The sequence below is a fragment of the Hypanus sabinus genome, chromosome 17, assembly GCF_030144855.1.
Source record: "Hypanus sabinus isolate sHypSab1 chromosome 17, sHypSab1.hap1, whole genome shotgun sequence".
Classification (NCBI taxonomy): domain Eukaryota; kingdom Metazoa; phylum Chordata; class Chondrichthyes; order Myliobatiformes; family Dasyatidae; genus Hypanus; species Hypanus sabinus.
This window is the reverse complement of record NC_082722.1, coordinates 27,422,942-27,495,030: the sequence shown is the minus strand read 5'-3', so window position 1 is coordinate 27,495,030 and position 72,089 is coordinate 27,422,942. Positions and strand designations below refer to the sequence as shown.

The following is a 72,089-nucleotide window of genomic DNA, read 5'->3' as shown; positions in this document are numbered from 1 at the left end:
GCAGTGTAACACGGGCTTTAAGGTGATGATGGGACGTATGGAGCGAACAGTATCTTACACACAAACTGCCAGAGGAACTCAGCGGATCTCAGCATTTGTGGAGATAAGTCTCGTCGACGTTTCAGGCTGAGACCCTTCGGCAGGGCTGGTGCTACCTGGCCTGCTGAGTAACTCCAGCATTTTGTGTGCGTTGCTCGGAGCTCCAACCTCTGGATGTATTCCCTTGTTTGTGATTTGTTTCTTTACAGTGAGTATGTTTTATTTGGAATAAGAGAGAATTTCTTTTTACGATGTCTTTGCAAATACAGGGTAGCTTGATCACAGCTTGGAAATAACATGGTTTCTGTTACTGAACTGTCGCTCGAAACCTCTCTCAAAAGATTCCACGATACGATAAATGACTTTTTACTTTCATAGGAAACCCAAGATGCATTGATAGAATATTAAAATGTACAATCCGAACCATATATGAGGAGAAGTGACTAGGTACTTGGTGAAAACCGGAGAGATCAACTAGCAAACTTAAATTAAGTAATGAAAAAAAGACAGTTGCAGAGAGAATTCCAGTTTAAAATCTGGTGCGGGCAGCGGAGAGGGAGTATGGAGTGCTCGAGGTCGACAGACGACTGGAGATCGGAGGATCGGAGGATCAGCCGTTTAGGTAGGCCGAGACCGTCGGACCGTCCTGGACAGTACCTGAGGAGGAAGGTAAAACTGCGCAGGCGCGGGTGACGTCAGCGGCGAGCGCGGGGTTTGAAAAGAGGCCCACTTTCAGGAGCGGGCAGTGTCCGTGCGGGCAGCGGAGTGCGCAGGAGCAGAGTACTGGGCTTTGGCTCAGCGGGCTTCGGAGCAAGGGGACTTCGGTGAGAGGAAATCAGTGAGCCTGAGTACGTGCTTGCTGAGGTAAAAACAAAGGTAAGGTCGGTAGTTTCTTTTTTTCATTTATTCTGACTAATCTGGGATCAGGTAACAGGGGAGACAGTTAGAGCAGTGGTGTGCTCCGTATGCAGTATGTGGCAGGTCAAGGTCAACACAGTTGTCCCTGATGACCACACCTGCAAAAGGTGCATCCAGCTGCAGCTCCTGTCAGACCGAGTTAGGGAATTGGAGCAGGAGCTGGATGAACTACGGATCATTCGGGAGTCAGAGACAGAGATAGATAGTAGTTATCGGGAGGTAGTCACACCGAAAAGACAGGTGGTAGGCAAATGGGTGACAGTCAAGAGAGGCAGGCGGAGCAGACAGAGAAAGCAGAGCACCCCTGTGTATACCGTTTTGGATACTGTTGGTGGGGATGACCTACCAGGAACAAGTTGCAGTGGTCCTGTTTCTGGTACTGAGGGTGGACTCTCGAGTAGGAAGGGGAAGAGGGAAGAGAAGAGAACGGAAGTGATAGGGGATTCTATAGTCAGGGGGGCGGATAGAAGATTTTGTGGAAAGATCGGGAATCTCGGATGGTATGTTGCCTCCCTGGTGCCGGGGTCCGGGACTTCTCAGGTCGGGTGCAGGTTATTCTCGAGAGGGAGGGCAAGAACCCAGATGATGTATTCCATGTAGGGACCAACGACGTTGGTAGGATGAGTGAGAGGGTCCTGCGTAGTGAATTCAGGGAGTTAGGTGCGAAGTTTAAGGGCAGGGCCTCTAGGGTAACAATCTCAGGATTGCTACCTGTGCCACGTGCGTATGAGGCAAGGAACAGAAGGATTATACAGATTAATACGTGGCTGAGAGGATGGTGCAGGAGGGAGGGCTTCAGGCTTTTAGATAACTGGGCTTTGTTCCAGGGAAGGTGGGAGCTGTTCCGACGGGACGGTTTGCAGCTGAACTGGAGCGGTACTAACATTCTTGCAGGAAAGTTTGCTAGTGCCTCAGGGGGGGGGGGTGCGAGGTTAAACTAAAATTGCAGGGGGCAGGGATCCAGAATGCGAGAGAGGATAGCGAGATGAAGAATAAAGGACAGGTGGGGACTACACGGTTCTGGAAAATGAAGTGTGTAGTAGAGAACGGTGAGCCGGATCAAGTGATAAGGAGGACACATGTACAGAGGAATGGTCTGACAGAACATGGAGTAAAATGTGCAGAACGAATAAGTAAATTTAGGAAGGCCCACAAAATTCAAGGGGCGTATAGCCCGATGGGAATTCGGGGAGCTGGGCTAAGCATAATAGGCAGCGATTTAAACAGAGAGAGGAGAAATGGGCTAAAAATTCTATATCTGAATGCACGAAGTGTCAGAAATAAGGCGGATGAGCTTGAAGCTCAGGGGCGAATGGATAACTATGATGTTGGGATAACGGTGACAGGGCTGCAGGGAGATCAGACCTGGGAAATGAATGTACAAGGGTATACGTGCTATCGTAGGGACAGAAATGTGGGCAGAGGGAAGGGGTGTCCCTGTTTGTGAGGAATGAGATTCAGTCCTTTGCAAGGGGGGACATGGGATCATGAGAAGTAGAGTCTGTGTGGATAGAAGTGAGGAACAGCAAGGGCAAAAAGGCCCTACTGGGTGTTGTCTACAGGCCACCAAAGAGTAGCATGGATATTGGATGCAAGTTGAATAGGGAGTTAGCATTGGCATGTGGCAACGGTAATGTCGGAGTAGTTATGGGGGATTTCAACATGCAGGTGAACTGGGAGAATCAGGTTGGTGCTGGACCCCAGGATGGGGAGTTTGCATAGTGCCTACGGAATGCATTCTTGGAGCAGCTTGTACGAGAGCCGACCAGGGACAAGGCTATTCTGGATTTAGTCTTATGCAATGAACAGGATTTGATAAGCGATATTGAAGTAAAGAAGCCATTAGGAGGTAGTGACCAAAATATGATAAGTTTATATCTGCAATTTGAGAAGGATAAGGGCAGATCGGAGGTGTCAGTGTTGCAGTTGAACAGGGGAAACTATGGAGCCATGAGGGAGGAGCTGGCCAAAGTTAACTGGACGGATATCCCAGCAGAAAAGACAGTGGAACAGCAATGGCAGGTATTCATGGGAATAATGCACAAGTTGAAAAATCAGTTCATCCCCGGAGACGGAAGGATTCAAAGGGGGTAAGGGGGCACTGTGGTTGACAAAGGATGTCAGATTGCATAGCATTAAAAAAAAAAGGAAATATGACCGATAAGGTGAGTGGGAGGACAGATGATTGGGAAATTGTTAAGGAACAACAGACCTTAACTAAAAAAGCAATACGGGGAGGAAAACAAAAGAGGTACGAACGCAAGCTACCAGGAATATAAAGCTAGCCCGGAATATAAAGGAGGAAAGCAAAAGCTTTTTTAGGTATGTGAAGAGAAAGAACATAGTTAAGAACAATGTTGGGCCCTTGAAGACTGAATTGGGTGAATTTGTTATGGGAAACAGAGAAATGGCAGAAAAATTTAAAAAGTACTTTAGATCTGTCTTCTCTAGGGAAGACACAAGCAATCTCCTAGATGTATGGATGGGCCAAGGACATAGGGTAACACAGGAAATGAAACAGATTGATATTAGGAAAGAAACGGTGATGAGTAGACTGATAGGACTGAAGGCTGACAAAATCCCCAGGTCCAGACGGTCTGCATCCTCGTGTACTAAAGGAGGTCACCCTGGAAATTGCGGATGCATTGGTAATCATTTTCCAGTGTTCCTTAGATTCAGGATCAGTTCCTGAGGATTGGAGAATGGCTAATGTTATCCCTCTTTTTAAGAAAGGAGGGAGGGAGAAAACAGAGAACTATCGTCCTGTCAGCCTAACATCAGTTGTGTAGAAGATGCTAGAGTCCATTATGAAAGAAAATATAGTGGCATATCTAGATAACAGTGATAGGATTGGGCCGAGCCAGCATGGATTTACTAAGGGAAAATCATGCTTGACTAATCTATTGGAGTCTTTCGAGGATGTAACCAGGAAGTTACACAAGGGAGATCCAGTCGATGTAGTGTACATCGATTTTCGGAAGGCATTTGATACGGCTCCACATAGGAGATGTGGGTAAAATCAGAGCTCATGGCATTGGGGGGAAGATATTGACATGGAGAGAAAACTAGTTGGCTGATGGAAAGCAAATGGTAACGGTGAATGGGTGTTTCTCGGAATGGCAGGTTGTGACTAGTGGGGTGCCACAGGGCTCGGTATTGGGACCACAGCTGCTTTCGATTTACATCAACGATTCAGGTGAAGGCATTGAGAATAACATCAGCAAGTTTGCTGATGATACTAAGCTAGGTGGCAGTGTGACATGTGATGAGGATGTTGGGAGAATTCAGGGTGACTTGGATAGGCTGAGTGAGTGGGCAGATACTTGGCAGATGATGTTTAATGTGAATAAGTGCGAGGTTATCCACTTAGGGAGTAAGAACAGGAAGGCAGATTATTCTCTGAACGGTGTAGAGTTAGGTAAGGGAGAAATACAAAGGGATCTATGAGTCCTTGTTCATCAGTCACTGCAGGTGAATGAACAAGTCTAGCAGGCAGTGAAGAAGGCTAATGGAATGTTGGCCTTTATTACAAAGGGAATTGAGTACAAGATCAAGGATATCCTCTTGCATTTGTACAGAGCCCTGGTGAGACCACACCTGGAGTATTGTGTACAGTTTTGGCCTCCAGGTTTAAGGAAGGACATCCTGGCTATAGAGGAAGTGCAGTGTAGATTCACGAGGTTAATCCCTGGGATGTCCGGACTGTCTTACGCAGAGAGGTTAGAGACACTAGGCTTGTACACGCTGGAATCAAGGAGATTGAGAGTGGATCTCATTGCAACATATAAGATTATTAAGGGATTGGACAAGATAGAGGCAGGCAATATGTTCCGGTATCAGAAGGCATGGTTTGAGAATAAGGGGTAGGTCATTTAGGACAGAGTTAAGGAAAAACGTCTTCTCCCAGAGAATTGTGGGGGTCTGGAATGCACTGCCTCGGAAGACAGTGGAGGCCAATTCTCTGGATGCTTTCAAGAAGGAGCTAGATAGATATCTTATGGACAGGGGCATCAAGGGATATGGGGACAAGGCAGGCACCGTGTATTGATAGTAGATGATCAGCCATGATCTCAAAATTGCGGTACAGGCTAGAAGGACCGAATTGTCTACTTCTGCACCTATTGTCTGTTGTCTATTTAAGTGCAGCTGTAGCTGAAGGCGTAGAACTGCGCAAATACTTTAAAAATAACAGAATACCGAATGATGGATGTACTTAACTGACATTTATGAATATTTGATATATAAATATATTTTGACTATTTATAAAAGTGACCAAAATCAAAATTATGCTAGATCCTCTCTCACTTTATCATACAGTTGAAATGCTTCAATTCACAACAGGTATGAAATATAACGATATCACTCTCGCATGTTTCTAATGAATAAGCATGCCTAATATTATGGTGTAAAAATTAGAAAGATGTCCAACCTCTCAGTGAAAAAACCGCTGAGTACTGACTTTTATCACGACAAGGAATCTTCCCCTGGCCGAAGGAAACTGTCAATTAATATTCTCAGCAGGTATTAGTTAGATCGTACTCTCAACGTACAGAAACTTTTCAACAACCTTAATAAATTTGTCTTTTTTTCACGCTGATATAACCGTGCAAAAGGTAATATTCACATCATTCCTGATCTCCTACTTACATGTTCTATTTCCCGCCTGAGATTTTGGTTTGTGAAAATATACTGTATATCCCTGACACACTATTTACCTACGGAAAACACATTTTTCAAAACCTTTCATCCAAGGTTATAATACACACAATTCTTCTGTTTGTAGGTCTAGATTTGTATCCAGCAAATGCCTGAAGATTAACGGGAAAGTGAACGATGGAATATGATTGACTTTCGACAAACGTATGCAATGGTCAATTGGATAGAGAGAGCAATGGAACTGAATTGCATTAGATATATTATCACATCCATGTCATTTGCTTTCTGTTGCACTGATGTAATGTAGAATTAAACGTGATGGCTGTTATGAAGAGATATTTCGTCCACGCCATTTATTGGTGAAACTTCGGGCTGAACAAAAATTGAATCTGCTGGAAACTGGAGCTGAGTTGGACTTACAGGGAAAGAAATGGAATTGCATTGTACTCCAGAATACATGTCTATGCCATTACCACAGGTCGTTATTTCAGTAATTCTTCTGGAGTATATACCTTATATTACCTCTCCTTCTGTTGAAGCCATTGCCAGAAAGCGATAAATTCCGTCATCGAAATTGTTGATAACAGCGTGAAAAGAACTAGTTCCAAAACCAACCCCTGCGGAACGCTGCTAGACAACCAGAAAATCGTAATCCCGATGATCTGCAGAACTCCACGCAAGACTCTACTTTTCTTTACATTTGCTCCTTGAAAAATTCATGATAAAATTTACTTAATCGTCCTTGTACCACGGCATCTATCTAAATACCCTTTTTGGCATTTTAGGTTTTTTATTAATTTAATGCTTTGTGAAATATATCGGAATGTTTGCTATGTAATAGGTTATGCATAAATTCAGGAATTTCAATGTTCTTATGATATCTGGGGACCTTTCCTAAATTACTTTTCCAATTTATGAAGTTTACCAGTACACAGACATTTATGCATATTTCTATCTTCACTTCTTAAGCGAATATTTTTTTTCTAATTATCTATTATCACCCATCAGCATTTTCCTTTGGTAGTTGTTAGTTTATTTTTTCTTATAAAAAATCTCTTTCACGATGTATGACCTATCTTTAAATTTTTGATTAGAGTGGTATACCTTTATGTGGTATGCAATAATATTTTGATCAATTTTATTACAATATAAGAAGGAACACAATTTATATTGTGATGTATCTATGTGTTGCACTCTGTAAATCCTGTTTTTCCTTCTGAATAAAAATATTGTAAAAAGAAAGAAATGAATTTCATAAGAACATAAGAAATTGTAGCAGTAGGCCATCTATACATCGAGACTATAAGATCGTGGCCGATTTGACGAGGGACTAATCTCCAACTACCTGCAATTCCCCTTAACGCTGACTCCCGCTATGAAACAGTATATCGAACCTCGTCTTAGGTACATTTCCTGAGGTACCCTCCACGACCTCATTAGGAAGAGACTTCACTACTCTTTGCGAAAAACAGTTCCTCCTCATCTCCGTCCTAAATTTAGTCCACCGAATCTTGAGGCAATGTCCCCTATTTTTAGTCTTACCTACCAGTGAAAACAATTCCTGCCTCTATGTTATCTATCCCTTTTATAATTTTATATGTTTCTAGAAGCTCTCTTCTCAGCTTTCTGACTTCCAGCGAGTACAATCCCATGTGACTCAATCTCATAGTCTAACCCGCCCATCTATGAAATCAACCTGATGAACCTCATCTGCACCACCTCCAAAGCCAGTAAAACCTTCCTCTAGTAAGGAAACAGAACTGCACACAGTACGTTAGATGCGGCCTCACCATTACCTTCTCCTAGTTCAGCATAGCTCCCTGCACTTAAATTCAATCCCTCTAGCAATGATGGCCAGCATTCCATTCGTCTTCTTGATAGCTTGCTGGACCTCCAAACGAAACTTTTGTGATTCATCTACAAACACTACGAAGATTTTCTGCTCAGCAGCATGCTGCAATCTTTTACCATGTAAATAATAATCTGATCTTCCATTTTTCCTTCCAAAGTGGATAGCCTCGCATTTACCAATATTGCACTCCATCTGCCAGACTCTTGCTCACTAATTTAACCTATCTATATCTTTCTGCAGACACTCCGTATCCCATGCCCAATTTGCATTCCCTCTCAATTTAGTGACATCGGCAAATTTAGATGCACTGCATTCAACACACTCTTCCAGACGGGTAATATTTATTCTGAACAGTTGAGATAATTTCCTACCAGAGGAACACCCGTTTATCCCAGCTCACTGCTTTCTAATGGTTAACTAATTTTCTATCCATGCTAAATCATCACCGCAACCCTATGCATCCTTATCATATGGACAAATATTGTTTGCGGCACCTTATCGAGATTTTTGTTTGATGCCTTCCTTTATTTCCTTAGTTATCCATAGCTGGCTCACATCACCCACACTGTCCTTGCTTTTAATTGCAATATACTTTTATTAAGCACCATGAAAAACCTCTCTGTAAGTTTTCTACTGTTCCTCCACAGTCTCACCATATAGCTATGTTCCCAGTCTACCCTATCCACTCCATCCCATTTGCACCCTGCATTTGTAGAAGAAAATCAGTCATGCTGTGATCACTCTTTCCAAGAGGATCCCTAAGTATAAGATAGCTAATTCCATTTTAGGACCAGATCCAAGATAATATATTCCCCTGTAGGTTCAGTTACAAGTTCAAAAAAACTATCATGGATGCATTCTATGAAGTCCTTCTCAAGATTGCCTCAACGAACGTGATTCACCTAATCGATGTGCACGTTGAAGTCCCCCACGAGAACTGCAGTGCTATTCTTACATGCCGCAGATATTTCTCTGCTTATTGCCTGTGCCACTTTAGCGTTATTATTCGGTGGCGTATAAACAACTCCCGCTAGTGATTTCTTCCCTTTACTAGGCAGGGACTGGGTATTGATAGTGAATGTTCAGCCATGATCTCAGAATGGCGGTGCAGACTCGAGGGGCCAAATGGTCTACTTCTGCACCTATTGTCTGTTGTCTATTACCAATCTGTACCAAGATGGAGTGATCATTTTGCTCGATAGATGTTAGGTCATCTCTCACTATTGCCCTGATCTCATTCTGAATCAAGAAGGCTACCCCAGCTCCGTAATCTTCCGGCCTATCCTTCCGTATTACCTGATGTCCTTGGATAGTTAATTGTCAATACTCACCACCCTGCAACCGCGTCTCTGTATTGACCACTATATCATACTCGTTTATACTGATTTATCCAACAAGTTCATTGACCATGTTATGAATACTACTGGCATTTAGGTACATTTAGGTACATTGCCTTTAAAATCTAATAATCGTTGTCTCTTGTGTACTTGACCTTTCTGCACACTAAGATTGTTTTTTTCTTTTTTAAATTTTGCTTTCCCCTTAGCTTTATCCATACTTTTCTCCTTTACTTTATCCATACTTATTTAATCAGTTAAACCCAGCCCCTGCTATTTCGTTTAAAGCCCTATTTATTATACCTTCTACACGATTCGCCAGGATTCAGGTCCCATCAGGATTCAAGTGGAGCCCATCCCCGTGGAACAGCTCCCTCCTTCCTCAATATTGGTGCCAGTTTCCGATCGATTCAAACCCACTTCTCCCACACCTATCCTTGAGCCAGCCATTTAGCCCTTTAATCTTCTTAACCCTGTGCTAATTTGTACCGGCCTCAGGTAGTAATCCAGAGATTACCATCTGCTTGGTCCTGCTTTTAAATTTAGTCCCTGGCTGCTCAATTTCCTTCCGCAGAACCCATTTCCTCTTTCTACCTCTGCCATTGATACGCAAATTTCCTTGCAGGTGTAAGACTGTAAATCATGTAAAACCAGTACGCACGTTAACTTTTCGCCGTTGCCAAAAATATTACCATTCACATTTTCTTTCTCGTGTTTGTACAGTTCTTTATGTATGTTCTAATTCTGGTTGGATCTTGCTTTAAATCCTTCCGGTCTTACCTTCTTCGATAATATAGCTGAAACTGACAGGAATTTTGAGCGTTTCTTGAGATACCAGACAGATGTAAACCACGTTGCCCTGAGCAGGCTGCGCATCTTTCAAATACTGTAAGCCTCATTAAATCCTTTTGAAGTCTCATTTATTGCTGTTTCTCTTTTGGTTAGAATGTCCATAGTACTTCTTTGCCAAAAGAAGTCTAATTTCTTCGGATAACATGATACTGTTTTACACATCAGTTTCGGGGATTTAGGTGAAGTTTCGTCAACACGAATGATTTCCTGCGGCGTTGGGGGAGGTACAAAAGAAGAAAACGTGACGTCAAACATTTAGCTATCAGAAGCATAGAACAATAGAGAACCTTGGGCACAGTAAAGGCTCCTCGGCCCACCAAGCTGTGCCGAACATGTCCTTATCTTAAAAATTACCTAGTGTTACACTTAGTCCTCTATTTTTCTAAGCTCCTTGTACCTGTCCAGAAGTCACCTACAAAATCCTATCCTACCCGCATCCACCACTGCCGCTGCAGCCCATTCCATGCACACGCCACTGTCTGTGTGAAAAAAAAACTGACATCTTCTCTGTACCTACTTCCAAACATGTTAAAACTATGCCCTGTCGTGCTAGTCATTTCAACCCTGGGGGAAAAGCCTCTCACTATCCACACAGACAATGCTCTCCACTTCTAATGTTTCTCGTTGACGTCACCTCTCATCCTCTATCGCTCCAAGAAGAAAAGGCGGTGTACACGCAAACTACTCTCACAAGGCATGCTCCTCAATCCAGGCACCATTCTTGCAAATCTTCCCTATGGTTTCCACATCCTTCATCCTTCCTATGGTGAGGTGACCCGACCTGAACACAGTAGTGCAAGTAGAGTCTGACCAGGGTCCTATTTAGCTGTAACATTTCCTCATGGCTGCTAAACATAATCCCATGATTAATGAAGCCCAATGCACCGGATGCCTTCTTATCCACAGAGTGAACCTGTGCAGCAGATTTGAGTGTCTAATGGACTCGGACTCCATGATCCCTCTGATCCTCCACACCGCAAAGAGTCTTCCCATTGATACTATATTCTGTCCTTATATTTGACCTATCAAAATAAACCACCTCATACTGATCTGTATTGAATTCCATCTGCAAATTCCCAGCCTAGTTTTGCATATACTGGAGTCCCGCGGTAACCTCTGACAGCCATCCACACTATCCACAATACCTTCAATTTTTATCATCAGCAAATTTACTAACCCACCCCTCTACGTCTTCATTCAGACCATTAACAAAATTCACGAAGAGTAGGAGGTCCCTGAACAGATCCCTGAGGCTCATTACAGGTCACCGACCTCCATGCAGAACATGACCCATCTACAGCAAATCTTTGCCTTCTGTGGGCAAGCCAGTTCTGGATCCACCAAGCAATGTCCAATGGATCCAATTCTGCCTAACCTTCTTAATGCGCCGTGCATGGGGTACCCTATCAAATGCCTTGCTGAAATCCATATACACGAGATCTGCTAAACTACCTTCATGAACTTGTTTAGGCACATCCTCAAAAAACTGAATCATGGTCGTAACGTTCGACCTGCCTTTGACAAGGTCATGCTGACTATTCCTAATTATATTATGCCTCTCCAAATGTTCATAAATTCAGCCTCTCAGGATCTTCTCAATCAACTTACCAACCATTGAAGTAAGACACATTGGTCTATAATTTCCTGGGCTATCTCTACTCCCTTTCTTGTATAACAGAACAACATCGGCAATGCTCCAATCCTCCGGAACCTCTCCCGTCCCCATTGATGATGCAAAAATCATCGCCAGAGGCTAAGCAGTCTCCTCCCTCGCCTCCCACAGCAGCCTAAGCTACATCTCTTGCAGTCCCGGTGACTTTCCAAAAGCTCCAGCACATCTTATTTCTTAATATCTAGATCTTCAAGCTTTTCAGTCTGCTGTAAGTCGTTCCTACAACTGCCAAGATCCTTTTCCGTGGTGAATACTAAAGCAAATTACTCATTAAGTGCCTGTGCTATCTACTCCGGTTCCATACACACTTCTCCACTGTCACACTTGATTGGTCCTCTTCTGTCATGTCTTACCCTCTTGTTCTGCACATACTTGTAGAATGCCTTGGGATTTTCCTCAATCCTGTCCGCCGAGGCTTTTTCATGCCCCTTCTAGCTCTCCTAATTATTAGATCGCATACATTCTCTGTCTCACGCTACTACTCTCAATGCTATCATTGTGGTCGTTTGAAATCCTCTAAATTTGTAATTTATTAATTATCTCGGGGGTGGGGGGCAAGTAAACATGAGAAAACAGTTGTGTTGGTGAAACTCCTGCTTGAAATAATGATAGCATTCTCAGCGCGAGATAGCATGGAATTTTTCTTCTTCAAACTTGCCACGTTTGGTCCAAACTGCCAATTGACGGGTCAATTTTGTATAAACGCAAAATGAGCATACCTATGCTGGTTTTAATGGGATCGGCATTGTGGAGCAGCTCACGGATCAAGCTGTGTTTCTCTCTGTGCAGGTTTTACGCATACGTCCCGTAATTAACATTAATGAAGTGGCTTTGTTTGCCATTTTTGGCGTTGGATGGAAGGAAGATAAGAGGCAACTTTAGCAGTCAAGGTGAAGGAAAATCTAAAGAGCTTCTTCAAGTATATTAATATCAGAAGGATAGTAAGAGATAAAATTGGTCCTCTTGATGATCAGAGTTTTTGGCAATGTAAAGAAACAAAAGATATGGGGGCGATCTTAAATGTCTTTTTTTGCATCTGTATTTTCTAAGGAAACTGGCATGAAGTCAATGGAAATAAGGCAAACAAGTAGGAAGGTCTTAGAATATATACAGATTGAAGAAGAGGAGGTGCTTGCTATCTTGTGGCAAATCAGAGTGGATAAATTCCCAGGACCTGACAAGGTATTCCCTCGGACCTTGACGGAGACTAGGGTTGAAAGTTCAGGGGCCCTGGCAGATATATTTAAAATGTCGCTATCTACGGGTGAGGTACCAGAGGATTGGAAGCTAGCTCACGTTTTTCCGTTGTTTAAACGGGCTCTAAAGGTCATCCAGGAAATTATAGGCCGGTAAATTTGACGTCGGTAGTAGGTAAATTATTGGATGGAGTATTAAGAAATAGGATCTACAATAATTTAGATAGACAGGGACTTTTTAGCGTGAGTCAACATCGCTTCGTTCGTAGTAGTTTAACAAATAGAGTTTTTCGAGGTTACAAGGAAAGTGAATGAAGGAAAGGCTGTTGATGTTGTTTACATGGAACTCAGTAAGGCCTTTGACAAGTTCCCACATGGGAGGTTAGTTAGAAAGATTCAATGTCTAGTTATACATGGTGAGGTAGTAAATTGGATTAGACATTGGCTCAATGGTAGAAGCGAGAGAGTGGTAGTGGAGGATTGCTTCTCTGAGTGAAGGCCTGTGACTAGTGGTGCGCCACAAGGATCAGTGCTGGGTCCATTGTTATTTGTCAACTATATCAATGATCTGGATGATAATGTAGTAAATTGGAACAACAAATTTGCTGATGATTCTAAGATTGGAGGTGCAGTGAACTGTGAGGAAGGTTTTCAATGCTTGCAAAGGGATCTGGACCAGCTCGAAAATGGGCTGAAAAATGGGGACAGATGGAGCTTAATACAGACAAGTGTTATGGATTCAAGCAACAATAAATATACGAGTGAGGCAGGTTTTTTTTAAATAACAAATAACACGTTTATTAAACACCGAAAACAAACCCCCCAAAAGTAAACAAATTACTAACGTAACCGGAAATCAGCTGCTGTGCGACAGCTTAAACAATTCTTAAAGCGATGTTGCAAAAACAGTTCCTCAAAGTAGTATTGCAAAAGTTCAAAATGCTAACAGTCCATTTAAGGGAGAGACTTTTTAAGACGATTTAAATTCTCTTTCACCTCGTGTTGTAGCAATTCCCAGTTGAACTACTTTTCCCACGAAGAATTTTATGGAGATGGAAAATGAAACGGCTTAAAGGCACTGACCTTTCTTTTATGAAACTGTTCCCAATTCTTTCTGCTATTCACAGGGATTAACACGGGGACAGTCAATGAATTCCTTCCGAATGAGGATAAAACAAGGTCGAACCTGTTTCACCGTCGAAATCGACTTTCCTCGATCTTTTAACTCCCGAGCTCCAATCTTCACACTCCACTGATTCTCAACTAGCAGTATTATAAAGAAACTGCTGGCAATGACCTTTTAAGCTTTAGGCATTAAATAAAACTTCATCTTTCAACTAAACTGCGTCATAACATTAAATCACGCAGAGGCATGAAGTTAACATGGCAAATCCAGCCACGAACTGCCCCTCCTCACGGGGAGAGGTCCTCCTTTTATACCCTGTAAAAAAAAACTGTCACATGACCTCTACTGGCGGGAAAATGACGTCACTCCACCATCACAGAACCATTACATCAAGTCCAGTATAGCTTCAACACCTGTCACGTGACAATAAAACCACCGTCACGTGTCACGGGTACGTAACACAAGTGTAAGGCATTGCAGTTTGGAAGCAAACACCAAGGTAGAACATACACGGTAAATGGTAGGGAACTGACGAGTGCAGTAGAAGAGAGGGATCTCGGAATCCAGATACAGAATTCCCTAAAAGTGGCGTCACAGGTAGATAGGGTAATAAAGAGAGCTGTTGGTACAATGACCTTCATAAAACAAAGTATTGACTATAAGAGTTGGAATGTTATGCTGAGGTTGTATGATGCATTGGTGAGACAGAATTTGCACCATTGTGTGCAGTTTTGGTCACCGAATTACAGGAAGGATATTGATAAGATTGAAACAGAGCAGAGAAGGTTTACAAGGTTGTTGCCGGGACTTTAGAAACTGAGTTACACAGAAAGGTTGAATAAGTTAAGACTAAATTCCCTGCAGCGTAGAAGAATGAGGGGAGACTTTATAGAGGTATATAAAAATATGATGGGTATAGATAGAGTGAATGCAGTCCGGCTTTTTCTACTGAGGCTAGCGGAGAAAAAAAAAAACAAAGGACATTGGTTAAGGGTGAAGGGGGAAAAGTTTAAAGGGAAAATTAAGGGGTGGTTTCTTCACACAGTGAGTGGTGTGAGTGTGGAATGAGCTGACAGATGAAGTGGTACATGCGGACTCACTTCTAAAATTTAAGAAAAACTTGGGCAAGTACATGGATGAGAGATCTATGGAGGTATATGGACCACGTTCAGGTCACTGGGACTAGGCAGAACAATGTTTCGGCACAGCCAAAAAGGACCAAAAGGCCTGTTTCAGTGCTGTTATGTTCTATGGTTCTAAGATAATATATTCCTCTGTGAATTTACTGAACTGTTGATTGCGGTGTTTCAAGGTTCCACTTTCCTCAAAAGCTTTTCGAGAGTTTGCCATTGTGAACAATGTTCATTAATTACTTATAAATATTTGTAGCTATGTGTTTAAGCAATTGCAGGAGCGATATCGGTAAAATACGTCGAGATATGTGGTGTAAAAGCAGGCTGAAGTACAGGCGGATATCGTTTAACCTCGACAGCACTTCGCATGAAATAGATGGCTTGTGATTTGCTCTCAACACAGCTTTTCTACAGCTCCCAATCTCCAATTAGCTAACGCGAATCAAATTATTCGTCTAAAAATGAGGCGTTTCAGTTCATCCGCTGTTAAAAGCATTTGATTGTTTAAAGTTGTTTGGGCTGGTTCAGGTATAGTTAAAGGCGGGGTCAAGATTTGGCGTTGTGTTGGAGTACAGGCATATGAAATATATGGTTAGAAATATTATAAAATATTTCCTCCGTAGAACGGGCACATAAAAATAAACGTACATTGCCAAGAAAGGGCGAGAAGAACCACGCACCAAGCCTTTGCATCCACGGGCATTGCAGATGACAGTGGCTTGTCTGAAAGTTAGCAATTCATAGGACATAATAAACAAGTAATCATTATGTATGAAGTCACATGGTCAATGCTATGCCCATACCTTGCGTACAATAATTTCAGCAGATGCCGGAAATCCCGAGGAAAGTCCACAACGTGCCAACGGAGCTCAGTGGGTCAGGCGGCATCAATGGTGAAAAGCAAACAGTCGACGTTTCGGGGCAAGATCCTTCTTCAGGACTGGAAAGGAAGCGGGAAGAATTCACAATAAGGAGATGGGGAGGGAAAGGCTATCAGCCGGAAGGCGATAGGTACAGGGAGAGGGAAGTTAAGAGATGGCACTGTATAGGTGGATTTATATTCCGTCTCGGTAGCCTCCAATCTGCTGATATGCACTTTGACTTCTCTAACTTTCAGTGATTAGTACAGTACACCATTCGACGTTTGCCATTTCTCATTCTGGGTCCCGTTTTGTCCTTTCTCTTCTCCTCACCTCTCTTTGCTGCTACTCCTTTTTTCCTTTCTCCAATGGCCCAGTGTCTTCTCCTATCAGCGTCCATCTCAGGCAACCCTTTACTCCTTTCACATATCACCTTAGGGACGATCGGAATTCACATAGGGCGTTTCCTATGCTCCAGTCCTTCGCAGTTCAATGCGTCTATACGATTTCAGTTGCAGCCCGTTATTGCTTCTTAATGCTTAATTGATACGTCTTTCGTCCCATGATGTTTGTATCTATCATAACCCAAATAGGATTCTAGCTACTCGGTCAGGTTCTACATCACTCCTTTCTTTGCCAGTTCATGGGCATATTTGTATGACTTTTAACTGTTGTGATCAAATCTCGAAGCGCCGTCAATTCGCCTACTACTCTCTGCGTAATATACCTGCCTCGCAAACCTTAGTTATTTTTTTCATCTCTTATCTCAAGGCTATGCCCTCTATTAACTGCCGCTATGCATGAATGGTACTGGTAGAGACAGTGGCAAGAACAATAGGATTCGGGATCCCAGTTGACGAGGATATTGAGACGCTGTTTCGGAGAAAGGAACCTGCATCATCTCTGGAAAACGGCACGGACCAAGTCCCGTCAAAAATATAACATATAACATGCATTGCTGAAGACTTGAGGGAAACCAAGAGAGCACAAAGGCGGCATGATACAACTTATGAATATATATCAAGAAGAAGTAAGGGAATAGCGACCATGAAATCGCGATGACAAAGCTGTAAATTATTATTTCCTATCACTGTGGTGAAAATCATGGAAACTAAGGGATTAAGAGGAATTATTATTTTATTAATATATCCACATGAGAAAAATGGAAGCGTGGGGAGAACGGGGTGCTCACGGTGCAAGAACATTGTCTGTTCGAAGAACATACGGCACCTGATGAACTGTATCTTTTGGTATTGTGAGAAGCTAGTGAAGACATTTTCTAACGCCTATTGCAAAGGTATCAGCATTGTCTTTAACCAGGATTGTGTGACTGCAGCAGTAGAGAGTGGCGAATACTCATAAACTTAAGAGGATGTGCAAAAACAAACGAAGAGGTACAGATGGCGATCCTGACATCGGTGCGTTTAAAAATACTGAAAGGGATCTGAGGGAAGAATCTATCACAGTTTGAAAAGGGAAATGTGGCAATCGGTATGGATTTGTTATGACGAATCTTGTCTCATAAATTTGACTGAGATGATTTGAAGAGGTGATGAAGAAAACTGCTGAGTGCAGTGCAGTAGTTTACAAATTAATTGACTTTTGCAAGGTCCCGTATGGCAGGCTAGTATAAAAAAACAAGATGACATGCGAGACAGGGTGGAGCACAGGAAAACAAAATTGATTTCGTAGAGGGTGTCAGGCGGTGATAGTGGAAAGTTGATATCAAGAATGACGGCCAGTATCTAATGGTGCACTGAACAGGTAGGTTCTATTTCTATTACTTTTTGTCATCTCAAATATATTGTATTCAGATGACAGTTTTTCAACCATGTTAATAACTTTGGGAATGCAAAGGAATTGGTGTTATATTAGACAGTGAAAAATTAACTACGACGATAAACTGGGAAAGTAAGGCAAGCAAATGCAGATAGAATATTACTCGTACATATGCGAAGAGTTGTATTTTGGTTATTTAGACCAGGGTATGAACTGCACAGTAGACTGCTCAGGGCGTTGAAGTAAAACATAGTGACTGAGGGTACATGTAGATTGATCTTTGAACGTGACAATAGAGGTGGGCTGACAGGTATAGAGGGTGTTTGTCAGATTTATTCAACGGTTGTAGCAATGAGTACAGAATCTGCGCCGTCACGTTCAACTGTACAAGACGTTGGTGAAACATACTCAGAGAATTCTCTGCATTTCTGATCATCAGTCAATAGAACATGCACCACGACGCTTGAAATAGTGTATGAAAAGATTCCCAAATACATTTGCGGGACAGCATGTTTTGAGCTGCAGGGAGAGTCAGAGGTTACTTCTCCCTAGAGCACAGGAGTTTGAGTGGTAACCTTATATGGGTATATAAAAGGCAAGAGGAGTGTAAGAAGGAGTATAGTTACAGTATTTGAACCAGCATTGGTGAATCAAGAAAGAGAATGCATCGGTTGAAGATGAGAGAGAAAACATTTTAATGGATTTGAGGCAGGTTTCCAAAGCAAAGGGGCTTGGTAACTGGAATCTGCAGAGGTGGGTACGATTGCAACGTGTTAGGAACATTTAAACTGGTACACAGATAAAAAAGTTTATTGTGATTAGGTCCAAACGGAAGTAAAGGAGTCTAGTTGGAATAGGTTTGGGGGTCCACATGGACGAAGTGGCCCGGACGACCGGGCGCCGTACCCTATGACTCCATTGATCCATCTTGGGGGTAGTGGGGCGGGGCGGGGGTTTCTTGGAATCCCGGAGATAGATCGGATTTGTAAGAATGATGTAGGGTTAATGTGTGATTTATCTAATTGATGCTTAATAGTAGGCATGGACGTAGTCGGGGGGATGTGTTCTGTGCACGTATAACCTTTTCCCATAAGCCAGCAGAGTATTCTCCAATTGTGACCTCATATTAAGGTCAAGTAAAGAAACAAGGACTGGGAAGAATTGTCCCACTCATATGAAATTAACTTCTTTGAAAAAAATACCTCCTGGCCTTTGGAGATGAGAACAATATTTTCCGACTGGTTAATAGAGGGAATAATGAGAATCAACGTCGAGGATGAAACAAAACACAGGTGTGTTACCACTTCAAACTACACCTTGCAAATATTGGCCAGATTGTATTTAAATGCGTGTTAATTGAAATTTTCTCTCAGCTAAAACAGGTATTTATACTGTTTGAAAGTACTGACAACTGAGAAAACAGCATTCCTTTGGAGGTTTAAGATTATTCCTGTACTTATCGGACATCGGGTTGTTTTTGGAATATTTCGAATCTGTTGACCAGAAATTACTGCGCTATCTGACCTGATATTCGTCCCTATGGTCCTGTATTACTTCATTCATGTCTTTGAAAACATAGTGAGAAGATTGGGTCCAAAACCAAAGGAACTTCAGCATGCTGTGTGCTCCTTCTTCCCTTCTCTCAGCGGCTGCTATCGAAGCAATTCTCCATCAGACACAACACGTTACCTTCAGTTCTCAGTGTTGCCATTTTCCGATAATTCGAATATTTTCTCAAAGGACTGTTGAAAGAGCATTCATATCAGTAACGCAAGAGATTCTGCAGATACTGGAAATCCAGATCGACACGCACATAGTGAGCTCAGACGACCAGGCAACATCTATGGAAATTGATAAACAGTCAATTTTGCAGTCCGAGACTCTTCATTACGATTGGAAAAGAGGGAGGAATATGCCAGAATAAAAAGGCAGTGAGTTGGAGGATAAATCAGAAGGTGATAGGAGAAGCCAAATGAGTGTGCTCTTGGGTTTGGGCGTGGGGTGAATGAAAGAAGAAACTGCGAGGTGAGGGCTGGGAAAAGCAGAGAAATGGAGAATAAGGAATATGATCGGAATGCAATCAGTAATGAGAATAGAGCGTGCGAAAAAAGAAGGAGGTGTGACACAAAGGGAAGGTTATAGGCATGTGACGAGAAACGATAAGGAGGCTGGGGAGGACAGAAGAAGAGAGAAGGGAGATGGAATAAATATAGGAAGGGAAAGTCGATGATCAGGCCATCAGGTTGAAGGATACCAAAACTGAATATGAGATATTGCTTCACCACCCAGACAGTCGTCTCATGGTGGCCTAAGAGGAGGCCGGGGCCCTGAATGGAGGTGATGAAGTTGTAACTTTCTGTTTGTCTTCGTCTGTCAGGCAACTTTCTTTCCATTTAGAATTACATTTTTTTATTCGAAACAAACTGGTCTTCCCCGATTTTAGTACAAGTTTAACAACGCTTCGAAGTCATTTACATGGCTATACGTCAGTCTAGAATCTATCCCGGCTATTTTCACTCTGAAAGTGCCCTTTCTGCATCGAACGATAACTTCTTTGTTTCAGTGTACGATTTGACACTTATATCCAAGTGTATTTCATTATTTTCTATCTCAAATGAAAATAATCCGCAAATATTCTCCAAATATGTGTTCAGGATATAACCCTTTAGGCTCGGAAGACTGCCAGCAATCGACATGGTTAAACATTAAAACTTTAAAACTCTATATTATTTAATGTTGCGATGACAATTCTCAAATTTCTCTTCCCAGAATGCCCACGTCGTAGAAACGAAACACGGACATTACAGAACAACATTGGAAACATTTAGTCGAAAGGAAGTGGCTTTTTAAGTCACTTGTTCAAATTTCTTCCACTGTCTGTAATCTAAACATCGAGGCATAAAAAAATTCAATAGTCTGCAAATCGTTTTATTTTTGAGACGCAATTTTTGTGCCCAGAAAGACATTCAATGTTATCATCAGCGAGCGAGCTCGTTAGTGCTTTCCTATTCTCTGCTGTTTCAACTTCCCGTTAAACTTTTCGAGAAGTAGGTTGCAGATTTTTAGCTGAAAGAGAAAAGGAAGAATAGCGGGATGTGGACGGAAGATGGTTCTTCCGCTTGTTTCATCCATTCCGACCGAATTATCAATGTACCCATTATTATATCTGCCTCTACCGCGGATACCATCTTCTCTCGGGGATATTTACTCCCGAAGGCGACATCTGTCAGTACCTCTGTGCAAAGCTTTAACATTCTTCTCCCTAATTCCACATCTTTCCTTTTCAAAGAGGCCGGGGTCCTGTCAAGCTCGAGATCTCCAACTGCACTCAAACTGCGGTTTTTACGGCGGCGACCTTCCGCTCATGGAGCCCACCGACCACCGTAGGCGGGTGCCGTCGGGATACGGCCGCCTGGTCCTGCGGATAAACCGATTCCGCGCCGGTGTCACTAAAGTTTCGCGGGAAATCTAAACATCGAGACAACTGTGGACTCTGCCGTCGAAATAAGCGCAGCCGAAGTCTGTAAGAGGAGGGATACCCCCCTCTCTCTCTCTCTCACTCTCTCTCTCTCTCTCTCTCTCTCTCTCTCTCTCTCTCTCTCTCTCTCTCTCTCTCTCTCTCTCTCTCTCTCTCTCTCTCTCTCTCTCTCTCTCTCTCTCTCTCTCTCTCTCTCTCCTCTCTCTCTCTCTCGCTCTCTCATTATTGAGCGATAGAACCTGTGGGATGTCGAACTGTTGGGGTGAACAGACGCTTTTGAAGGAGTTTTTATCATGGCGTCTTCTGTCATTTTTTTCTTTAGGCATTCTTCTGTTTCATGGATGTTTACGTGTAGTAAGGATTTCAGGTTGCACACTGTATAGATTCTCTGACATGAAAAGGAACCATTGAACCCAGCAAATCATGAACGCAGGATATTCTGGAAATGCTGAAGTCGGGTGTAACCAGCACAAAATGCTGGAGGATATATGTATGGAGATGAAAGAACAGCCGCGTTTTGTGTTGGGATCCTTCATCAGTCTCAGAGAATGGAAAGCAAATTTCACTCTTTTTTTACAGCTGTGTGGACCAACCATTGCTCTGAGCAAGAAGTTTGTATCACCTGGCCTGAAACAGGATTAGGTTATTAATCATGAGCCACCCACCTTGATTCTGAGTTTACGGTAACAATTATTCACAGTGTTGTGACTTGAAACTCTGAGTAGGTAAGTACTTTGAAGCTCTAAAATGCTTCCCACTCAATATTGTAGCAGATGTATTATTTAGAGAGGTTATTGATCATATTGACAAACATATGATTAATTAATGGGAATTACACGTTTATATCAACACAGACTTCAACATTAGATGAGCAGACTTTCACAATTATATTAACATTATATGAAAGAGTATTCCAACAGCGTAGCATCAAAGGCTACGTGTTAGATTTATGGTGCAGCTTAGACGGAACAGTATTGGCAGGTGTATACAGAGTACAGAGGGGAGGTTGATTTCCTAATGTACTGAGCTGCTTCTAAAATCTGCATTTCGGTTTTCTTAAGTATTCCTGCTAACAACATATTGGGTATCCCCATTGAGTCGAGGCTTACATATAACTGTGAGTCACATTGCTGTTGAATCTTGCTGTAAAAATACTTCACAATGTGTTCATTACAGACGAGTATTATTCACTGTGAAAAAGCCTGTCCATATGGACACTTGCATAATGTATTCGCCCAGAGACAAATGTAATATTGACGTTGGATTTAAAAAAAATGAATCATCCCATCATCAGGCAGAACAGTGTACCCTATGACTAAACGATTTTGTTTAAAACCAAAATCTGCATGTTGCATCCACAAGGATCAATGCAGCAACAAACCACTTGTTTAACAATGCCGACAAATCCTAAAACTTTGACTTCCGCCTGATTTCAGCAAGAGTAAGGATAAATATCAATCAGGTTCTGTACTAATGTTTTTTTTTAAACAACTTCAGCATAGTGACACAATAGTTCATCGTTTTTGTATGAATGTATTCATTCTATGGAATCCTGGTCCACTCTTTCATCAGCTCCTTTTTAACTTCCTTCCAATCCAACACTGCGTACCCCAAGCATTTCCTACATTGCTAACAGCAATTACTGTCTTTCTTAGTTACCCTTCCTGTTCATGAAGCTATCTCTTCTACACTTCACACTCTAGTTACAAGTTGACAGCTTGCCTTGCAGAGCACTTAGCCAGACAGTTTGCAAACAGGACTTCTGGCTGTGTGGTATTTCAATATTCTACCTTTATATATTCTTATATTAGCCCTCAACAATCTTGCCGCTTGAATTCGGAAGCAGAATGAAAGCTGTAAGAACAGCAACATTTAATAATGTCAAACAGTTTTTCAGACGGCTGATTGTGGTAAAATAAAGATGGCGCCCTCTCCAGGCAATCGCAGTGACAGAAAGCACTTGATTGGGATGATTCAGAGGAATTGTCAAGATTATACAACTATCTGCACTTTACAAATATTTAAAGCCGCTAAAACCGCTATCGTTTATATTATTATTGTATTTATGCTCGTATACTGATTTTTCCCCGATAAATATAGTACACACATGCTTTCCTATTAGTATTATGTGTGCTGTTTTATTTCTTTTTGCAAAAGTTATTCTCCAGTGTGAGCAAGTAATGATACAAGTTTGAAACGACGTTGAGGTGAGCTGAAAGTAAATACATCCTGAAAAGCACTTTAGAATCTATCACCAGCACTTCACAATTGCTTGACCAAGTAGTCGACTCTTGTTACCTTGTTCATCAGATAAATTACAAATGGCTATTTGTGTTTTAATGAGGAGATGAAGAAAGATAAGAGCACAAAGATCCTGTCAATTACGAATAAGATATAATTCTGCTTCTTTACTTGATAGTAAATATCAAAACAATATTTAAAGGAGGAGAAATCGACGAGATTTGAAATGTGAAGTGACCTAGGAGAAGGAAGCGAATGAATGATTCTGAAAAGGAAATCCATCCCTGCCAGCATTTCTAACAGAACAGTCTGAGCGGCCTATTCTTGTTTCCAATGGTGTAAATTTCTAGTATTTTCGCGAATTTCTCGGGATTGCTAAACCCTTTCAGGAATAGATGTTGTTTGTATTATCAGACAGAGGATTTATTTCACTGCCAATATTCCCTGTACCTATTCCCAACCTTCCTTACTAACACACGTTATCCACCAACCATGCTGTCCTGATGAGCAACTATAATGTATTATCGTACCAGGCTGTTCACCCTCTTGTGTCACACATACATCTATCTGGTCCGGAATTAATACGTCAATTTACGACCATTGCCAAATAAATGCTGGGCATAATTCAATTTTATTTTGTTCCATTGGGGCAATTTTGCAGTTACTAATCGCCGAGGAGCTCTGTCCAAAGAACCATATTCTTCGGAATACACATCAAGACACGTGATTCCTATATTACTCTACATTCCAACGTCCAGGATTTTCAGTCAAATGTCATAATTAGGCTGAACCTGAGTTCGTTTAATGTGACCATGTGCGTACCTACTCTGCTTCATTATGGGCTGGTACAGTAACAGGTTACAATGCATTTCTCTTGCCTTTTGGGTGCTCTGGGATTTCTGTTCCTGCCATGTGATAGAGCAGTTATATTTTACAGCTAATTTTGCGCAGCAAGTCGTGAATGTATATGAAACAGAACAGCACTCATTTTTTATATCATACGCAATTTACTGATTAATATTCAGACACAGAGTTGTTATTGCGAGAACATGTTGCGATTTTTTCACATCTTCAAATCTATATTTCTCGCGGTTAAACGTTGACATAAGTGAGCAAAGATAGCTGTCCAGTTGCCGTTTAATACACAGCAATGTTCGATAACTGGTGGTAACGAATCTCTGATTTTTTTTCATCCTCTGAGGACTGTGGAGGGAATATCTTGGGTGGGGTGGGAGTTGGCGGTACTGAAGACAGAGTAGGTATATTTCATGATTGGGGATTGTTCAATGATATAGCAGAGGAGAACGTGGTTGAGCATATCAGACATTATCCTCTTGAATGAGCGGGCAGTAGAGAGAGGCGGAGTAGTTTATTCACAATCTTATTCTTAAGTTTCTCTCTTGTATTTTTCCAGTGAATATCGTCTCCAATAAATCGAAGACGAAATTGATCCCTTATCTCCTAACATACAAATGTGCTATCGATTAACAATCTTTCTCTGGATGGAAGAAATAAAACGAAGCAATTCCTCGGGTTTGCACTCATTGATAGTCTACTGCTCTAAACCGCAGTTGGATCCACAGCTTCAGTTTCTTTGAAGTATTTACATCTGCGGAGAGTGTATATTGGTTTTGATGTGAGGATGCTGAGGTGTACTTGGACTCGGGATGCTGCAAAGCAACGTAAGTCAGTTTGTCAGTTCCATTTCTTTTAGTCAGTGAAAATATTTCATAATCAGCAGTTAATCGAGAATTCATTGAGTTGAACAATTTGAATCAAAAATTGTAAAACAAATTAGCGATGCACTCATAAGTTATCGATTTTAGATTTCTGCCGTTTTACACAAAGTTTATGTCAACATTTTATCAAACGTTCCCTTTTTGATTCATTAGATATTTCAGCTACAACAGCCTGTGTTGTTCCACTGAACAATGAGTATTTCTTTCCTTACTTAAGTTTGCTGATGATACTAAGCTGGGTGGCAGTGTGACATGTGATGAGGATTTTAGGGGAATTCAGGGTGACTTGGATAGGCTGGTTGAGTGGGTAGATACTTGGCAGATGACGTTTAATGTGAATAAGTGTGAGGTTATCCACTTTGGAAGTAAGAACAGGAAGGCAGATTATTATCTGAGCGGTGTAGAGTTAGGTCAGGGAGAAATACAAAGAGATCTAGGAGCCCTTGTTATTCGGTCACTGAAGGTGAATGAGCAAGTGCAGCAGGCAGTGAAAAAGGCTAATGGAATTTTGGACTTTATTACAAAGTGAATTGAGTACAAGAGCAAGGAAATCCTCTTGCATTTCTACAGAGCCCTGTTGAGACCACATCTGGAGGATTGTGTACAGTTTTGGTCTCCAGGGTTAAGGAAGGACATCCTGGCTGTAGAGAAAGTGCAGCGTAGATTCACAAGGATAATTCCTGGGATGTCAGGACTGTCTTCCGTAGAGAGGTTAGAGAGACTCGGCTTGTACACGTTGGAAATAAGGAGAGTGATAGGGGATCGGATTGCAACATATAAGATTATTAAGGGATTGGACAAGATAGAGGCAGGACATATGTTCCAGTTGCTGGGAGAGTCCAGTACCTGAGGGCATGGTTTGAGAATAAGGGGTAGGTCATTTAGGACAGAGTTAAGGAAAAACTTCTTCTCCCAGAGAGCTGTGGGGGTCTGGAATGCACTACCTCGGAAGGCAGTGGAGGCCAATTCTCTGCATGCTTTCAATACGGAGCTGGATAGGTATCTCATGGATAGGGAAATCAAGGAATATGGGGACAAGGCAGTAACCGGGTATTGATAGTAGATGATTAGCCATGATCTCAAAATGGCGGTGCAGGCTCGAAGGGCCGAATGGTCTACTTCAGCACCTATTGACTATTGTCTATTAAAATGTATTTCAACAAAATCGAGTTGGGAGAGTAGTTAAATCCTTGAAGCAGCAGGTATAGTATAAAATATTTCGCTAACTCAAAATACTAGCGCATTTTTGTGTTATGTGTGTCTGATAGCCGCAAACTGTTTAGCCTATAGATTTTACTGGTGTATCCTCAGTCACAGCTGACAACAGAACTCCAAATGCGCACGGACACAGTGCCATCAGTGGATACCGCACAACGTTGACACTTTGTTCATTCATGCCTTATGGTTACTACTTTGTCACAGTTCGGTATTTCCATGAATAACACCAATGTTCAGTTTGATTAGTGTTCCTAGGTTATTGTCAGATATTCGTATTCATTATGGAGCTGATAATGGGAGTTGGAAAGGATGGCTATTCTTAGTTTCATTTCTTTTTAGTGTTTCTTCGCTTGTAAATTACACGTGAATATCATGGTCCCGTCTGGTTGGCCCCCATCTCGCTTCTATCTCCTTGTTTATGCCGAAATTCCAGTCGTTAGATTCCCAATAGCTGCTAGTTCAATTAATTACAGTACACCTGGTTTCCATCAGAGACTGCAGGATAAGAACTCTGACGTAAAAACCACTAGTCGCCAGTCCGTTGGTCTGAAGGCAAATATGCAGGTACAGCAGGCAGTGAAGAAAGCTAATGGCTAGCTGGCCTTTATAACAAGAGGAATTGAGTATAGGAGTAAAGAGGTCCTTCTGCAGCTGTTAAAGGCCCTGGTAAGAGACCACCAGCGTAGGTTCACAAGTTTAATTCCCGGAATAGCGGCACTGTCATATATTGAAAGATTGGAGTGACCGGGCACGTATACACTGGAATTTAGAAGGATGAGAGGGGATCAGATAAAACCATATAAGATTATTAAGGGATTGGACACGCTGGAGGCAGGAAACATGTTCCCGCTGATGCGTGAGTCCAGAACTAGAGGCCACAGTTTAAGAATAAGGTGTAGGCCATTTAGTACAGAGATGCGGAAAAACTTTTTCACCCAGAGAGTGGTGGATATGTGGAATGCTCTGCCTCAGAAGGCAGTGGAGGCCAAGTCTCTGGATGCATTCAAGAGAGAGTTAGATACAGCTCTTATAGATGGCGGGGTCAAGGGATATGGAGAGAGGCCAGGAACGGGGTACTGATTGGGTATGTTCAGCCATGATCGCAGTAAATGGCGGTGCTAGCTAGAAGGGCCGAATGGCCTACTTCTGCACCTACTGTCTATTGTCTGTTGTTTATTGTGTATTCCCGTTTGATAACTTCGTTTCCCAACTATTTGGAACCGTTGGTTCTAAGTCCAGCTCTACTTTCAAGTTATTTCCCGTCTCAGTGTCAAGACTCCATATCAGAGCTCCGTGTCAAGATCTTCTCCACGGTTGCATCTGTGCAAGCACCTCTGAATCCTATCTCCGTGCCTGTGCCCTGCACTTGGGTGCACCCCCAGTCACTCATTGTAAAAATTAAATTAAATTCATGTAAGCAAGAGAAGAAAGACAAACTCGATGTATTCTGCAGATGCAGGAAATCTTGAGTAATGCAAAGAAAAATGATGATGTAATTCATTAGGTAAGGCAATATATATGAAGGTAAACAAACTGTCTATGTGTCTATGTTTCTGGCCGAAACGCCTTATCAGGACAACAAAAGAAGTAGTCAGAAGCTAGAATATGAGGGTGGTGAAGTTAACATGGTACGGCAGGTGATAAGAGAAACCATGTGAGTCAGAAGGTGTGTGGATAATGGGGAATAGAATGGCGTAGAAGCTGGGAAGTGATGAGTGAAAAAGGAAAAGGGTGCAAGAAGGAATCAGATAGGAGGAGCGAGTGCACCCTGGAAGAAACGGAAGAAGGAGGGGCATCATGGTGGTGGTACTTGGCATATTTCATATTTATTTTGCTCTATTTGGCAACTATGCAGTTATTAATCGCTGAGGAGCTATGTGTAAAACATCATATTCTTCGAGAGTACACATCTAGACACGTGATTCATACATACATCTACTTTCCGATGTCCACGTGTTTCAGTCAAGTATTGATTAGGTTAAACCTGATTTCCTTTAATGGGCCTATATGCGTATCTCCTCTGTTTCAATGTGGGCTTGGATAAGTACACAGCTTGCAAAGCATTTCTCTCGCCTTGTTGGTGCCCTGGGATTTCTGTCACTACCATGTGATTGTGCAGTTGTATTATACAGCTAGTTTTGAGCAACAAGCCATGAATGTAAAAGAAACAGAAGAATACTGAATTTTTTTCATAATTTTTTACTGATCAGTACTCAAAAACAGAGGAGTTATTGCGAGAAAATGTTGCGATTTTTTTCACATCTTCAAATCTATAGTTTCCTCTGTTGAACGTTGAAATAAGTGAGTAAGAAAAAAACTGCTCAGTTGGCGTTTGCTTTTACCCTGCAAATAAAGTTTCTCTCGCTAGTGGTGACGAAATTCTTGATTTCTTTTTTCATCCTCTGAGGACTGTGGATGGAATATCTTGGTGGTGGGGCGGTACTTTAGGAAAAGTAGGTTTCTGTCCTGGAATGATCGGGGACTGTTCAATGGAGATTATAACTGGGCAGTAGAGAGAGACGGAATGTCTTATTCGCAATCTTACTCGTAAGTTAATCACTTTTTTCCCAGTGATAATCGCTTCTAACAAATCGCAGACGAAGTTGATCCCTTACCTTCCTAAATTATAAATGTTATATAGAATCACAATTTTTGCCTGGATGCAGAAAATGAAAAGAAGCAATGCCTCCGGTCTGCACTCATTGATAGTCTATAGCGCTAAGCTGCAGTTGGATTCTCAGTTTCACAGTTTCTTTGATGTATTTACATCTGCGTAGAGCGTGTGTTGGTTTTGATGTTTGGATGCTGAGGTGTTCTTGGAATCGGGAAGCTGTAGCGCAGCGTAGGTCAGTTTGTCAGCTCCATTTCTTTTAGTCTGTGAAAATATTTCAAAATCAGTGATTAATCAGGAACCATTGAGTTGTACAAATCGAATCAAAAATTCTAAAATAAATTACTGATGCACTTATAAGTTATCGATTTTAGATTTCTGTCGTTTTACACAAAATCTATGTCAACATTTGTTTTCACTTTTTCTGTCCGGATTTATATGGTATTTCAACTCCATCAGCCTGTAGAATCACGAGCGTTTCTTTCATTATAGAAATGAAGTTTAACTAAATCGAGTTGGGAGAGTAGGTAACTCCTTAAGCCAGCAGGTATAGTAAAACATATTTCGCTAACTCAAAACACTAGCGCATTTTTGTGTTATATGTGTCGGATTGCCACAACCATTTAGTCTATAGATATTGGTTCCTCAGTCACACCTACCAACAGGGGGGATCTCATAGAAACATTCCGAATGTTAAAAGTCCTGAACAGATTTGATATGGCAAAGTTATGTTTTGCCTGGCTCGGTATCGTTCGGCTAGCGTAACACTATTAAAGCAGCAGTGATCCAGGTTTTCTTCCAGTGCGCGACTAAATGGTGTGTTTCTAAGTTTTCCCATGACCGTATGAATTTCTGTGGGCGTTCGGGTTTTCTCCCACATTCTAAATATGTAGTCGTGAGTCGGCTAATTGTTCAAAGGGGTATAATTGGGTAGCACGAACTGTTCGGGCCGGACGGTTCTGTTACAGTGTTATATCTCTGAAGCAAATTCATATGTTATTCATGGCTATGTATCTGCTTTACCGGAGAATAGATAATGCGCTTTTCTTGTCGATCTTTGCGAAATCCTTTGCTCTCCCTCTTATTTAGTGAAACATAGTCTGTGTTGTGCTCATCCGCAGCTTCTTCAGCCTGTTAGAAAAATATACTTAATACTGATAACAGATACAAAGGTCAGTGATGACGAAGTAAGTTTGATTCGGATTATCTAATAATAGAAAATGATTAAAAATGGTTGGAATAATATTTTGTCCGCGTATAATGATATTGTCCGTGTATCATACCGGGCGTGGGATACCAAACCCATTTCAGGCCTGAAGTTGCTACGTATAGGTTAGATTTCCAAACAAACACTTTTAACTAGCCTATCAATCGGAACGGTTTTTCAGGCCTGGCCATCTCCTTTTTTTTCATGTCTTATGTCATACCCTTGTTTTCGACTTTGTCATACTTTGGGACTAGGACTAGGTGAAAGTGTTCGGCACGGACCAGAAGGGCTGTAATTGTTATATGGTTATGTGGTTATATAACTTCCGCTCTTCCAAGTTTTGTGCACGGGCTTTATCAGATGCGTTTATCTTATGCACCCCGACAAATTATTGTAATCATTGGCATGGACCAGATTTTGTACCCATGGTTCAATTAGGATCTGTGATCTTCAAACTCGCATTATCTAGGTTAAGGACATTGGTACAAATGGCAAGACCTGATGTACTGTCCCAGCCTGGCTTAACTGAGTTAGCAAATGCGGGATGGGCATCTTGCCCGCTGTTGGGCTTATTGATGTTGCTAGTGAATCAACAAGTTACAATCGAAATAAGTAGAACAACTGGAGATGCACGTTACAGAAAATGGTTAAAATAGCATTTGTTTTGGCAGGAAAAATAACAGAGCATTCTAGAACAATAAAGCAACGGTAAATAATTTGTCTTCAACATTCCACCTTCAACTTAAATATTACTCTCAGATGCTGCCTAACCTGCTGTGTTCGACCAGCATTTTGTGTGTGTTGTTGTTTGAATTTCCAGCATCTGCAGATTTCCTCGTGTTTACTGTCAGAACCAGTCCTTCATTTCGGGAAGTGATACGAACACTGATAGAAGTTTCAACGGATTAGTAATATCATGAAGCCAGAGAGATATAACAGCAAACACGAGGAAATTTGAGATGCTGGAAATTCAAACAAAACACACCAAATGCTGGTGGAATACAGCAGGCCAAGCAGCATCTATAGGGAGAAGCGCTGTCGACGTTTCGGGCCGAGACCATTCGTCACAGTCCTGACGTGAGTACATCGTGAGTCCTGCCGAAGGGTCTCGGCCCGAAAGGCCGACAGCGCTTCTCCCTATAAATGCTGCCTGGCCTGCAGTGTTCCACCAGCATTTTGTGTGTGTTGTGAGATATGACAGCCTTGTTCTGGTGATATGAAAAGTTGCCGCAGCTAATACCGTTACTTAAAAGTAAAAACACGCGCTAACTTTGGAAAGGTGAGTAATTGAACACAAGTAGACGTTTCCAGTTCTAGACAGATAGGTATACAACCGATAGAGTTTTAATTTATGCTGTCAGGAGAATCCAGGTAGCACAAATTTTATAACATTGAACTGCTGGAACTCTGAAGTAAAATAAACAAATAAAACACACTGTGGTCAGGAAACACGAGAGCAAAGAGAAACAATGAACGTTTATGCTACGTTCTGGGGAGGAATTTTCAACCTGAAAGGACAACGTTTTCTCTTTCCCAAGATGTCGCTAGAGATTTTTAACTTCTGGATTTAATCCAAAATGGGACATGATAATGCATTCATATGTTTTGAAGCATTTCTTTCAAAATTGATGACAATAATCATTCAGCATAGCCTCGTGGAAAAGCGGGCGCCTTGTGGAGTTTAGTTAACATATGGGTATCATTATGCGCCAGAAACTACACGGTTTATTGGACACATATTTGATTCTATTGCAGGTTAAGCAATACCGTATGGATCTTTATTGGGAATCGGGGTTGAAAACTGCATATGACGTTACAAAACAAGATTTCATTGTATTTTCAATTTTGCTGACTCTTCGTTTAAATCAAATGTAACACATATTGCGAAATGATTTCAGCGTGTACAGTATTTCGCCATTCACCACTATACCGTGATTCTCGTAAGCCGACATTTGACATCTAAATCACCTCAGGCTTAGATTTATACTTAATTATTCGCTACACAGTGAATGATTAACTGCCTAACTTCCACTGGTTTATATTACCGTTCATCTCAATGCAACCGGTTAAAAACTGGTGTGGAATCCTCAAAGACTAAAGGAAGCAGATTAAGCAGGAATATGCAAACACATCTTGGATATATACTTCAAAATAATGAGTTGTCGGGGAGTTTCATTATTTCCTATTGCGTTCAAAATATTAGAACAAAATAAATTTATAATATTTCTGCTATATGTATACGCCACTAAGAAAGCAGACACGACCCTTCACATACCGTCTGTTCATTCTGACATCTGTCCAAAGAACTTGCGTTAATCCCTTAAGAAAAGTAAAATAAATTATTTGCCTTGTAAGCAATGGACATTATTCGTTTGCTACCAATCGAATTCACCGCGAAAGAGGAACTGTCAGGAACGCGGTCGGATGGACCCAAACACAGGACGCAGACACTGAAGTACTAGGGAGAGGAGAGGATGAGGATGCCATGGCATTTAAGGGTAGAGCTGGGGTTCAGGTCGGTAGAGGGTCAGGCAGGCAGAGCGGAGCGGGCTACCGGTGTTCAGGCAGGCAGAGCGTAGCGGGCTCCCGGTGTTCAGGCAGGCAGAGCGGAGCGGGCTCCCGGTGTTCAGGCAGGCAGAGCGGAGCGGGCTCCCGGTGTTCAGGCAGGCAGACAGGTCACCGGGGTTCAGGCAGGCAGGCACGTCCGAGGGTTCGGGCAGGCAGGCAGACAGGTCCGGGGGTTCAGGCAGTTTCCCGGGGATCAGGCAGGCAGACAGGTCCCGGGGTTCAGGCAGGAAGGCAGACAGGTCCCGGGGTTCAGGCAGGAAGGCAGGTCTAGGTGGCTAGATAGGCTGGCGTAGAGCCCTCTCTGGGCCACCTCCCAGGCGGGAACACCGGAGGCCTGGGCACGCGCGGACCCCTAGGCGGTTGCGGGGCACAATTCCAGGGTTCGGGCTGATGAGGAGGACGGGGCAGAACCTCTGCCCGGGCAGCGGCAGACCGGACGGACCTGCCCGACGGAGGCAAGGTGTAGGAACGGGCTTAGGTCCAGGGTGACCAACACAACAGTCATGATAACAGGAAAATCGGGAAAGGCCGGCAGACAGCGCGACAGCGCGAACAACGCAAACGAACGGAGAATCGGGAGCAACGCATGGGAAGAAAGGTGGGGGAGAGGACCAACCTGGCAGTACTGGTACGGGGCAGAGAAGCATGATGAGGAGTAGATCTGAGCCCGGGCAGGATAATAGAATGCAGAGAAGTGTTCGGAGCCGGCGGAGAACAGGAAACAGAAAAAAACCACCACCCGCCTGGTCCCAGTCCCAAGGCCCCCTATAAGCACCTGCAGCTCAATGAGTCACAGGTGTGCCTCCTTGAGCCAGGAATGTCCTAACTAGTTTACGGGTGACTGGAGGGACAACTGCAGGACCCGGAGTCCGGAGTCCTTGGACCGGACCGGCTCCTGACAGGATCTGCTGAATTTACGGATCTTTTAGAAAGCATTTTGGGGTATCAGTTGTCTTAATACAGTGCATAAACATCGTGGAACTATGCTGAACAGTCTTCGACTTTAAAGCTGTAAAGTGATAACAGAATATGAATAGCTGTACTACATTTAAATACTGTCGGTAAAATGGAAATTAAAATCAATGAGACATGCACGATTTCGTCAATTTTTTTGACACAGTCACAGTAAGCATAGACCTACGTGAAGCTGCTTATGCTTCAACATATCATAAGATCACAAAACAAAGGAGCAGAAGTAGGCCATTCGGCCCAGCGAGTCTGCTCCGCCACTCCTTCATGAGCGAAACTATTCTCCCATCTAGTTCCAATTTCCAACTTTTCCCCCTATCCCTTGATACCCTGGATCGACCAGTGTATTTAAAACGACATTTGAAGTATTCCGAAGGGATATAATGGCACTTATAAACAAGATACTGCGTGTAAATACAGCGAATGGACTGGTAGAATTATTGCATTTACAGATCCTGCTTTTATTGTGCCTGATGAATATTTATGTAATCCGGTCCGAGCATCTCAATCCCTGTCTAATTATGCTGTAATGAGATTTCGTTTTGAAGTTAAGTACCTTTAGCATATCTATTTTGCTCGAATAGAGATGAAATTTCACAGCGATCAGGGTCCTTACCGTGCGATCTCTTTAACTTGACTTTCACCAAAACTATTATCAGAGCTAAATTTGCCGATCCGCCCACTGCACATGCCAGAATGAATTTAGTATCAGAGCCTTGTGAATCAACAGGGGGGAAACAAGAAACTGTGAAGAATTTATACATCTACAAACAAATGCACACAGGAGAATCAACAATGTCAAATATTTTATATGCTGCTTTCAAACCTCACTGCACAATTTCGGAAAATATATCATAAAACAGGAAATACAAATTCCGACCTTTGTTATCTCACAATGAACTATAGATTTTAAGCTTTGCTTTGTCACAACTTTTGCAAATGTTCAGAGGTTTGCTACCTCACAAATACTGCACGAATTTAATTTCTTAATTTGTCCTACACGATTTAAACTAAACGTTCGTTTTTTGTCATCTTTCACGTTGAAAATTCACTGTCAATTACTAAGCTTCAAAATTAGTCATTCTTCCGTGTTTGGGCAGCTGTTCAGTTACTGTTCCTAACAAGTTCACAATGACCACGCCACTATGACTGATAAGTGTTCCATCTTATATAGAGCGCAAAAGATTCTGAACATGCTGAAATTCAGTGTATCACGGAAAACCCTGGAAGAACTCAGCCGATCAGGCAGATCTAAAGTGTCGACGTTTACGGCCCAGATACAACAAGACTACATCTTACCTTGTTCCTGTATGTAGCTGAAAACGGCAGGAACCGTCAAGGAGACATGCATCACCAGACAGGTGTAAATATCTTTTCCCCAAGTAGACTGCGTGACTTCTAATGAACTAATAGCTTCGTACAAGCCACCCACTTTTTTGATTGTCGTATTTTCTGCTCCAGTGTGAATTTGCTTGTTATTTCTTTGCCAAACGATTTCTATTTTCTCCGGATAGAAACCAGCCGTTTTACACTGGAGTTTTCGAGGAGACGAAAACCCTCCAATAGGAACAATTTCCAATGGAGTTGGAAGAGCTTCAGTAAAAAACAAAGATATATCGGGTAGTTTCGATTCATTTCAATGCAGGTAGATTCCTTTATCTCCCCACCAACTGGCATGACACTTTAACTATCAAATGAGTTGCTCGACAGTATTAACCAGTGTTTAACAAATTCTTTCAATTTCATGTTCAGTTTATTGTTGCTAAACCATACACACACACCCCTAAGCGAAACATTGTTCTTCTGGGGCCAAGTTCCAAAACAGAGTATATATATTCACACACAGCACGGGTAGTTACCATCCAGTACTGACAGTCACAAAATAAGCAAAATAAAATACAGTCAGTTTGGGAGAAGGATGAAAGGAAGAGTTCAGAGAATACTCCTCAACGGCGAAGCTAGGAGGTCCGAAGTGCGGAAAACATACTCTTTTGAATGGCATTTGAGCTTTATTGCACAGTTAGGTTTGCAGCGGGCGTTAGCTTTGGAATCCTGGCTATTTTTTTGGATTTTTAATTTCGTGTCAAGTCTGAGCTACAAAACCCGAAATATCACAGGTTTCTATAGTATGAATGCACATGGAGTTGAAAAGTATGTCAGCTCAACTGCTCAGGCAGTTCAACTTTTTGGTCATAAGCATTCAGTAATAGAGATGTTCCATGAATGTGAACCATTCCTGGAACAGTTCCCCCGTATTGACTGATGCGAATCATCTTCTCCACGAAACAACCAGAAACGCAAATGCAAATTGATATTAAGTGCATTGATTCTATAGTTTTATTCTGTCTAAAGTCTGAAGTCCTGCAGCAAAACTGTCGACAGTGACTTGGCACTGCTAAAGGATCGCTGGTGGAAATGATTCCTTGCAGTGAGTCAAACATGAACTGAACAACTTCAATTTCACCATGCACAAAGTTTACTAAAACGTGAGCCCAATTTTAAGGTTTTCTAAACGTGGGCAGATTCAGCTACAGCTATGGACGGTGTCCACCAGGAGAGATTCAACAGTTAGATTTGTTTATCTGCTTATCACAGCAGTCAGGATTTCGCTTTGCGTACAATAACCATCCGGAGGTCACGGCTGGATGACACCACTTCCGACGCCTATACCGACATCAATGTTCCTGGACTTCTCAAATTCTAGGTGAAAGGCAATCCTAAGGGGGAAAATTCGAAGTGCTTCTGCAGATGCACTCAGTATAAAGGGGTAGCGACAGAAAAGGTTGATCCGTCTGAAGATCAGCGGGTTCAACAATGCATGGAGCCGAAAGAGATGCGTGTGTTTGGTGGCGGTGTGGGGGGGGGGCGCGAAATCTGATACATTTCCATTTGTATTTACTCGTGATACGTACACAGAGACTATATTACTAAAGCAAACCAGAAGCAATGTCATGGCCCAGAAGCAGATTACAGCCTTGAGGTACAGAAGTCCCCAGAGTATGGCAAGGTGTCCTATGGGACCTCGGTGGAAGATAGTGCAGAAAGTGGAAGGGCCCCGATAGAGTTATTCAGAATGTCCATACTCGTGGGTGAGGTGCCGGAAGACTACTGTATAACTAATGTTTTACCACGACATGACTATTGGATATAGGAACCGAATTAGACATTTTGGCCACCAAGTTTGCTCTGCTATTTCATCATAGCTATTATCTTCCTCTCAGCCCGAATCTGCTGCCTTCTCCCCGTAGCTGTTCATGCCCTAACCAATCAAGAAGGTAGCAACTCTGCTTTAAATTTCCATCATGACTTGGTCTCCATAGTTGACTGTGGCAAAAAAATTCTGCTTCATCTCCTTTTTAAAAGGATGCCCCTCTATTCTGAGGCTGCGTCCTCTGGTCTTATATTCTCCCACCGTAGGGGACATCCTCTCCAATTCCACACTATCAAGAACCTTCACCTTTCAAAAGGTTTCAATGTGGTCGCATCTAATTTTTTTCTGAATTCCTGTTAATTTAGGCCCAGAGACATAAAACGCTCTCATATAACTAGCTATTTAATTCTGGAATCATTGTTTTGAATCTCCTCTGAACCACCTCCAGGCTCAGCACATTCTTTCCAAGATAAGGTGTCTAAAACTGCTCACAATGTGTCGTGACGCCTCACCAGTGCTTTATAAAGTCTCAACATTACATCCTTGCTATTCTCTTCTAGTTCTCTTGAAATGAATGCTGTTATTGAATTTTCCTTCCTGACCACAGACTCAATTTGCAAATTAACCTGTTTGGAATACTGCATACGGATGCACAAGTCCCTTTGCACATCCATGGTTTTGTATTTTCTATCCGGTTAGAAAATAGAGAAGACTTCCATACCCTCTAACAAAGTGCATTACCACACACTTCTCGACACTGTATTCCATCTGCCATTTCTTTGCCTATTCTACTAATGTGTCTAAGTTCTTCAGTTGCCGCTCTAATTCCTAAAAAAACTACCTGCCTGACCACCTATCTTCATATTGTCTGCACACGTAGTAACGAAGTCATTAATTCTATCATCCATAATATTGACATATAGCCTTAAAAGAACCGGTCAGAGCACAGACCCCTGTGGAACACCATTAGTCACGGGCAGCCAACCAGAAAGTGCCCCCTTTATTCCCATTCTTTGTCTCTTAACAACCAGCCACTGCTTTATAAAACTTAGAATCTTTCCTGCAATACTTAGGGCTCGTAGATTGTTAATCAGCCTTGTGCATGTTGTCTTGTCAAAGACCTTCTGAAAATCTAAGTACACAACAGCCGTTTCTACGTATCTGTATCTATCCTGCTTTTCATCCCTTCTAATAATTCAATCAGATTTGTCTGGCGAGAACTTCCCTTCAGGAAATCATGCTGAATATGAACTGTTTTATTATGTGCCTTCGAGTAACCTAAGATCTGATCCTGAATAATGGAATCCAACATCTTGTCAACCAGTGAGGTAGACTGACTGGCCTACAATTTCCGTTTTCTGCCTCTCTGCCTTCTTGAAGAGTGGAGCGACATTTGCACTTTTCCAGTCTATCAGAACCATTCTAGAATCTACAACTTCTCGAACGACCTTTACAATCGCATCCATCCTCCACAATCTCATCAGCAACTTTTATCAGAATCCTGGGATGTACATCATCTGGTCTAGATGAATTACCTACCTTCAGATCTTTCAGTTTCCCAAAATCATGCTCTGCAATTATGTTTCTAGTTTTGCCGTTGGTCGAGATATACTCTCGGAATAAACCGGGATATTATAGACCAGTTGCCATTACAGAGAAGTGGGTAGCTTATTGATAGATGTTCTAAAGAATGGGATATATAAATATTTAGATCGGCTTGGCTTTATTGGCAATTGACAACACTGTTTTGTGCAAGTTAGATTGTGTCTAACCAATCTTAATGAGCTGATTGAGCGGGTTACCATTGATCTTGATGAAGGATAACAGTGGATATGGTCAACATGGATTTTAGCAAGGTCTTTGGAAATGCTTTGCATTGGGGAGGTGGGCTAATCATGTAAGACGGCTTGGCATTCAGGATGAAGAAGTAAATTGTTCTGGCGTTGGCCTCGCGGGTGAAGCCAGAGTATGGTAGCAGATAGTTGTTCATTGAACGAAGGCCTTTGACTAGTGTTGTGTCACATGGGTATCAAAGCTCGAAGCGAGTTATGGACCAGGTGGGCTGAAAATAGCAGATAGAATGTAATGAAGGTAATTGCAAGCTGATGTTCAACTCTAACAATATTCACCTTTGTATGGTGAATGAAATAAATATTTTGCTAAGTCTGCATGATAAAAGTTGGAATGACAATTTGCAGTGCGTGCGACTAATTGTTAGTGATGTTGGAATTAATTCGTTTGGATCTGGGTAATGTTCCTCTCTACTTTTGATGCGGAAATGGGGCATTGTGCTGCTGCATACAGACATTTTGATAGAGATTATATAAGTTTTCATATTTTGCGTCCTCTGTGATGACGAATCGAGTAATCCACCTCAAGTCATTCACATTAGTATGAATATTATCTCGACTTCTTTCTTGCACAACAGTTCTAACCTTGCTTGAAAAGTAATTCGTTTCATTCAAAGCACATTCGCGAAAATATGGGCAAAGTCCAAAGGTATCATAAACATTGGACATAATGTTTTACTGGGAGATAGCTGATGAACAGGGCTAGACTAACTGCAGTGGGAAAAGTTTGGGGAAGTACGATATGATAAACAGAATTAACTCTATTATGCGCTTTAAAGGAGCGAAATAAAATGTGATTAATTCTTCTGATCTTTATAATTATGAACTTAGAACATCTGGACTCGGGTATATTTAAAAGAGGGAAACAAATGTATTCTCGCCGTTTGTTTTATCAAATCGAAAAATTTTGTCCTCATCACTAAGTTTGATGTAAAATGCACAGAGCTGAAAATCTCCAAACAGCCACACTCACCGAACACAGAGAGCCTGGTACCATTTCCTTTCCCGAGATATCGTTCTTGATACCTTGCTACACAGTAATACATTCCGGAGTCGGCGACTTTGACATTCCAGAGTACAAGTGAACCCCTTCCCCTTTCGAGAGTAAATTGTCTTCTGTCGTCCTTTACTAACAATGTCTTCTCGCTGTCCTTCCACCAACGGACGTCAACAGTATCTTGCAAAAGTGGAAATTTGCAGAACATGGTAGCATTCGCACCTCGCAGGACGTCCAGGTCCCTAGGGAACTGAGATACTTCGCTCGCAGTTACTTTGACAGCTGCCGGAAAAATAAGCAAAAGTGTTAGTAACAGTGAAACACAATGAATTAACAAAAAAAAACTAAAGACGTAAGTCCCTGGCCATCTAAGAGCTAAAGACGAACGAATAGCTGAAACACTGTAACCAGATATGCTGCGGGCAACCAGGATTAAATATTTAAAATAGAATATTCCGTTCCGAAGAGGCAGGTATAAATCAGCATACTTAGCCAAGTAATAGCCAGAAGTGCCATGTACGAAACCGTCAATTTCTCCGACATCTTGCATAATCCTAATGGACCGACTCCTGCAATGCAAGTGGTGTTTTAAGAATTTGCTGGAGGAAAAGATCTTCGTGAGGAAATGTATTGATCATGTAAACATGACGTAGGATGACGCCACCGTAATTCAGAATAATGTGGTTCAGATTTAAAATCTGCCTGGGCTGGGAGGAAAATAAGAACTCTTACAGTTCTAATTTCTTTGCCTGCCTAGGCCTGCCTAGTTCGTTCGTGATAATGATGGAAATTTTACCCTGTTGCTGAATTCAGGAATTATCCAAATCTTTATTGAGAAATAAATTCAAATCTGTACTCTACGATTTTTGATGGTAAAGATGGAAATCCGCTTAGGAGTTGAAGAATGTCTAATAAGATAGGCAAACAAAATAATCACAGCATTTCTTAATTCCAATTTACCTTTGAAGTTTTGCTCCATTTCAATCATACACCTTCAGTGAAATAGCTCATGCTGGTTTCTCTCGTAAAGCGATTGCGCTATTATGGCTAAAATGTTTTAAGCCGTGACGGGTAGGGACTTGGATACATAAATGAAAATATTTGTTTCTGTTGATGATTTCCTTTCGGGTTTGGGTGTTACAGAATTACTGCTTAATGTCTGGATTACAAACCAAAAAGGAAATAATGAACGCGACTGAATTGAACAGCAAGTGCCTTCCCTCGGACGTCGTCACGCACACGTCTCCGGCACAATGTATGATTGTGGATCCTGAGGACTGATGCCTATTTCATCAGCAATTTTCATTTAATTTAAATGCTAAGTTTCATGAAACCAAAGCATATAATGTGAACGTCATGAATTAATTTCAGTGACAGATTTCAGGCTTATTTTTTTTTTCAAAGTAGGCCCCATAACACTCAGGCAACACACAGTAAATGCTGCTGGAACAATGCAGGCCAGGCAGCATCTATAGGAAGAAGTACAGCCGAAGTTTCGGGCCCAGACCCTTCGTCGGGACTAACTGAATGAAGAGATAGTAAGAGATTAGAAAGTGGGAGAGGGAGGGGGAGCTCCGAAATGATGGGAGAAGACAGAAGGGGGAGGGATTAAGCTAAATGCTAGAAAGTTGCTTGTCAGATACACAACTGGAGAGGGAGATGATCATGGCCCTGACAACGTGTTGCTTGAATTTCCAGCATCTGCAGATTTCCTCGTGTTTCCACCCATCATACTTAGGTTCCTTACTCGCGGCTGTGATTAGCTCGCACAAAGAAATCAGAGAAAAGCAGCAGCAAATGCTGTCTGTGATAGAAATAGGACGTTGATCACATAAAGAGAGAGCTTGGAGCTCAAACAGCAAGTTATAAGTTCAAACGGCGATATATTCTATAAAGAGCGCATCGAAGAAGTCTCAAATCATTGACTGCAGTTCCGAGGATCCATTTTAAATCCAATCAGCACGAACAGTTGCGTTCCGGGAAATGCTGTTCTTTCAAGTATCTCCTACATTTTCATAAAGTAAACGGCAGACAATAGAATAGACCATCGAGCAAAAATAAATAAATATATTTAACCTGATTCGGAAAAAGTAAGTATTATCACGCACCCATGTGTCTCCAACCTGTCAGGGCATAAATTGTTATCCATTTATAAAATGACTACACAGAATATTCAAACCCATTTTGGTGGGCGATAAAACAATACTGAGCTTCCAAGTGCTTCCTACGAACGGAGTTAAGATTTTGTTTGCCATGTCAAACGCCTCGATATTTTGAGCAGTTATGTTTCCGAATTTCCACGAAGCGCTTGGGGTGATGCGGGGCTTTCATAGGAGCTTTGTCACCATTATTAAATTGTATCTCCCGTCCTCTCAGACCTGAAATTATGTAGCCGCTTTGGAACTAAAGCTGTTCATAGGTAACACATATTTTGTCAATTGGATCCCACGGGATGTAATTGAGGTCTGTTTATTGAGGAGTTTAGCCGGGAGAAGATATGGACATTATTTTGCTGTGGATCTGCAGACTATTCTAATGAGAGACAGCTTAGTTTTACGTTACAGGCAATTTGTGATGCCGAATACAAAAGTCTGCCTGCAGCAGAAAACACTATTTCCAGAAGGTAAGTTTTCTGTCGAGATTTCTGACCTGATCTTCAGATATTCGTTTTCCTCGACATATAAATCCTAAAGATAAGGGAACTGTGATTAGTTCCCCATGAACCATTCTCTGCTCTCCATTAGTCCATTCTTCATGGTGTGCAAGGATGGAGCAGTAACTTGGACCGGTTACTAAGCATTTAAAAACAGGTTGGCTGATAAAAATTGGCCTCGTTTGAGCACGGTTGGCATTGATGTGGCAGCTCTTAGGTCACAATTGAATAAGACAGTCGATACATTTTTAGTTTTAATTGCTTTAGAGATAAATCCTACATCTCTATATATTCACCAGCATAAATTTGTTCAGCATTAACTGGGGCAAAAAAGCACAAGAAAGTATAAGACACTTTAGAAACAAAGAAAACTTACCGCACAGTGCACGCCCTTCGGCCCACAAAGCTGTGCCGAACATGTGCTTACCTTAGAAATTACCCAGGGTTACACATAGCCCTCTATTTTTCTAAGCTCCATGTACTTATCTAGGGGTCTCTTAAAAGACCCTATTGTATCCGTCTCCACCACCGTCGCCGGCCGCCTATTCCACGCTCTCACCATAGTCTGTTTAAAAAACCTACCGCTGACATGCCCTCTGTAACTACTTGCAAGCACCTTAAAACTTCCTTCTAGTACGAGCAATTTCCGCCTTGGCAGGAAGGCTTTTGCTCTTTTTTAAGCATTTAATTTATTACTTATTTATTTCAAATGCTTGAATACATGACAATCTCAGAAAAAAAATCAAGATGTTTTTAACTGTTAAAGAGAGCTCTGGTTAGGCCAAAGGATTGACTGTAAATCTAGATCTCTAAGTTATGAGACAATTTTGTACCCCGGACGAGATAATCCTTTATAATATCGCGCCTTAAAAATGCCTTTGCCTTCATTACAAACATATTCCGAAATGTTTAAAACAAAGTTCTTTTAGGATAAACGTTTCAACTGAGTGTTTATTGTTCTTTAATGGATAATAGGGAGCTGAATTGGAGCGAGCTGACTGCAAAATTAAAGCTACTGTTTGCTACTATCGAGTGGAAGACATAGGACATACTGGACAAGCCACACAGCGTCTGCCGAGAGCAATAGTGTGAACACTTCAAGTCGATAATTTTTCACAAGGTCATGAAAAGAAATGATTTGTATTTCCCCCCTTTTAAAGAAGGTCCGCGATGTTTTCTGCTTAATTTCGGATTGCAAACATCTGCAATGCTGTTTTTGCATTAATAGCCCTGCTGTCCAATAAATGATCTAATGATATTAGTCGAATTCAAAGCGACGTGACTTTACTTCCCATTTCATTCGAGTCTTTAAAAGTATCGTTGAAAGCTTTAGATAAAACGGCAACTCTCGACATTGCAACTTCAGGTAATGTTGTCCACCTGTTCCTTGTTCCCTTAACGCTGTTGTTAATACAACAATGGACGAGTACAGCACAGGAATGTGACTTTCGGCCAAGCTGTCCGTTACGGACACGATGTCAAATTAAACTGAATATCTGCTAGGTGCGGTCCTTCAATTAATTAATCAGAAAGGAGAATGTTTTCCCCCTGACATCGGTTTACAATATCCCTTAATCTGCAAAGTAATTGGTTTCCATTTAGTGCTCTCAGAGAATGATTGACACATAAGTATCAGCTATTTAGCTGTTTTAGGAATTGTTTTGTATATTTATTTCCAGAATGAACATGGCACAATAACAGGAAGTATGGGCGTTGCAGCATAACTTTAAAAATATCCAGCAGACAGAAGCAAGTTATCAAATAAGTTAGTTAAGTTACTTATTGACCAACCGTTGAGCGTCAAGGGTGATAACACGAGCTGTCTGCTACATACAGGTTTTCAAGAAATGAAGTCTTTGACCACAGATTTTCCATGATGTCACCAGCAGTCTCGTGAGTGCAATTCTATTCTCAGGTAGCGTACTAGTTCCCAGAAACACAAGGTAAAAATGTTTTATTTTTGGTACACTGACAGATGAACTAAAGTTTTATTCAGTACATCTTTTTTTATAGAAAACTTGCAGACGCTCGCATGCAAATATTCGTCTTGGTGAATTATAAAAAGGAAGTGAATGTGTATTTGTCTTGCTAGGATATGAAACTTCATCGGACCTGAACAAAATAGCTGGCCTTTCAAATGGGCAGATAAAGTAAGAAAAGAAAACACAATAATGCACTCACTTCTTTCGATGTTAATTTAATTGCTTGGATTCATAATTCATGAACGTAGGTTTAAAAGTCCAGAAGCACAATTCTGAGAAAAGAAGAAAAATTGAAATATTAATTCTGTCGATCTGCCTGTACGTGCTTACCCTATTTTCTGGATATTCCGTGCATTCCATATTCAATAGTCAGGCGAGATGGCCCATTAATTTTTTGTTATCTTTCCTATTAGGATATTTAATATTCCTTGAATATGGAATTTTAAACCGTTTCTAATTCTACCATAATCCGTAAGGGCCCTGATTCCCTACAGGGGTAAATGATCCGCGAGATGAGTATGCCATTTGGAACTACTTTCAACTGCTGAAACAGCTGACCTGAAAGGACGGTCGGGGAGGTCAAGCTAGATACAGACTCTGGAGGGTGATAAGCAGAACGGCAAAGCCTAGAGTTCTGGAACTTGACGAATAAGGTGAGGGAAATGGAGAACAGTAGAAGAAAGGTGAAGGGCAGATGGAGCCAGGGCAAGATGGGGGAAAGGGGAGGCTTTGTGTGAAATGTCTGTGTCGTGAATGGATAGAACCACTGGGTAGCAAAGTTTTCGGAAGTGTTGCTTCTTGAGATGTGGATGAGATAAAGTGCTTGACGATGAATAGAAGGGTCAATTCACATTAGCTGTATAAGATAGAAAATTGGAGAAAGGAGGCATAAAAATTTTTTGAATATTAAGCGCTTAATTGTATAATGGTAATGACACCTGACTATAATTCAACTAAACTAAAATATTTTGTGAAGATTTCCGTTTGTATTCAATGCCTGTGGCTCCTTGCATAAGTGTCCAACAATAATCTGCCAGCATTGATGGATTCCAGCTGCCTTGGTGCCATTTTCCTCATGAATCCTTTCACCATGCTCGTTACGAGCAGCACCAGTATCTTCATGGAAGAAGTCTAAATGGGAATGGAGAAATGATGTTTTACTGACGTTCTGTACTTCATGGTTTTGTATGCTTGAAGTATGGTGTCAATCAGCTGCACTTAGTTTGTTGCTCTGTAGTTGCCAATAAATTTTTCAACAACATACTTGAATGCCTTCCACGGGATTTTCGCCGGTTCTGGGAAACATCTCTCAAACATCGAAAACATCCACGAAAATTCCTGTACCTGGAGACAGCAGATTTCATCCTTGTAGTCTTGAAGCCAATAGTTCTGCTTTTGCCTTTGACAAACCCAAGTCTCTGACAAAATCATTTAATTCAGATTGCGTATCACAAGAGGCTGTCTCGACATAAAGAGTTCAAAATCTATATCGGTATCAGTGTCGTTTTTCCATTACTGCCTCTTAAACATTTTCATCTTCCTCTGCCTCCTCCAGACTCTATGTCTCTGGTGGCTTCAGTACTGCAAGAGTATTATCATGCAGCACAGGTCTCGATGCTGAAAGGGGATTGCAGTGTTAAATCATTATTGTTTATAACAGAGAAACCAGAGACACTGGTCAGATAGAACTAGCTCTCGCCATATCATCAGTACAACGAATGTTATTGTCTACTGACTAACTCTGAGCCAAACTCTCAGATCGATCACGCCTGTTGAGCAAAAAATATGCCCAGCCCAGGCATTGAGTTGGTCGACAATCTGACACTCAAAGTGGAATATACAGGCTTTCTGAACAAGAAAAGTCCGAGGTTGAGATTTAAGCTCATACTCGCCACAATTATAACAGAAAGCATCGCAGTTGATGCAACATTGGCCATACATCTTGCTTTCACAAATAATGCGGAAAACAAAACAACTTGATTATAATGAATGCACACAACATGCTATGTGCGCCGAGCAAGCGCATGAACATCATCACTGACCGAGGTACACTTAAACGAAACACTTAAAACGGTGTGTTAATCTTTATAAAAATCCGTCCCTGTCATGCAGCACCCGTCCTGCCTAATGCCCTGACAAGAAGAAAACTTTTCAGCCTACATTGTGGGCAACCATTTAATTGACTTGAATTATGAATGGAAATATCAAAATAGGCGATGTAAAATGGTAGATGATAGGGAAACTTCATGGTGACTTTCACGATCAGTAGCACACAATCCATAGGACAAACCGAGCAGTATTCAGAAAGCAAATTCTTTGTTGTCCAGTGAACTTGGAGGGGAGGTGGCGAACGCATGTGCCTTGGAGCCAAGAGGCAGAAGTAGATGTGGCGAGCAGAGGCACAGTATACTGAGGTTTACCTACACTGGTGAACTTGGTATCGATGATCTTGTGTTGTGGATTATGAAAGCTGAATATGAAGCCACCGACATGGTACAGCATGTTAACCTTTGTTGCAAAGGACATGGTACATGACGAGAAAGCCGTGCTGCAGCAAGGCAAAATGACTCGGTTTTAGCCACAATTGTGAAGCATTTTGACCTTTTTGATCAATGTGAAATGTGAAGCATTTTGATCAATGTTGCAGACCGCATTGAGCCACTGGAGCTGCGATTGGATTCATACTGGAGCATCCGCGATGCTGAGAAAGTCGTGAATAGCACGTTCAGTGATTTGGCCACACCGCTGGGAAAGGCTACACAGGCAGAAAGGGAAGGGGTGGCCACTAGACAGCGTAGCAATAGGCAGGTAGTGCAAGAATCCCCTAAATTCATCTCCCTGCTAAACAGATACACTGTTTTGGATACTGTTGGAGCATGTGTGTCATCAGGGGAAGGCAGCAGCAGCCGAATTCATTGCACCATGAGTAGCTCTGCGACACAGGAGTGAAGGAAAATGAGTGGGAGAGCTATAGTGATAGGGGATTCGATTGTAAGTGGAATAGAGAGGCGTTTCTGTGGCCGGAGACGAGACTCCAGGATGGTATGTTGCCTCCCTGGTGCAAATGTCAAGCATGTCTCAGGACATTCTTGAATGGGAGGGTGAACGGCCAGGGTTCGTGGTGCACTTAGGTACCAACGATATAGATAAAAAACGGGATGAGGCCCTACAAGGTGAATTTAGGGATTTAGGAGCTAAACTAAAAAGTAGTACCACAAAGCTAATAATCTCTGGATTAGTACCAGTGCCACGTGCTAGTCAGATTAGAAATAGAAGGATATTTCCGATGAATACGTGGCTTGAAAAATGATGCAAGGGGGAGGAATTCAAATTTCTGGGGCATTGGAACCAGTTCTGGGGGAGGTGGGACCGGTATAAACAGGGCAGTCTGCACCTGGGCTGGACTGGAACCAATGTCCTAGGGGGACCGTTTCTAGTGTTGTTCAGGAGGATTTAAACTAATGTAGCAGGGGATGGGAACAAGTGCAGAGAGAAAGAGGGGTGTAAAATGAGGGTAGAGGTAAAAAGTAGTAAGGTGAAAAGTAAAAGTGGCAGGCAGATTAAATCCAGAGAAACAAGCATAAAGAGCCACTTTTCAACATAATTTTATAAGGGCTAAGAGTGTTTTAAAAACAATCCTGAAGGTTTTGTGTGTCAATGCGAGGGGCATTCGTAAAAGGGTGGATGAATTGAATGAGCAGATAGTTATTAATGAATATGATATAGCTGGGGTCACAGAGACATGGCTCCAGGGTGATCAAGAATGGGAGCACAACATCCACGGATATTCAAGATTCAGAAGGGATAGACAGGAAAGAAAATGAGGTGGAGTAGCATTGCTGGTTAGAGAGGAGATTAACGCAATAGGAAGGAAGGACATCAGCCTGCAGGATATGGAATCGATATGGGTAGAGCTGCATAACACTAAGGGGTAGAAAACGCTGGTGGGAGTTGTATACAGGCAACCTAACAGTAGTAGTGAAGTTAGGGATCGCATTAAACAGGAAATTAGAAATGCGTGCAATAAAGGAACAGCAGTTATAATGGGTGACTTCATTCTATATATAGATTGGGTGAATCAAGTTGGTAAGGGTGTTGAGGGAGAATATTTCTTGGAATGTATACCGGATAGTTTTCTGAAACAATATGTCGAGGAACCAACTTGAGAGCAGGCCATTCTAGATTGGGTATTGAGCAATGAGGAAGGGTTAGTTAGCAATCTTGTCGTGCGAGGCCCCTTGGGTAAGAGTGACCACAATATGGTGGAATTCTTCATTAAGATGGAGAGTGATATAGTTAATTCAGAAACAAAGGTTCTGAACTTAAAGAAGGGTAACTTTGAAGGTATGAGACGTGAATTAGCTAAGATAGACTGGCAAATGATACTTAAAGGGTTGACGGTGTTTTTGCAATGGCAAGCATTTAAAGATTGCGTGGATGAAATACAAGAATTGTTCATCCCCGTTTGGAAAAAGAATAAACCAGGGAAGGTAGTGTGCTCGTGGCTCACAAGCGGAATTAGGTATAGTATCAAGTCCAAAGAAGAAAAAATATAAATTAGAAAAAAAAAGCGGGCACACCTGATGACTGGGAGAAATTCAGAGACCAGCAAAGGAGGAAAAAAGGCTTAATTATGAAAGGGAAAAAAGATTATGAGAGAAAGCTGACAGGGATCATAAAAACTGACTGTAAAAGCTTTTATAGATATGTCAAAAGGAGAAGATTGGTCAAGACAAATGTAGGTCCTTTACAGTCAGAAACAGGTGGATTGATCATAGGGAACAAAGAGATGGTATACCGATTGAATAACTGCTTTGGTTTTGTCTTCACTAAGGAGGACATGAATAACCTTCCGGAAATAGTAACGGACTGAGGGTCTAGTGAAATGGAGGAACTGAGAGAAATAGATGTTAGAAGGGAAGTGGTGTTCGGTAAATTGAAGGGATTAAAGGCAGAGAAATCCCCAGCGCCAGATGGTATGCATCCCAGGGTGCTTAAGGAAGTAGCCCCAGAAATAGTGGATGCATTAGTGATAATTTTTCAAAACTCCTTAGATTCTGGATTAGTTCCTGCGGATTGGAGGGTGGTTAATGTAACCCCACTTTTTAAAAATGGAGTGAGAGCGAAACCAAGGAATTATAGACTGGTTTGTCTGACATCGGTGGTGGGAAAAATGCTAGAGTCATTTATCAAAGATGTGATAACAGCACATTTGGAAAGAGGTGAACTCATCGGACAAAGTTAGCATGGATTTGTGAAAGGAAAATCATGTTTGACGAATCTTATAGAATTTTTTGAAGATGTAATTATTTGAGTGGATAGGGGAGAGCCAGTAGATGCTGTATATTTAGATTTTCAAAAGGCTTTTGAAAAGTTCCCACACAGGAGGTTAGTCAGCAAATTTAAAGCATACAGTATTGGGGGTATGGTATTGATGTGGATAGAGAATTGGTTGGCAGACAGGAAGCAAAGAGTGGGAGTAAATGGGATCTTTTCGGAATGGCAGGCAGTGACTAGTGGGGTACCACAAGGCTCAGTGCTGGGACACAATTTGTTTACAATATTTATTAATTATTTGGACGATGGGATTAAATGCAGCATTTCCAGGTTTGTGGATGACGCGAAGCTGGGCGGCGGTGTTAGCTGTGAGGAGGATGCTAAGAGGATGCAGGGTGACTTGGATAGGTTAGGTGAGTGGGCAAATTGATGGCAGATGCAATTTAATGTGGATAAATGTGAGGTTATCCACTTTGGTTGTAAGAACAGGAAACAGATTATTATCTGAGCAGTGGCCGATTAGGAAAAGTGGAGGTGCAACGAGACCTGGGTGTCATAGTACACCAGTCATTGAAGGAGGGCATGCAGGTACAACAGTCGGTGAAAAAGGCAAAAGGTATGTTGGCATTCATAGCAAAAGGATTTGAGCACAGGAGCAGGGAGGTTCTATTGCAGTTGTACAAGGCCTTTGTGAGACTGCACCTAGAATATTCTGTGCAGTTTTGGTCCCCTAATCTGAGGAAAGACATTCTTGCCATAGAGGGAGTGCAGAGAATGTTCACCAGATTGATTCCTGGGATAGCAGGACTTTCCTATGAAGAAAGACTGGATGGCCTAGGCTTATACTCACTGGAATTTAGACGATTGTGTGGAGATCTTATTGAAACGTATAAAATTCTAAAGGAATTGGACAGGCTAGATGCAGAAAGATGGTTTCCGATGTTGGGGAAGTCCAGAACGAGTTGGAGTAAGAGTTGGAGAGTAATAGGTGGATCCAGGCTAGGAAGTAATTTGCATCACTCTCGTAAATCGTTATGATCTTCCCTCTGAATACACACACACTAAATTTATCAGACCAGATTCCTCGCTCACGATCATGGCTGATCCAATGAGAAACTTAGATACTGCTTTCCTTTTCGTCTGCCACTTACATCGCTATAAATCAGCTTTACATTGTCGCTATTCAATTGCTTTCTAAAATTCTCCAGCAAGCTACTGATATAACTTACGCCATGTAATCTAAATGCTGGAACAGTGAAGAAAATCTTACTGCAAACCTCGTTCGGGCAGCGTGCGAGATGCGTCCAACTCATGAACTAACGAATTGTATGGATATTGGTGCCCACGACTAAGGTACTGCACTGTCAATCACCAGGAAAGATCTAGCAGATCATAACTGATTTAAGATGATAAAGCTATATTCCCTTAATTCTTGGTTAGCCCAAATGAGAATTTCATCCGCTTTCGTGATAACAGTTTTTTTTTAATTATTGGCCTAGCAAGTCGGATAGTGCTTTAACAGGACTCCAACGAAATATGGGAAGCGAACAGAGCGATGGCTTCTCGATCCACAGGATGAGTCGAACTAGTGATTCGGAAAAGGTAAAAGTTTGAGGGATCTATTTGATTATAAAAGTTGCTTCTCCGATGTGGCAGTTTTCTCGTAATCTTGTTCGTCCAAACTTGAACAGCTACCGATCAAACGTCGGCCGTTCTATTTACCAGGAGATTACTCCTTAATGATCTTGACCGCAGTTTACATACGACCACCGTCCGACTGAGATACTGCATGCTGCCAACGCCAAATATGTAACATTCTATTTCGATACCTTTCAAATCATAGTCGGGGAATTCAATAAGGCTTGTTTAAAGAAATATTTGCCCAATTACCCTCAGCATATGACCTGTAGCACCAGAACACCAGACACATGAGACCACTGTTACTGTATAAATAGATAAGAAATGCCTACACTTCCAAGCACAAAAGCCACATTTGACCACTTGTCTGACCTTCTCCTACCTGCATAGAAGCAAAATGAAACGAGCAAGGTTCCAGAGGTTAGGACAACAAAAAGGTGGTCGCGGGAGCCAGAGGAAAGACCACGGGATTTCTTCGAGTCGGTGGACTGGGCTGTGTTCAAGGTCTCGTCTACGAAACTGAATTAATACATCACGGTTATCACGGACGTGTGCAAAAAAAACAAACAATTGCAGAGAAGTGAGTCCAAGAGGCCAGGATGAACCATGACGTCTGAAGTCTGCTGAGGTCAGATCACAGGCATCAAGCCTGGCGACCAATAAATTTATAACAGGTCCATGAAGACATATCATGGGCGAAGGGAGCATTCCAGATTGATCTTGAATGAATGAAGGAAGCCCACCAGTTGCGGCTGGGAATGAATGCTATCAAAGTGTAATGAAATCAGACATCTGCAGATCCTGAAAATCTGAAGCCACACGTAAAAATATGCTGGAGTTACTCAGCAGGCCAGTCAGCATTTACGTAGCATAATTATCGGTTGACTTCTTGGGCCGGGATCCTTCATCAGAACTGGAAAGAACGTGACAGAAGTCAGAATAAGAGGGAGAGGAGGAACTTTGTTTCAGACCCTTCGTAACTACATCCGTGACGCTTCACACGCTCTCGATCTCGCTCTCAACTTCTTCCTCGACAGCAGAACCAACCAGCTACACTGTCCTCTGTCTGGCAGATCTGGAGCTCATTTTCAACAGTTTATCCTTGGGATCCTCTGACTTCCTTCAAACCCACTGTGCAGCGATGGGCAACCGCTTGAGTCCTAGCAATGCCTGATCTCTCATTGGCCATGTGCAACGGACAATGTCCCAATATTACACCTGCATGGCTGCCGAATTCTTGCAACATTGCATTGCCGACTGCTTTGGTGCTGCTTCCTGCATCCATAAAAAGCTCGTCGATTTCATCAAAGTTGCCTCCAACGTCCATGCTGGCCTCAAATTGTACAATTTATGAAATATGTCTCCCCTTTCTCGTTATCTGTCTCAATCGCTGAAGACAGTCTAACTAGGGATATATATTATAAACTCATTGACTATCATAACTATTTGGACTACAACCCTTCCTACACTGTCACTTGTAAAAATGCATCCACACTCCTGGTGGGTTTTCCATTCCAGTACTATTGAGGTGTTCTCCTTCTTACGGAAAGAAGCATTCTTTCCTCCACCAGGACACCAATACTGCCCTCATCAGCATCTCTTGCATTTCGTGCCATCCTCTCACTGCCACACATGGATAAGATTCCTCTTGCCCTCAAGTATAACCTCACTGCCTCCGCATCCAGCATATCATTCTATGTTTCTGCCAACATTTCCTACAGGATCCCACCACCATGCACACCTTTCCCTACTCCCACCCCACCCCGCCCACTATCTGCTCTCTACAGGGCGTCCCTGTGCAAAATAAAAGCAATTTGTCCTCAGTATATAACCTTAACCTTAAGTGATATCACCTACATTCTGAGGGGTTACTGCTTTAGGTGAAAATAATCGACAATTTTTTCCAACTGGACATTTTGACATTTGTACGGCCGATTAAAGGAGCGTTTCTCCCCTGGCATTGATTATTCGAGTTCTGAAGAAGGGTCTCGGTCTGAAATGTCGAGTTACTTCATCCTTTGGTGTACTGTAGTTCTGGATTTTCCACATCAGCGGAAAATCTTGGGGTTATGAATTTTATCCAGCCTAGAATTACAAATTGCAATCATTCGATGTTCTTAGCAAAAATATTCGAATATTTAAAACGCGTGTTTAACAGATATAAAATAGTTGAAATACATCCGTTGTTTATGAATGACATATCGTGAGTACAGAAACACATAACTTTCAGAAATAGCTTTACACATAATTTGCTTAAATTAACTTTCTTACTTTTCACTTAAGCGTTAAACGCGATAACGTGGTTACTTGCAATCTACTCGCCTGAGGCGGTGAATCTTCTGACCGCATGGAGTTTCCATTTTGTCACCAGCTAACTGTGGGTGCAGTTATTTTCCTGTGTGTGCTGTCTCGTTTAGCAAAAACTAGATGCATCTTGCCATTGCAGAGGTAGAAAAGTTTGCACTTGAGGATTTAAAATCGCGAACACGTGCAGAATATGTGCCTCTGTCGACAAATGATTTAATTTCCATCAAGTCGAAGCAAAACACAACTACATAAACACAATATTGCACAATAGGTTCTATATATGCGGCACGAAGAATTATTTAGATGCCGTTTTAAAATCGTTACCATATCTTGATGGAGCACAGCAAAAAGAATAATTTTAAACACGTTCTGATTCTGAGCTTTTCAGATAATATGACTCGTGAGTGAGCCGTTAAACACACAAAAAGCAAGGTTATGAAAAGGAGTACAAAAAAGAATAGAAACACAAATCCAGAGCAAAAGTTCAGCATTGTTCGTCGTGGAAAAGTGAGGATCATTGGGGGTTGGGAGATAGAGTACATCGCCAATCAGCCGAGGTATACTTTCAGCTCTGGGGGTGGACCTGAAAAAGGGGATAGAATCTGGAGGAACAAAAACATAGAGAGATTTGAAAGGATGAATGAAAATTATAAAATCCGTGTTTTATTTCACTAAGTGGCAGAGTGTATCGGTGATTGCGTAGATTTCAGATAAACGGGTCGCATACACATATCATAACCAGTCATGCAGGGATAGAGACCAGTTCTTGGAATTGGACATCCACATTGGCACGCATATACAGTCCCACAGTAATGTCCTCTCGCCCAAGAGTGCACAAAGAAGCACAAAGAGAGACATTTCCACTGCATCTACTCGGACTGCAGTATTCTGAAACTGTTCAGTACGATTGCTTTCCCAGCACAGTAGCCATGAAGGTCGACCAAGCATCGCACATTCTCAGTGACAGTGACACGAAATTTTCTGAATTATTAAGCCACGTTAATCGCTAGGACACAGCATGTCCCCACATCTAGCTTTCTGTAACAGTGCCATCTTCATACTAATGCACCCATTGTTGACTGCACACCTTTTCGCTCATCTTGCATTAACTTACGTTCCTACAAAGCTGTGTGGTGCATTACGGGGAACGTCCACATGAGCTATCATCCAGGGCTCACAACCTACCTTTATTCAGGTGTCCCTGTGCTTCAAATTAACAATCGCCAAGCTAATGCAGGCATTATTACATTGGATGGAGTACATTCGGATTGGAGGGCTGTGACTAGTGGTGTCCCACAAGGATCGGTTTTGGGATCTCTACTTTTCGTGATTTTTATTAACGACCTGGATGTCAGAGTGGAAGGTTGGGTTGACAAGTTTGCTGACAACACAAATGTTGGTGGTGTTGTGGACAGTGTTGAAGATTGTCTACGATTGCAGACAGACGTTGTTAGGATGCAGAAGGTGGCTGGTAAGTTGCAGTTGGAGTTCAACACAGAGAAGTGTGAGGTGGTACACTTTGGAAGGATAAAATCCGATGCAGAGTACAAAGTAAATGGCAGGATACTTGGAAGTGTGGAGGAGCAGCGGGATCTGGGGGTACATGTCCAGAGTTCTCTGCAAGTTCCCTCACAGGTAGTTAGGGTAGTTAAAGAAGCTTATGGAATGAGAGGAGACATGATAGAGGTACACAACATATTAAGAGGAATAGAGTTGACTGCCAGTGCCTCGTACCCAGGGCACCACTGCTCAATGCAAGAGGACATGGCTTTAAGGTAAGGGGTGGAAAGTTCAAAGAGAATATTAGAGGAAGGCTTTTAACTCAGAGAGTGGTTGGTGCGTGGAATGCACTACCTAAGTCAGTGGTGGTGGCAGATACACTAGTGAAATATTGGAGACACGAGACAGGTATATGGAGGAATTTAAGGTGGAGGGTTATATCCATGTCAGGGTTTAAGGATCGGCACAGCATTGTGGGCCGAAAGGGCCTGTACTGTGATGTAGTGTTCTATGTTATTATTTCGTGCTGGTAAAGCCTGGAGTGCGAGAATAGACATGCAAGTTAATTTTTCAACTGTTTGCAAAATTCAGACTAGTGTTCAGCATTGTGCCTTTCTGGAGATTTTTCAATAAATATTATTGTGTAGACCTAATTGCTTAATGTTTTAGTGTAATGACTTTGGGATGATATCAGTTGTAGATATCACGATTTGGGCAATATATACCTTGTTCATGTACCATAATCTTCCAATTTTCTCTTTTAATTTCATGTGATATTCAATCATTGATTTCTATATATTGTGCGTACTTGGCCTGGCTATATCTATTAAGTAAGTAGATTTTGCTTGTTTATACTGTAATATTTATATGCAGACGGTTATTATAAATGGTCCCATTTGTAATAATGGATGAGGTAAAATATAGCTTGTGAGACTCTAGCTCTCAACGTGAGCCAGACACTGATTTATCGTAAGGTATGGTTCCACTTCTGAGTTTGAAACTTAAAGCAAGATTTTGGTATACAAAGTTTTCCGCTTGATTGCCCCTGTGTAAGTAAATAGATTTGACTTCAACTGCTGCAAGATCCTGTTATATGTTTGATTGCTTCTGGTTTCTCTTGTTATTTTCTGCATGAATCGTCTTACCATTGTTGGTTTTCTTATTCTGTATTTTTGATATTTTTTTCTGTTGACCACCTGTTCCTCTATGCCATGAAGAACTACATAGTTCCGAGAGGAGGTCTGCAACTCCGAGGCAGGCTTCAACGCTTCCTTGATGACATCTAATCTGCCCAGATCCTGGGGATGTTTCCAAGGACGGTCATGTTCTTCCATTGGTAAATTTGTTTTATTTTCCCCATAGAGTGATAATTTCTTCATTTTTCTGTCTGTACTTTAATATCAGTTTAGTGGCGTGTTCTCCTTATCAGAATTGCAAGGGCTCCCCTGAAATGCTGAATCCTGTTTTCCTTGATGAAAATATATCCTTAGAAATTTTATCTGACCGTTGTACAAAATTTATTTATGCATGTTATTCCACTTTCCCATTCTGTCCTAACTAGTATTAACCAAAGCACGTTCGAATGTACATGTATGGGGAGAAGCGCTGTCGACAGCTGTGTGTTCCATCAGCATTTTGTGTGTGGTGTTGTTTGAAATTCCAGCATCTGCAGATTTCCTTGTGTTCGAATGTACATTGCGTTTTCTAAAATTTTAGATTTTAATTCTTCATTTTCCTTATACATTTTCCAGTTGGGCTTCGAGCCAAGATGTTATCCCAGAAGAATAGGTTAATGAGTATTATTATTAATAGTATTAGTATTATAAAGTACCATAGTTGCCAACGTAATCGAGTAGACAGATATTCTGCGCCGAGTGATCGGAGATGGTTCCTTTGAACAATTGACGTTACAATTGCCAAGCTCCGCAGCCTTTCGACTGCCGGTTCAATTTTATTCCCCGTTAGCATCCGATCTTTATGGAAAAGTCCTTGTAATATTTGTAAAATCCTGAAAATATATTTTCATACGAGAGCAACAGTTTATAGCAGACTCAGCCAGTTAGATAATATGAAAATAGAAACAATGTGCAGTGGAATAACATCACCGTTATAATAACATCATAACCGACCGTTCTTCAGAACTCGACAAGTCAATACCAGGAGAGAAACTCTCCTTTAATCCGCCGAACAAATGTATCGTGAAAATGTCCAGTTGGAAAAATGGTCGACTATTTTCAGCTAAAGCATTAGCCTCTCAGAATGCAGGTGACATCACTTAAGGTTACGGTAAGACACTGAGGACAAATTGCCTTGTATGAATGTAAGCACAAACCACCCAAAAAATTCTAGACAAGTATTGTTTATGGATGCATAGTATTTTCTGTACGTTTAAAATCTCAGAATACTGAATGTGAATTAAGTGTATTTTATCATGTTGTCATGTGTGTTGTAACGAACAGAGATCTGGAATGTGGATAAAAGATTTGAAGCTTTTCACTTTTTAAATACGGAAGAAATTTTCACAATCTCAGTTAAAACAAAGGGTATATGGATATTGTGGACACTGGCATTTGATTATAGTACATTTATTTCATACCACATTGTCAAAGCATATCAGAAATGTTCCACAGCAGAGTCGATTAACCAAATGAGAATTGAAAATAATGCTTTGAGCTGAATGTTGAAATGGTTCGTGCGTGAAGTCTCGAGATGCGCGATGCAGGATAAAAATACTCATATTGTACTACTGCGTTAATTGGCAGGCATTTTCAGTTTGTTCTCGGATCACGAAGTTTCATTATATTTATAAATGACAAATGAAAAGAAACAAGGAAACAAAGTAGTAAATAAGCTGGGTAGTATTTTGTGTCCGTGAATTGAGTGCGGATGGAAGCAAATGCCTTGGCTTTAGCCAATTTAGAGTCCACACCAACTCAGGAAGCATTGTGAAAAATGCCAGGTTATGCTTTTTTCGGGTTTATTGCGTGGTGAAAGCTCTCCAGCCTACTTTTCTCTTCACAGAAGATGCCAAAATAATCAGCTATTTCCAAAACCGTCTACATTTACGTTTCTTCCGTGTGGTTCGATTGTATTGATTGTGTGGTGAGTCGTAACCCAGCAGATCCCATCAGTAATCTTGGGAAGATATCAGAACAATATTACCTGCAGCAGCTCTCCGTATTCTAGATCATGGAAATATTTGGGAAGGTCTACAGGATGAAGCCATGTACATTCTAAGAGTTTAGCGTTATAGATGGAATCTAGGGAGTTGGGATGCACAAATGACCCGCACATATGAAATGTAGAACTAACTTAACAGACAATTTCTGGTCTTAACTAGATTGACAAAACATTTCTTCTTAAAGTGTTTAAATCATCTATAAAGTTTCAAGTATGTAAATATGAATGATTTAAATAATAAAAACATAATATGTTTAAAAGTATATAAACGTTCAACAGTTACAAAAACGAAAAGGAGAAGGCCGGGGATGAAGATTAGAAGGTTTATTTTCTTGGTGTGGATCTGGACTCTCTGACGGTGGTGACTGAAAAGAGGATGCTGTCCAAGTTGCATGCCATCTTAGACAAACTCTCCCATCCACTCCATAATGTACTGGTTAGGCACAGGAGCACGCTCAGCCAGAGACTAATTCCACCGAGATGCAACACTGAGCTTCATGGGAAGTCATTCCTGCCTGTGGCCATCAAACTTTACAACTCCTCCCTCCGATTGTCAGACACCCTGAGCCAATAGGCTGGTCCTGGACTTATTTCCACTTGGAATAATTTACTTATCATTATTTAATTATTTATGGTTATATGTTGCTATATTTCTACACTATTCTTGGTCTTGCGACTGTAACGAAACCCAATTTCCTTCGGGATCAATAAAGTATGTCTGTCTGTCTGTTAAGCGTAAAACGGTTTTTAAGAAATTAAAAATATTTCATGCGGATATTATTTTCGCCCAAGAGACGCAAGTACGAAGACAGGAAGAAGTTTGTTTTTTATTCAAAATTTGGAAGGATCCTTTATATCATTCCTTATCAACAAATAAATTTAGATGGGTATCTATTTTTGTTAATTTTTAAATACCTTTTGTATACTTTAATAGTGTTACTGATTCGATTGGAAGATATTTATTTGTTACTCGTTTAATATGCGGTCAAAAGGTAGCTCTGGTGTGTGATTACGCATCAAATTCAGGCAGTCCTCAATTTTTTAAGAATCCCTTTTTTTTCTGAGCTACCGAATCTAAATGAACAGAAATTGTTAATAGGTGGTGACTTAAACTGTTGCCTTAATCCGGCGGTTGACAGGTCAAAACCCAGTCCGGCGCTTCCTAATAATGCGGAGGCCTGTATTAATTATTATCTCTTAGAATATGGCCTGGTAGATATCAGGAGATACAACCACCCTAATGACAAAGATTTTTTTTTTAATCACACGTTCATCATAAATATTCAAGAATTGATTATTTTTTTCTGGATACACGCTTGTTATGTACTGTTGAAGAGTGTGCGTATGACGTCATTGCGCTGTCGGACCACGCCCCTGTGAAATTAACCCTGAAGCTCTCTGGAAATTTTTTGAAAATGTCACAGTGGAGATTGAACTCCCGTATTGCTACAGGATCCAGATAAAATTATTTGACGGGCTGCGTGAGGGAAACGGATCGGGTAAAACCCATGCACAAAACTTTGAGGAACGTCAGGGATATGACAAAAGAAATGAAACAAAAGAGATGGCCAAAACTAAGAAACCCGTCGATAAAATGGAAAAAATCAGTACAATGTAATGAAGAAAGTAAATAAATACAATAATATAAACGATAATGAGTTTAGGGTTTTTAAATATTTGCAAACTGGAAATTCCCGGTATCATCCCAATCAAGTCCATTCGGTTACTGCGACGGCCTGAGAGAGGGCGACATCTCTGATAGCTACGCTGTTATGACGATACCTCCACACCGTACCCCTCCCTCAAATCCATCGCTTTGCGCTGTTATAATCTATTTCGAAACACTCCACTGTGAGCAAACAATACAATAAACGATAAACTCTCTACCTTATTTTGAACGTGATTTTGAAACATGGCTTCTCACTTTGTTTCAATTCAGAATTAGAGGACGAAATATGTTAAAAAGCGTTGGGGAATCACTGAGGATGCATTACATGCAAAATGCGTTTCATTACTGATGCACCATCAATAACTCTCGAAGACGATAGGTTTTTATTAGCACAGAAGTGACCAAAACACCTTATAGACTAAGGGAGGAGCAGTGCCGCTAATCACCTTTATACAGGGGTTTGTGGGAGGAGCCACAGGGGCAGTCAGCAGAGGGGCGTATCCAGACAGGTATACATATAGTTTACCACATTCAACCCCCCTTTGTTTTAAAAGGGAGTCCCCAAAGGGCGAAGTTTATTTCAAGTATATTTACACGTTAAGTCTATCAGGTGTTCGAGTCTGTCACTGCGATCTTTGTAGCACCGGTGGTGATTGCACCAGTGCCGGTGGCGATTGCACCGTTGACGGTGGTTGTGCTGGCACCGGCCTGACTTGAGGTGCCAGCCCGTTAGGCGTCAGTAATCCCTCATGCGTGTGTGTGGCGGCCGGTATTGGAGTGCCGTGAGGAGTCTGTGTAGGGCTTGGTGTGGGCGATGTCTCGCGGGTACATACATCGGTGGGTGCGGGGTTCATATTCACCGTGTAGTGTTCGGGGTAGGAGTCGGGTGCTCCTGCGGGCGCCAGGTCGCGGACGGAGACCGTGTCCTCCCGCCCATCAGGTAAGACCACGTAGGCATACCGGGGGTTCGCATGAAGTAGGCGAACCCACTCGACCATGGGGGCGTATTTATTGCTCCTCGCATGTGTCCGGAGCAGCACTGGCCCTGGGGACGTCAGCCAAGCAGGTAGGGTGGTCCCAGTGGCAGACTTCCTGGAAAAAGAAAAGAGTCGCTCATGTGGGGTGGCATTGATGGACGTGCATAACAGGGAGTGGATGGAGTGGTGTGCCTCGGGGAGGACCTCCTGCCAGCGAGAGACCGGCAATCCCTTTAACCTAAGGGCTAAGAGTGTGGCCTTCCACACAGTGGAATTCTCCCTCTCCACCTGTCCATTCCCCAGGGATTATAGATCGTGGTCCTACTAATAGCAATACCAATAGCCAGCAGGTACTGGCTCATGTTGTCACTCATAAACGAGGACCCTCTATCACTGTGGATATAGCAGTGATATCCGAACTTAGTGAAGAACTGGCGCAGGGCTTTTATGACGGACGTAACAGTGCTACCGGGGCAGGGGGTGGCAAAGGGGATGCGCGAGTACTCGTCGATTGTGTTTAGAAATTAGAGATTGCGGTCGGTTGAGGGAAGGGGGCCCTTAAAGTCGACACTCCGTCGCTCAAAGGGGCGGCTGGCCTTGATAATTCGTGCCTTTTCAAGACAGTAGAAGTGCGGTTTGCACTCAGCGCAGACTTGACAGTCCCTGGTCATCGTCCTCATTTCCTCAAGGGAGTAAGGCAGGTTCTGGGCTTTCACGAAATGGTAAAGTCGGGTGACTCCCAGGTGGCAAAGTTTTGCATGGAGGGCGTACAGCCTTTCGAGTTGCGCGCTGGCACACGCTCCCCTTCATAGGGCATCAGGGGGCTCATTGAGCCTTCCAGGCCGGGACAGAATGTAATAGTTGTAGGTGGAGAGTTCTATTCTCCACCTCAAAATTTTATCATTTTTCATTTTGCCCCACTGTTGGTTACTGAACATGAACGCAACTGAGCGCTGGTCCGTCAGCAAGGTGAACGTTTCGCTGGCGAGATAGTGCCTCCAGTGCCTAATAGCTTCCACTATGGCCTGGCCTTTTTTCTCCAGCGCTGAGTGCCGAACTTCAGGGCCCTGAAGGGTACGAGAGAAGAACGCTACGGTCTTCCTGCCTGATTGAGGGTAGCAGCCAGCGCGAAGTCGGAGGCATCACTCTCTACTTGGAAAAGAATGGTCTCGTGGACCCCATGCATCGTTGCTTTGGCAATGTCTCCTTTATTGTGGCTGAACGGCGCGCGGGCCTCGGTTGAGAGGGGAAATGCGGTGGACTTATCCAGGGGGCGGTCCTTGTCTGCGTAGTGAGGGACCTATTGGGCGAAATAGGAAAAGAAGCCCAGGCACCGTTTGAGGTCTCTGAGGGTGCCGGGAAGAGGGAGTTCCAGCAGGGGGCGCATACGGTCGGGGTCAAGGCCAATGACCCCGTACTCCACGACATACCCGAGGATAGCAAGTCGGGTTGTTCCGAACACACACTTGTCCCAGTTATAGCTGAGGTTGAGAGCTTTGGCCGCTTGGAAAAATCGTTGGAGGTTGGTGTCGTGATCCTGCCAGTCGTGACCGCACATGCTGATGTTATCCCGATATGGGAACGTGGCCTTCAGTTGGCACTCGTCCACCATCCGGTCCATTTCCCTCTGGAAGACAGAGAAACCATTCGTGACATCGAAGGGGACGCGCAGGAAGTGATAGAACCTGCCGCCCGCCACGAAGGCGGTGTAGGGGCGGTCCTCCGGGCGGATGGGGAGCTGATGGTAAGCGGATTTCAGGTCAATGGTCGATTTCATCTTGTACTGAGCTATCTGATTGACCATATCAGCGATGCGGGGTAGGGGGTACGCGTCAAGCTGCGTGAACCTGTTGAAGGTCTGGCTATAGTCCACGACCATCCTTTTTTTCTGCCCGCTCCGAACAACGACCACCTGGGCCCTCCAAGTACTTGTGCTTGGCTCAATGATCCCGTCTCTGAGCAGCTGCTGCAGCTCCGACTTAATGAAGGCTCTGTCCCCCGCGCTGAACCTCCTGCTTTTAGTTGCCACAGGTTTGCAGTCGGGGGTCAGGTTGGCGAACAGCGGTGGGGGAGGGATCTTGAGGTTGGCGAGGCTGAAAGTGGTGTTAGTAGCGCGGCCGTTGGCATGATGTTGGGTAGGATGTGCGGGTTGGTGTGTGTGTGTGTTGTCAGTAGCAGGGTATATGACGAAGTCCCACAAACCTGAGGATTTCTGACAGTTATTGGTGGGAGGGGCCCGTCATACTCCATTATCACACTTTTCAGGTGGCTATGGAAGTCGAGCCCCAATAGCACAGGGGCATACTGTTGAGGCAAGACCAATAACGCAAAGTTCCCATATTCTGGGTCCTGCACCACAAATGTTGCTACACAACCACCTCCCTCGGATGTCTGTGGAATGCGATCCAGAAGCCATGGTGATCTTTTGGCTTACCGGCTGTGTCACGAGTCCGCAGCGTTGCACTGTGTCCGGGTGAATAAAAATCTCAGCGTTGCCCGTTTCAAACAGGCAGCTAGTCCTTTGCCCCTCTACTAGGATGTCCATCATTAACTTTGCGAGCTGGTGTGGAGCGCTTTGGTCGAGGGTCATGGAGGCCGGATTTGCATAGCCGTCTAGGTGCCCGGTAAGCACCCGTGGGTCGTGGTCGGGGCGAGGTGGCGCCGACAAAGATGGCCGCCCCATGCCTCGCACGAGGCGGGCAGGCAAGATGGCAGCGACAAAGATGGCGACCCCCATGCCTCGCACGCGATGCTGCTCGACCTCGCTCGTTGTTTGAACTTACAGACCTTGGCGAAGCGGCCCTTCATTCCGCAACTGGAGCAGGTAGCTTCTCGGGCGGGGCAGCGTTTTCGGGGGTGCTTTTCGAGACCGCAGAAGTAACACAGCTCGGACTTGCGACTGGCAGCAGCCGAGGTCGATTCGCCGGCGGGTTGCGGGGTCTGCAGCGTCCATGGGGCCGGCGGAAGATCACGCGCCTGGAGAGCGTCAGCGTAGTGCAGAGCGGCCTCCATCATGTCGGCCTGTTCAATCGCCGAATGTAAGGTAAGATTGGCGTGTTCCAGCAGCTGTTGGCGCACGTACTCTGACCTGGTCCCCGTACCGAAGGCGTCTCTTACCTGCAGCTCTGCATGCTGTTCTGCCGTGGTCCCCTGCAGTCGCAGGCTCGCAGGAGTGTCTGTAGAGCCGGGACAAACTAAGCACTTGACTCTCCGGCCCACTGACCCGGTGTCGCTATGCGATGTCTTGCCTAGACGATGTTCACCGGCCGCAGGTATTGTCTTTGGAGGGCGTCCAGTGCACCTTGGTAGGTTGGTAGGTACCTGATCAGGGAGTAGACCCATGGACTGACCCTGGATAGGAGAATTTTGTGCATCGTTGCAGGCTCGGTCACACGAATCTCTTCCAGTTACGATTGGAAGCAAGCACGCCAGAGTTCAAAAGCGATGCTGGCTTCCGGTGATTGAGGGTCAATATCGAATCTGTCGGTTAGTAAAATGTTCTCCATGTTTTAAAATTGCTGCTAATAAAATTGATGCACCATCAGTAACTCTCGGAGACGGGAGTCGAACGATAGGCTTTTATTAGCTACAAGAGACCACGATCAGCAGCAAGAGACCACCACCCAACATCCTGGAGACTGAGGGAGGAGCAGTGCCTCCAATCGCCTTTATACAGGGGTCTGTGGGAGGAGCCACAGGAACAGTCAGCAGAGGAGCGTGTCCAGACAGGTATATGTAGTTCACCACACCTCTACACTTTGGACTTTAGATACAACACTGAATCGTGTCCAGACATGTATTCACATAGTTTACCACAATTATACATCTTAAATAAATGTCGCTTTGCACTGCAAAGTGGATGATGAGAATTTCTCCCATTAACTGTCCAATATATATCCTTTAATCCATCTTAATGAGACATGTTTGACCTGACCGTTATTATATGTCTTTGCAGGAATCTGTAATGAGCAAGTTCGATCAAACCTTTCTCGTTACGCTTCCAAACACACCACCACTCCAACCCATTGTCACCAGGTTCGGAAATTGCTCAAGTGCGGAGTGAGAGACACGGAAGCGGGTTGATAGTTCACAAAATTTTAATGCGAACGTTTTTAAAGGTAAAACAAAACAACAAACTCTATGCCCAACAGGGCCGTTATCTAAAACTCTGAAACGTGAAACGAAACCTACACTGCGGCTGAAAAGAACATCTAAGTATTAAAGAAAGGCTACTAGTCTTCAGAATCAGTTGACTCGGAAGACCAATTCCTCAAGGAAAATCGAATGCAAGCAGACAGGGAAGAATTGCTGTGCTTTGTCCAATTCTCGACAACCACAACGACGACAAATATGGAGTTAAATACTATCATGATTAGATAATAATTTGCTGAAAAATGCATATTCACAAACGCAATTGTCGTATCTACTGTGTTACCGAATCCGTGGTTATGACACTCACGAGCTTGGTTCCTTCCGTCACCGGTCGCACACCTCCTTTTCACATTCATATATTGCGCATCTTCTCTCTACAAAATAAATCCCGAGTCTCCAGCTCAAAACATTAAATACCAGCATGTCTTCACCGGCATTGCTTGCCCCACCGAATTCGTCGAGTAATTTCCTTTCATTTCAATTATTATTTGATATTTTCAAAGATGCTTGTAAATATTCCAAGGAACAATGAAGTTTATTAATAATTCCCTGGAAACTCAGTATATTTTACTTTAAAGCTTCACTAATATATATTTCAATAACGTGATTAGATTGTGTTATTTTAAAATAATAATGATCATTGTTGCATAAAAACGAGAATTTCTGTTAAATACACACATTGCTCATTACTGTACAATACCTGCGCTTAGATCATTATGCTTTGTCACTTATTTCCTTGTATATTTCAGTTGTGCATTCTCACCAGGATATCCATCGAGTTTTCATTTCAGGCTTTCCTGAGCATGGTTAATGTACTTGCCATTCATGTCGTGTGCACTAGCTCAGCCTTGCTACTCTGCAAGTCACGTGTATTTGTGTAGTGGTGAAAGTGCGTTGTTCTCATTGAACCACGAATCAAGTTATGTTATGAACACAAAAGGTTCTGCAGATGCTGCTTTCGAAGCAACACGCACAACACGCTGGAGGAACTTAGCAGAGCGGGCAGCATCCGTGGAAACGAGCAGTGAACATTTCTGGCCGAGATCCTCCCTGCGTCAGGACTGAAGAGGGAGGGGGCAGCAGCCCTATAAAGAAGGTGAGGGGAGGTTGGGAAGGAGAAGGCTGGCAGGTGCCAGGTGAAAAACCAGTAAGGGGAAAGATCAAGGGGTGGGCGAGGGGTTAAGGAATGTGAAGGGAAAGCACTATGGGTAGTAGAAGGAGGCGGAAGCATGAGGGAGGTGATAGGCAGCTGGAGGAGCAGACAGAATGAAATTGAAATGGGGGAAAAGAAGGGGAGGGATTTTCCGGAAGTTGGAGTTCAATGTTATATCCAAGTAATATTATTGTTCTTGTAGAATGCTTAATTGCAACTTATGTTTGGATGGCAGGCAAGGAGCGGAAGGATCTAAACAGCCAGCGCAGAGTACCCTGTGGCGATCGCCCTCGATAGCAGGTATACTAGTTTGGATGTTGCTTGAGAGAGTGATCTATCACTGGAAAGTTACAGCGGTCGGGTCTTTAGCCTTGAGCCTGACTCTGCGACTCAGAAGGGAAGTGGAGGAGTGGGGCGGCTTCGGGAGAGGAGAAGAAGCGATTTCGATGTTTCTCAATATCTAATTTCCTGGCTGAACAACTAGCTGTTGATGTTAGGATGTTAGCTGTTGGGATTCGTTAGGAGAGCAGAAAGGAGTTTCTGTGGTCGAGAACGAGATTTTCGATGACGTTGCCTCCTGGGTGCGAGGGTCCAGGACATCTCGTATTGAGTTCTTGGTATTCTTAAGTAGGAGAATGAATTGCCATAGGTCGTTGTCCATGTGGCTACCAATGACATAAGAATGAATAGAGACATTGTTTTGCAATGTGGATTCAGAGAGTTCGGTGCTAAATTAAGGTGCTGGACCTCCAGATTTGCGATCTCGGGATTGCTGACTGTGTCACTGGATTCGAAAAATTATATAGTTTAATCCCTGGCTGAGGAGTTGGTGTAGGAAGGAAAGTGATAGATCTTTGGATCATTGGGCTGCCTTTCAGGGAACTACAGTGCTGGAACAGTTCGTGGAGAGGTTGTGGAAAAGATGTTGTTATAACCTCAGACAAAGTCAGGAGCCAGAAGGTCGAGCATGGCGTGATTAATGACAGATAGGCAAAATGTCACCTATAGTAGGAAATTGCGGTGAGCTCAGGGCACGCAGCAACGCCCGGAATGATGATATTGTAGCCATTAGTGAGACTTGATTGCAGGAGGTGCAGGAGAGATAGCTTAAAATTCCCAGGTAATTGTTTTCGACGGGACAGAGCGGCAGGAATTAAAGAAAAAGTGGTGACGATCCTCGTCAAGTAGAGCTGAAAGCATAAGTCTCCCCCTGCCATAGCACTGCCTTTCTACAGCAAGCCTCGTGGTGCCACCTCCCTAATAACATACGCCAATGAACACGTTTCGGACGCATGCTGAACTACAGAGGATGGGGACATGTCCTGGTGCTGGAAAACCAGATCCCCAGCTATGGGAAAATTGACCCCTAGCCTCGTGTGCAGCCGTGGTAGGGACAAAGCCTACAGGATTAAACACAGGCAGAAAAACCAGAGCGCGGTACCTAAGGGGAGTGGACGTCCCTAAGCATCCTTCCGGCAGCTCCTGCAGCCAAGCTGGTGCAAAACATATTGTGTCAATCTTTTTTGGAACACTCGTTTGAGCCCCGTGAGACAAAGCAGAAAATCGTCACGAGGTGAAGATCCCCATACCTTCCGTCCAGGCTTGTATCCTGGGGAGGCCACTTCAGTGTCACAAATCCATTGCACATTCGAGACAAACAAATGCCATCATCAAAATCATTATCAGACATCCTAACGATACCTGATCTGGTATTAGTATTGAAAAGGGGCAAGTCAGAAAAGTTTGCGTCAGAGGAGACTTTGTATGCAGTGATCTCAATTTCATTATTTTAAAAGATATACAAAATGATAGCTCTAGTCCGTGGGTTAATATTCTAAAATACTGACTGGTTATTTTTGATGGTATCAGAAAGTATCTGGCAAGTGTGGATTAGGACAGGAAATTCTTGTAAAAGTGTACTTGGGAAAAGCAAGGCCTTCAAAAGTGAAATTTTGAGAGTATAAAGCTTGGATATGCCTGTCCGAAAGAAAGGTAACGATAACTGGTGTTGGGAACCTTCCTTTTCAAGAGATGTTGAAGCCCTGCTTATGAAAAGGAAGCTGCGTAGCATGTATGACCAAGTAGAAAAATATGGGGTGCCTATGAGTTATACAATATGCAAGAGAATACTTAAGAAAGAAATTTTGAGGACTAAAAGACTAAAAGATGTCTCGAGTTTGCCATAGCAGAGAAGGTAATGGACAATCCTAAAGGTTTATGCAGATATATTAAGAGTAACAGAATTGCAAGGGACGCAATGGGTCCTCTGGAATATTATTAAGGTCATCCATGCATACAAAAGAGATGGAGAACATCTTATTTGCATTTACTCAGGAGACGGACACACAGTCAATAGAAATGAGGCGAAGCTGCTTGTTGCAGTGTTCAGAATGAAACTGACGACTTTTTGAAAACCAATGTACCAGCAAAGTTTGATTTTGATAGCATTCCTCTAGAATATACCGTGGAGGTGAAGTACTTATTTAATGGATTAAACCTGCCAGAGAGAAAGCCAGAAAATATATGGATGGAAGTAATGAGGAATATGCAACAGGTAGCAACAAAAAAATACTGTGAAGAAAAAGAAGCCCAGGAAACAAAAATGGCTTTCTGCGGAAGCTCTAAGGGTAGCTGAGCAGGGAAGAGATCAAGTCAAGTCACTTTTATTGTCATTTCGACTATAACTGCTGGTACAGTACATAGAAAAAACGAGACAAAGTTTTCTCAGGACCATGGTACTGCATAACACAGTACAAAAACTAGACTGAACTAGTTTAAAAAACAACAAAGGACAAAAACTACACTAGACCACAGACCTACCCAGGACTGCATAAAGTGTACAAAACAGGGCAGGCATTACAATAAATGATAGACAAGACAATAAGGCAGTAAGGCAGAAACACGAGGAAATCTGCAGATGTTGGAAATTCAAACAATACACACAAAATTCTGATGGAAACAGCAGGCGAGGCAGCATTTATAAGAGCTGTAAGGTGCCAGTCCAGGCCTTGGGTATTGAGGAATATGATAGATTGGGGGAAGAAACTGTTACATAGTCTGGTCGCGAGAGCCCGGATGCTTCGGTGCCTTTTCTCAGACGGCAGGAGGGAGAAGAGATTGGATGAGGAGTGCGTGGGGTCGTTCATATGCTGTTTGCTTCGCGGATGCAGCGTGTCGTGTACATGTCCGTGATGGTGGGAAGAGAGACAACGATGATCTTCTCTGATGACCTCACTATCCGCTACAAGGTCTTGTGATCCGAGGGTGCAATCTCCGAACCAGGCAGTGATACAGCTACTCAGGGTATACTCAATATAACTGTAGAATGTGATGAGGGTGGGTGGGAGATGGACTTTCCTCAGCCTTTTCAGAATGTAGAGAAGCTGCTGGGCTTTCGTTGCTATTGAGCTGGAGTTAAGGGGCCAGGTGAAATTCTCCGCCAGATGAAAATAAAGAAATTTTGCTCTTAACTATGTCTAGCGATGAGATGTTGATGTTCAGCGGGGAGCGGTAGCTTCATGCCCTTCTGAATTCAACAACCATCTCTTTTGTTTTATTCACATTCGGAGACAGGTTGTTGGCTCTACACCAGTCCATTAGCCGCTACACCTCCTCTCTGTAAGCTGAGTCATCGTTCTTGCTGATGAGACCCAGCACGGTTGTGTCATCGGCTATCTTGATGATGCGGTTCGAGCTGTGTTGCAGCACTGTCATGGGTCAGCGTAACTAACAGCAGTGGACTGAACGCATACCCTGGAGCGCCCACGTGATCAATATGATGGTGTTGGAGATACTGTTTCCGATCCGGACTAACTAAGGTCTTGCAGTCAGGAAGTCTAGCATTCAGTTGCGAGGAAGGTGTTCAGGCCCAGTAGACTCAGCTTTCCAATTAGTTTTTGAGGGATGATTGTGTTGAATGCTGAACTGAGTCTATGAACAACATTCAAACGTACGTGTCTTCTTTGTCCAGGTGGGTTAGGGCCAGGTGGAGGGTGATGGCAATGGCGTAGTCTGTTGAGTGGTTTGGATCGTACGCAAACTGCAGGGGGTCCAGGGAGGAGGCAGCAGGGTCTTGATATGCCTCATGACGAGCCTCTCGAAACACTTCATAATGATGGATTTGAGTGCAACGGGACGGTAGTCATTTAGGCAGGACACTGGAGACTTCTGCGGCAGGGGGACGATGGTGCCGGCCTTGAAGCACGTTGGAAGGGTGGCGCTGCTCAGGGAGATGTTGAAGATGTCAGTGACAACATCTGCTAGCTCGTCTGCGCATCCTCTGAGCACGCTACCAGAAATGCTGTCTGGTCTAGCAGCCTTTCGTGGATTAACCCTGCACATGGGTCTCAGATCGGCCACGGCGAGACACAGAACTTGGTCATTTGTAGGAGGGGTGGACTTCCTCGCTGCCACGTCAGTTTCCGTCTCAAAACGGGCTTAGAATTTATTCAGCGCATCTATTAGGGACGCATCACACGCACAGTCAGGTGAATTTGCCCTGTAATTGATGATGTCCTGGATGCCCTTCCTGATGCGCCGTCCTAGATTTGGCTGTGGATTCGCTGGGCGTGTGCACGCTTTGCCCCTTTGATGGCCCGGGACAGTTTGGCCGTTGCTATTGTTAGGGCTGCCTTGTCGCCTGCTCTGATGGCGGAGTCACGGGTCCTCAGCAGCGTACGCATCTCCGCGGTCATCCATTGCTTCTGGTTAGCAGGTAGAGTAATGGTCTTGGACAGGGTTACATCATCAACCCACTTGCTGATGTAGCTGGTCACTGATGCTGTGGACTCCTCTAAGTTGGTAGTTTCGCCATCTGTGAAAGTCAATGGAGATTGGAACAAATATCTCCAATTGAACACAATGTTCAAGAAGACAGCAATGAAATATATGCAAACCTGCTTAACTAAGCGATGCAAAGAAGCTGAAGAAGCCGAAAGAATTGGAAAAAAATAAGTGATCTATTCAAGAAGACTAGAAAAATGAAAGGAATATTTCATTCCAGAATCAGTATAGTAAAAGGCAAATAAGGGAAGGACCACACAGAAGCAGAAGACATCAAAAAGAGACCATATGTCCATAATATATAGGAGCAGAAAAGGGCGGTTCGGCTAAATGAATCTGCTCCGCCATTCAGTCATAAGAGATGACAGGAAACTTTGAACAGGAAAGATCCCAATAGCGAAGCCGCCTGCAAATAAGCACTCATCGATCTAGAGCCAGCCATTCTGGAAAGTGATGTTGAATGGACAATAGAAAACATTGCCAACAAAAAGACCGCAGGATCTGACAGGATTCCGGTTGAATTGTTTGAAACTTTAAAAGGTGATGTTGTGTAAAAGTGTTGCATGCAATTTTCCAGCAGACCTGGAAAACCTAATAATGGTCTTTAGACAGGAAAAGGTCAGTTTATATCACAATTCCCTGGAAGGGGAATGTAAAATAATGTTCAAAATACCGGACTGTTTCTACGAAATTTCACATGCAAACAAGGTAATTCTAAAGGTCATGCAAGCAAAACTTCAGCATTATATGGAATGAGAGAAGCCAGATGTACTGGTTTTAGAAGAGGCAGGGGCTCCAGACACCAAATTTCTAACCGATACTGGACAATGGATAAATCGAGGGAAATCCAGAAGAATGTTTATCTATGTTTTATTGGCTACACTAAAGCCTTTGACAGAGTGTGGCATAACTATTGCAAATACTTAACAAAATAGGGATACCTGGACATCTGATCTGCCTGATGATAAACTTGTACGAAGATCAAGAAGCAATAGTTAAGACTGAACATGGAACAAAAAAAAAACAACTGTTTCAAGATTGGGAAGAGTACGAGAAGACTGCATACTGTCACCGTACTTATTTAATTTACAGCATATGCTGAGCACGTGGTGAGGAATGCTGTTCTAGACGACCTAAATGTTGGAATCAAAATTGCCGGACTAAATATTAACAAACTCAGATATGCAGATGATACCTCTACAATGGCTGACAGTTAGTAGGACCTGAGGAAGCTTCAAATCAAAGTGAAAGAAGGAAGTGCTTTCGCTCAATACGAATAAAGCCAAGATTATGTCGACCAGCCTTATTAATTCCGTGGTAATAAATGGAAAACAATTGGAAGCAGTGACGGATTCTGTTTTCCTCCTTTC

The 72,089-nt window shown here is 42.6% G+C and overlaps 1 protein-coding gene and 1 long non-coding RNA gene across 2 annotated transcripts; both read right to left on the bottom strand.

Annotated features, from left to right (window-relative positions):
• Positions 1-28,381: 28,381 nt before the first annotated feature.
• LOC132407163 (uncharacterized) lies at positions 28,382-34,197 on the bottom strand. Its single transcript, XR_009516388.1, has 4 exons — positions 34,068-34,197; positions 32,190-32,233; positions 29,731-29,838; positions 28,382-28,971 (listed from the first exon to the last, which is right to left on the bottom strand). It is a non-coding gene; the product is annotated as an uncharacterized LOC132407163 (long non-coding RNA).
• A 540-nt stretch (positions 34,198-34,737) lies between these two features.
• On the bottom strand, positions 34,738-40,011 carry LOC132407162 (natural cytotoxicity triggering receptor 3 ligand 1-like). The gene is made up of 3 exons (XM_059993456.1): positions 39,938-40,011; positions 39,426-39,731; positions 34,738-35,044 (listed from the first exon to the last, which is right to left on the bottom strand). Exons 1-3 carry the CDS (start codon positions 39,990-39,992, stop codon positions 34,740-34,742), a joined length of 666 nt encoding a protein of 221 aa, XP_059849439.1. The 5' UTR covers positions 39,993-40,011; the 3' UTR covers positions 34,738-34,739.
• Between the last annotated feature and the right edge of the window lie 32,078 nt (positions 40,012-72,089).

Coding starts and splice junctions, on each gene's coding strand:
- LOC132407162 (XM_059993456.1), bottom strand. CDS start 39,992: ATGTCGGAGAAATTGACGGTTTCGTACATGGCACTTCTGGCTATTACT. Junction 39,732..39,937: donor TCTGGCTATTACTTGGCTAA/GTATGCTGATTT, acceptor TTTTTCCGGCAG/CTGTCAAAGTAACTGCGAGC. Junction 35,045..39,425: donor TACCAGGCTCTCTGTGTTCG/GTGAGTGTGGCT, acceptor TTTTTACTGAAG/CTCTTCCAACTCCATTGGAA.